Source organism: Silurus meridionalis, chromosome 9 (assembly GCF_014805685.1).
Source record: "Silurus meridionalis isolate SWU-2019-XX chromosome 9, ASM1480568v1, whole genome shotgun sequence".
In the NCBI taxonomy this organism is placed as follows: domain Eukaryota; kingdom Metazoa; phylum Chordata; class Actinopteri; order Siluriformes; family Siluridae; genus Silurus; species Silurus meridionalis.
The window spans coordinates 23,976,363-24,035,075 of record NC_060892.1 but is presented as its reverse complement, the minus strand read 5'-3'; the positions used below and the strand labels follow the sequence as shown (position 1 = coordinate 24,035,075).

Here is a 58,713-nt window from a genome sequence, read left to right as displayed (position 1 = left end):
TTCATCATGTTCACTTTGGTCTTTTTAGCTCCACTGTATGTCTCACTGTGTCTTTGCTCGGCCTATGCCTTCTTCCTTCCTTCTTGTACTTTAACTTCCTCTCAGTTTTTTTGGGAGAAATGCTGTGGATGTGCTGTTTTTTGAAGTCCTTCATGTATTTCTCTGTTTTCTTTCTTTCTCGCTCCTCCCATTGCTCACTTCCATCACTAGGTACTGCCTCTGCTTCGAACTTCGATGGGATAGGTCACATTTATGTCGCTTTGTCGTTCTCTTTCTTGTGATTAACTTTTTTTTTCTTTTCTCTCTGCTGGGGCTTGTTGTCCTCAAGATTGCTGACATCAACGTGGCGTCTTCTTGATACCCCTGTAAAGCGTCTTAGGAGAATTTTCTAGATTTACAATGTCTTCAGTTGAACTGTCTGGGTCAACTAACATGGGATAGATTTTATTCGTCCGCTCCGTATGTACCATTAATGATGAAGCTGTTCCCTGTTTTGCTAATCTTCTTCTATTTTTGTATTACATTCTTCTATTTCCTTCTCTTTCCCTGCACACAGATACTTGTTAACTTCCTCCTGCCTTTGCAAATCTACTTTTGTCCAACATTTCCTTGTATATATCTATTTTTTATTTGTTATATATATATATATATATATATATATATATATATATATATATATATATATATATATATAGGCGTACCAGTATAGATTTATTCATTGCTAGAGACTCAAAGCACTTTTTTACGTCGCTCTGGATAAGGCCGTCTGCTAAATGCCGTAAATGTAAATGTATATAAAGTGGTACCTTGACCTACCAGTTTAATTCGTTCCGTGGTCAAGCTCGTATCTCAATTTGCTCTGCACATCAAATCAATTTTCCTCATTGAAAATACTTAAAATGGCATTAATCCGTTCCAAACCTCAAAATGCCACCCCATTTTTATGTTTCATGGTATTAAATTAGGAAAATACATTTCTAAATAACAAATCTTTTATAAAAACATAATAGAACAGAATGTAAAGATATAATAAGGTTTAATTCAGTGTATTTACCTTGGAGATGAGAGGACTTGAGCTAACGAAAACTCCGGTAAGGGGGGGGGAGGGTTGGGTGGGGGGATTTGGGGGTGGTAGAGGCGATAAGCGGAGGGAAAACTCGTTTTTTACTATCACTCTTCAACACTACGTATCCCTAAACTTTTATTTTGTACTTTTTCTTCTTTGCTCATCCTAATTTTCGTCACAATCTTCGCTTTCTAGCAGCGGCGTCTCGAGCTCGTACCTCAATTTTTTGCTCGCGTAACAAAGCAAAAAATCGACAGAGTGACCGCTCGTACCTCGGAAAACTCGTACATTAATGCACTCGTAGGTCAAGGTACCACTGTATATATATCTTCTTCTGAAACTTTTATTTTTACATTACAGTGGCAAGAGCTGGCTCATGTTTTAACTCATGATGCATGCTTGCATTGCTCTGCTCACTCTTTCTCTGGGCACCAATTTTCTATTGTTCTCCGACCCCGTCCACTGGCCTTTTTTCCAGTGTTATACAATTTCTTATTATTATTATTATTTATGCCTATTCCTCCCAATGTGTTTATTTTATGCTCTAAAATGTAATACTCTGGGTCCTCTTACCCACTAAATCTCTCTAGGTTTGTCACAATTGCTGTCAGTCCTGAGCAATACTAATACTACATACTTACATATTATTGGTTCTTTATCTTTATCATATATGTTTTAATAAAGTCAAACAGATGACTAATAACTTATGGTAAGGTTAAGAGGCTTCTACTACGCTGCTCAGGTCGTCTCTGATCTCTAATTTTCTCAGACCAATTTTCACATGGGACTATGGCATGCAACATGTCCAATCTATTAAATATTAAATATTGGAATTTCTCACACTCTCTGCCACCAGAGTATTTATGTTTAGCGTGCAGATTTTTCTCTCTCTCTCTCTAACCTGCATACATATGTTTTTTTTTTCTCTTTTCCTCCTATGAAGAAATGGAGGTAGAACAAGAAACTACCACAAACGGCTCACAAATACTGAAGTCAGCGTGCAAAAAGTTACTGCAGACGCAGCTTAGAAGGGGGAAAAAAAAGCTAAGTAATGTACACGGCTGTAAGAAGTGCATACAGGCATATGCAGTGTGTTTTTCTTTTTATTTCCCCAGCGCTGGCTGTGTGTTCACTTACACACATCGTGCTTAAGCATGTACTTTTATGATAATGTAATAATATTGTGACAGAGGCTTATAAAATAAATACATTAGAACTAAAAACCATTCCTTGTATTCTTATTTATATTCTTATTTTTAGACAAGCAATGTATATAAATGCATTTTCTCTGGCTTTCAGCTGTTACACTCTCTGGGCATTCTTACAATCTTAATTATTTAAGTAAGTAACTCGCATTCCACATTTCCACTCCTCTTCTATCCTTATATATTCATTTGTATTATTATTATTTGATTTATCGTCCTCAAAATGTGTTTTTATGCCTTTAGTTTCTTTCTCTAAATCTGACATTCATATTCCTCACACTTTTATTCTTAAATTACTCTAAAAATATGTTTCTTACTGATATGCAATATATTCCAATATATATCTAATGTGCATATATTCCCAGATCAAACAGATTTATATTTATTGACATTTTAAAATCTTTTATGCATATACACATATAAAAGTATATTTATGAATGATGTGTGTATGTAAAAACTTCCCTAATTCACTCACTACACTATACACATTTGAATGAACCCCACTTCACTGTATTATCTTCTACTACTCCTCTCCTCCACTCCTGCTCCTCACACAACGACATACAACAATAAACATCAATAAAATAACCCCCTATTGGGGCCCCTCCATCTCTACCATGCAGACCTTTTTCGCTAATCAAAACGGCGGTATATAGAGACAAAAATCACTTCATCATCTCTTCATTTCATCATCATTTTCTGGATCTTTCCACTCGCCAGGTCGGATCTATTTAACTGTGCTGTAGTTGCATCCAATCATGCTCCTCGCACACCTAAATAACCCCGAGAATTCCTTTCACACTCACATACACACGTGCACTCTTCCCACTTTAATTTAATTACAGACCCTCTGAAGCACTTGGGAGAAGGCATTAGCAAGTTTCTAAAGGCCTCACTGAAACCCCTGCCTGTTACACTTCATTTTCCTGTGCTTCTTGTATTCGCGCTTGTGATTTCCAGGTCTGGATTTGTTTGAGGAGGCGAAATCAAGCAAAAACGGGCAATGCGGTGTCTAAAACATAAGCCTTTTAATATTGACTTCTTGTTTTTTAAATTGTTAAATAAAATCAATATCATATTTGTAATCATGCTGATCTTTGAGCACATTTCGTGTGACATGTACACATTTTCCACCCCCATATCTTGAATTTTGTGATCATTCTAAATGCACCTAAACAATTACGATATTTTCGTAGACAATATACATCGTACACCCCCATTGCCAACTCTCGATGATCGTGTCTCGTATCATTTCTAACGGTCCAAAAATCTTTTTTATCCTTTGCCCAGGTCTTTATATAAAGCGCTGGCCAAGCAGCTGTACACCATGCTGTTTCTTGGACCTGTCAGAAGACGTCCACCAGCATTGTACAGCAACCTTCTGCTCCTCCAATACAGGAGTCAGAACAACATATAAATACACGCGAGGAACCGGGCTCATCTTTACAAAACGCAGCCTGAAATTTTAATTGTTGTCAATCTGTTCATAGTGTATATGTTTATTTTTTCTTAGTTTAATTTACTATTAAAAAATTTGCTATTTTAATTTCTTTATAATCTGATTTTTTAAAAATTAATAAATGTTTATGAAATTATGAAACCATTTATTTCACTGTTTAATGAAAGCCAACAAGTGAACTGTAGAATTACAAAATATATATTTACCACCAAATAAATGTAATGTCTCTAGCTCCATTAGTACAGTATTATGCCAATCAGTGCAGTTTATGGGGTTATAAGGCCACAATATTACCTACATAATATTAAGGTGTTGCATAAAATTATTTTTGTTTACATTCAGGAATATGTCGACAAACATCACCCACTATCGATGATGCTAACATTTTATAGTTATAGTACAGATTATTGTTATTATTAACCCACCTGAAACCTTCTAGACCAGTGGTCCCCAACCTCCTGCGTCAATTGGTACCGGGCCGCAAGAAAGAATACATAAATTATAATAAAGTCTGTTACACTTACATTATTTCTGTTTTATTTATTATCTGATTCTGAACAATGTTTTATTTGAGATAATTACCGGATTTTCTCCACCACATCTGTCTATAACTCACTCTTGATGCATGTCATGATGGATGAAGGTCACATATCTTTCCTTCATCTACAAACGGATTCACGTCTATTATTATATTTAGAAAATACCGGTCGTATAATTTTATTTAATTGTATTTATCCACCACACCTTAAAGGCGGGTCCGTGAAAATATTGTGCGACATTAAATCGGTCCGTGAAAATATTGTCCGACATTAATCCGGTCCGTGGCATAAAAAAAGGTTAGGGACCACTGCTCTAGACCAGATAGATATACACTTTTACCCGTGAAACCCCACCTCAAAGTACTGTTTTTATTTTATTATTAATATTTTAACTCCACTTACCGATGTTAATTTAGTTTATTATTCACAAATTCTTTTTATGGCTAAAGGGTCAATGCACAAAAAAGGTTTTAAAAGTTCCTATAGAGGGCAGTGTAGTGCGGTGGCTGAGCTCTAAATTGGAACCTGTTTAGATGCGTCTCCAGGGGGAACAATATAAAGGTGCACCTCTGAGAGCACATGGAGGTGGAAATGTTTGGAGAAAGTTTCTCCATGAATAAAAAAGGATTTTGACACGTTCAGCTCAAATTTATTTTAGTTAAAAGTAAAATATCAACTTTGCACTTGTAAAGCTTTACTACTACAACTTCTGTACCGCCAGTACTACTACTTCTGTCCAGAATTAAAAGCAGTAAAATCTGAGGAGTTGTCCTCTTGTGTCCTTCAGACATCGAAAGCCATTTTTAAGTTTGGGCAGAGCTGAAAAATTGGGAAAACGTAACATTTTATAACTTTATTACACTGCTCTCTTTATACATTTAACAACTTAATATTTTAACTCCAAAAACCCATGTTAATTTAGTTTATTATTCAAAAAGAAGCTGCTGTTTACAAACTTTTTTTTTTGGCATAAAACAATCCTTTTTTTTTTGCTTTATTTTCTAAGTCAAAATATTTGAAAATATTTTAAGGATGTCTCTTAATTCATTTAAACTCATTCATTTATACTTATTTAATGCAATTTAATTATAAAAGCTGCAGCTACCACACTCTTCCATCTTTCTTTTTCAGACTAATTTCAATAACTTTTTAAACACCTTCACCTGCCTTTCCATTTACAATAAAGCTCAGGACATTGCTTGTATCTGTCAGCCAATGCTTATTTTCTTTTTGTTTTCCGCTCTGTTCCACCTTCATATTGAGTTGGTTTAGTTGCCAGGTACATTAAATACTCGCATATCAAAAAGTAATAACCCTGGCTGGTGGAGAGCCTGCGGTTCTAGCAACCCAGATCTACGTAGTCAAGAGGAGCTGCAAGCGATGACACAGCATGTCTCGACCTGTGTGTTTACTACACACTTTAGTACATGGTATAGTACAAAGTATAGTACCTGTTTAACTTTTATAATACCAGTTCTGACTTGCGACTACCGGTATATTGACGTGTATCTGTGATGAACCATGAAGGTATCAAACAAGTTGTAATTTTGGGGATACTTATTAAGTAGTATGTATTTTGTTAATATGGCTGCTCACTCTAAAGATGAAAGCGAGAGAAAATGTTTGGAGGTAAAGACTTTATGTTAATAAAACAAATCGTCTACAGAAGATACTTTCATTTTGTTAGAATCTCTTGTAAAAACTTGTTCCCTAGGACTCTTGCTGCAATGGTGTACCAGATATGAAGGAATGCACTGACAAAATGAAAGAAAGGATTCCCATTCAGTAGAGGCAGACATACAGTTTACCAAGCATAACAAGTTACCTATGACATTACAGAGCACCATCCTCCATCAAGAGTATAAAAGATGATTCAGCATCACGCACCCTACTGAACAGCAGCTAACAGAAGACTGCAAGAATCACCTCATATACGATCAATTCTATACCCAGGTAAAGTTGAGTGATCTCAATCCTGTACCGTGTTTTTACTGACACGCTGTGGCAAGTACAATCCCCTGATCAGCAAACACCAGATAGTGAAAATCCTTATATGGTCCTTCAAGCTAGATAGGAAAACTTCCTAACATTTGGTCCTTCGAGCCGGATAGGAAAACTTTCTAACAGCTGTATTAAATAAATGCATGTCCTTTATTAAGAAAGGTTATACACCTGCTTTTTCATGTAATAATCCAATCAGCCAATCATGTGACACAATGCATAAAATGCTAGTAGACTTTGAGCTCCACTTATTGTTATTAATGCTAAGGGAGAAATTTCTCCTAAGAAAATAAAGTCTGTATGTTTAAATATTTGTTTAAATCAAACTAAACATTCATTGTGTTTGTTGCATAGAAACAAAAGGAACATAAATGCGTCTCTCAAAAGCCCATAAATGCATGACTGGAGTTTTTTAATGACATTTTTTATTTGATCATTTGTAATATATTACTCACAATTATTTCATACAGGTCTCTTGCTTCGTCTTGACCGTTGTGGCAATAATCTGCATCGAGATGTCGTTGGTGTCCTGGTTTGTCCAGAGCAAGAGAATATTTGCCATATGCCTCTTCATAAGTCTGGTGTGGAACTGGATTTATCTCTACAAGGTACCTACATCTCTGTGCCACTCTGATCTGTCTCCTGCACAGTTCTTGTCTCCTCACTTTGTCGAATGTTTTCAAAAAGCTACGTTTTCGTTGAATCTCATTGTGGATGGAAGACCAAATCTGAGAGAAAATGATGCATTTTTAACAAAAATGTATTAGTGTGAACATGGCCTCAGTTTTTTTCTAATCTTATCAACTGCAGATTTGTCTTAGGCATGTCTGACCCATTTCTTTTTTTGCCTTTACAGGATATTTGCCTTGAATAAGACCATGATTATGTTGATTACTGACCCCCTGATGCACTTAGGAGAAGGCATAAACATCTATCTAAAGGTAATATCTCGCCATCCTGGTATGACATTTTGAATGGATTTAAATGGTTTCTTTAAGTGTTTGCAGCAAATTTCTGTAAATCTGATTAATTATAATTTGAATGGGGAAAATTAATTTGTGATTCTTCCTTTTAAAAGCATTTTCTCAATCTAATTGGCTGGGTACAGTAATCTCAACCAAGTCACCAATGGTATTTTTATTTCGACTAAGATCTGGACTCTCAATTATCAACAACCAGCTTTTTTTTGCCAACCTACTGTTATCATGTTTGAATGTTCTATTCAAAATAGAAATGTATTTTTATATTTAAATGTGCAGTTTGGTGTAAAATAAAAATCTAAATTTAAATACATACACTATATTGACAAAACTGTTGGGTCACCTGATCTTTCCTGCTGTATGTGGTTCTTTTCCAAACTGTTACCACAAAGCTGAAGGCACTCAAGTGTACAGAACATCTTGAGACTATAATAACATTTTGCATTCACTTGAACTTGAAAATCCAAACCTGTTTCAGCACGGCAATGTCCCTGTGCACAAAGTGAGCTCCTTGAAGATCTGGTTTACATGCTTTGGAGAGAAAGATCTTGAGTGGACTGCTATAGGGCTCTGATCTAGTGGAACAGCTTTCCTGAAGAGTGGAGGGAATCATAAGAGAAAACTGGGACTAAATGTGGAATGCAATGCTCAAAAATCACATACCATACTTATGACCAGGTGACCCACTACTTTGGCAATATAGTGTTTATTTGGCATTTTCAATAGTTTAAATATGCAAATTACATACTACAGTGGAACCTCGGGTTACGAATTTAATTGGTTCTGGTACTTTATTCGTAACCTAAAAAGTTTGTATCCCGATACGCGTGGATAGAGTGTGGGTGGCGATAAGAAAAGAACCGACTTGCCTGTGATTTTTTTGGTGCGCGACGTTCATATCCCGAAAGAGGTTCCACTGTAATTTTAATGCCAAATCGATTCGATATGTGGAACATTTTCGAGCAGAAACGGTTGCAAAATGATCGTTTCAATGTTATTTGTGCACATCAACTTAACGTGGTATTAAAAGAAAATGCATTTTCCAAATGACTTAAGTGTGTCAATTCTTTAGAAAGGACATCGAAATCACCATTTTTCCACGATTCCTTCGGCTCAGAATGCCATCCATGATGCTGCCTATACGGGTATTTTATGCGAAACATTCGGTTATGTGATTCATTGAGTTTTCTTAAAATATTACCACTTCAATCTTGTATTGCTATGAAATTATTCTCAAAATATTTCGACTTTATTCTCGTATCGCTCCGACTTAAATCTCGTAATTTTGGATCTTTTTATTTTTTAACATTACACTTTTTCAGTCCAAAATTGACCTGACTATCCAGAGCCAATCCCTGCATCACCAGGCGCAAGGGACACAAGTTCATCACAAGGCCACTCCGCCTACTGGGTTTATGATTGTTCAGCATTTTGTGCAATGGTTTAGAGACAGATGTTAAGTTATTGTGCTGTTTAATCAGCTGGAAGAGCATGGAGTATAAAACTGCATGAAGTGTCAAATTCTGATCCTACAAGGCAAGTCATTATGAGGTACTTTATTATTCGTGTAAATTATACAATACTGTATATGCAAATTTACTGTACAAAGGCTTGGATAAAGACTGTATACCTTACATACTAACATCGTAAATATTCTATAGACACTGAACAAACAAAGGAATGTGTGTGTGTGTGTGAATCAGTCTGAGAACCATCTTAACACTAACATATAGTTATAGTCAAGTCGGCTTTATCGTTATTTCAACCATATACAGTGCAGTACACAGTGATACGAAACAGCATTTCCCCAGGACCAAGGTGCTACATTATGGCTTTACATGCTTGCCTACAGTCAAGCATGCTGGTGGTGGTATCATGGTCTGGGGCTGCAATTTTATGACATTGAATTATGACAGCACACAACCCATCCATTAGGGGGGCACAAGCCAGTGCACTCTTAGTGCCGGTCCCAAGCCCGGGTAAATGGGGAGGGTTGCGTTAGGAAGGGCATCCAGCGTAAAACATGTGCCAAATAAAATATGCGGATCACAAATGAGAATTTCATAACGGATCGGTCGAGGCCCGGGTTAACAACGACCGCCACAGGTATCGTTAGCCGACAGGGTACCGGTGGAATTCGGGCTACTGTTGGCCAAAGGAGGAGAAGGAGAGGAGGAAGACGTCTACAGAGACGGCAGGAAAAGGAGCAGTGTAGGAGAGTAGAGGTTCGGGTTGGTACTTTAAATGTTGGTACTATGACGGGTAAAGGGAGAGAGGTAGCTGATATGATGGAGAGAAGAAAGGTAGATATGCTGTGTGTTCAGGAGACCAAGTGGAAAGGGAGTAAGGCCAGGAACATTGGAGGTGGGTTTAAACTGTTTTATCATGGTGTGGATGGGAAGAGAAATGGTGTAGGGGTGATTCTGGAGGAAGAGTACAGTAAGAGTGTAGTGGAGGTGAAGAGAGTTTCTGATAGGGTGATGATCGTGAAGGTGGAAGTTGAAGGGATGATGATAAATGGTCATCAGTGCCTATGCTCCACAAATTGGCTGTGAGATGAAGGAGAAGGAAAGATTGGTGATTGGGGCAGACTTTAATGGGCATGTAGGTGAAGTGAACAGAGGTGATGAGGAGGTGATGGGTAGGTATGGTTTTAAGGAGAGGAATGTGGAAGGGCAGATGGTGGTTGATTTTGCTAAAAGGATGGAAATGGCAGTGGTGAACACGTATTTTAAGAAGAAGGAGGATCATAGGGTGACGATAAGAGTGGAGGAAGGTGCACACAGGTGGACTATGTGCTATGCAGGAGATGCAACCTGCAGGAGATGCAACCTGAAGGAAATTGGAGACTGTAAGGTGTTGGCGGGGGACAGTGTAGCTAGACAGCAGCGGATGGTGGTCTGTAGGATGGTTTTGGAGGCGAAGAAGAGGAGGAAAGTAAGGATTGAAAGAAGAATAAGATGGTGGAAACTGAAGGAGGAAGAGTGTAGTGTGAGGTTCAGGGAAGAGGTCAGACAGGGGCTTGGTGGTGGTGAAGAGGTGCCGGATGATTGGGCAACTACTGCAAGAGTGATGAGGGAGGCAGCTAGAAAAGTACTTGGTGTGACATCTGGAAACAGAAAGCAAGACAGGGAGACGTGGTGGTGGAATGAGGAAGTGCAGGAGAGCATTAGGGAAAGAGGTTGGCAAAACAGAAGTGGGATCGACAGAGTGATGAGAAAAGTAGGCAGGAGTACAAGGAGATGCGGCAGCAGGTAAAAAGGGATGTGGCGAAACCCAAGGAAAAGGCATATGAGGAGCTGTATAAGAGGTTGGACACTAAGGAAGAAGAAAAGGATTTATACCGATTGGCCAAGCAGAGGGACTGAGCTGGGAAGGATGTACTGCAAGTTAGAGCAATAAAGGATGGAGAGGGAAATGTGTTGACTAGTGAGGAAAGTGTGTTGAGAAGGTGGAGGGAGTATTTTGAGCAGCTGATGAATGAGGAAAATCAGAGAGAGAGAAGGTTGGAGGATGTGGAGTGGGTGAAGCAGGATGTAGATAGGATTAGTAAGGAGGAAGTGAGAGCAGCGATTAAGAGGATGAAGAATGGAAAGTTGGTTGGACCAGATGACATACCGGGTGAAGCGTGGAGATGTTTAGGAGAGATGGCAGTGGAGTTTTTAACCAGATTCTTTATCAGGATTCTGGAAGGGGAAAGGATGCCTGAGGAATGGAGAAGGAGTGTGCTGGTACCGATCTTCAAGCATAAGGGAGATGTGCAGACCTGCAGTAACTACAGAGGAATTAAGTTGATCAGTCACACCATGAAGTTATGGGAAAGAGTAGTGGAAGCCAGGCTGAGAGAAGAGGTGACCATCTGTGAGCAACAGTATGGTTTCATGCCGAGGAAGAGCACCACAGATGCCTTATTTGCTTTGAGGATGTTGATGGAGAAGTATAGAGAAGGACAGAAGGAATTGCATTGTGTATTTGTGGATTTAGAGAAAGCGTACGACAGAGTGCCAAGAGAGGAGTTGTGGTATTGTGTGAGGAAGTCAGGTGTGTCAGAGAAGTATGTGAGGGTGGTGCAGGACATGTATGAGGACAGTGTGACGGCAGTGAAGTGTGCCGTAGGTACGACAGACTGGTTCAGAGTGAAGGTTGGGCTGCATTAAGGATCGGCCCTGAGCCCTTTCCTGTTTGCAGTGGTGATGGACAGGTTGACGGACGAGGTCAGACAGGAGTCTCCTGGACTATGATGTTTGCAGATGATATTGTGATTTGTGGTGAGAGTAGGGAGCAGGTTGAGAAGAGCCTGGAGAGGTGGAGAATTGAGAGTCAGTGAGAGTAAGACAGAGTACATGTGTGTGAATGAGAGGGAGGGCAGTGGAGTGATGCGGTTGCAGGGAGAAGAGCTGGAGAAGGTGGAGGAGTTCAGGTACCTGGGGTCAACAGTGCAAAGTAATGGAGAGTGTGTTAGAGAAATAAAGAAAACAGTGCAGGCAGGGTGGAGTGGGTGGAGAAGAGTGACAGGAGTGATTTGTGATAGTAGGGTATCTGCAAGAATGAAAGGGGAAAGTTTATAGGACTGTGGTGAGACCTGCGATGTTGTATGGATTAGAGACAGTGGCATTGAGTAAAAGACAGGAGGTGGAGCTGGAGGTAGCAGAGCTGAAGATGTTAAGGTTTTCGTTGGTAGTGACGAGGATGGACAAGATTAGAAATGAGTTTATTAGAGTGACAGCACATGTAGGATGTTTTGGTGACAAGGTGAGGGAGGCGAGATTGAGATGGTTTGGACATGTGCAGAGAAGGGACATGAATTATATTGGTAGAAGAATGCTGAAGATGGAGCCACCAGGTAGGAGGAAAAGAGGAAGGCCAAGGAGGAGGTTTATGGATGTGGTGAGGGAAGACATGCAGGTAGTTGGTGTACAAGAGGCAGATGTAGAGGACAGGGTGGTATGGAGACGGATGATCCGCTGTGGCGACCCCTAATGGGAGCAGCCGAAAGAAGAAGAGGAAGAAGAATTATGACAGCACACACACACAATTCATTTACATTTATGAAATTTTAGAAGACCCTCCAAAATCCAGAGCAACTTACAACTGAGCATGGAATGGTTAAGGGCCTTGCTCAAGGGCCCAGCAGTGGCAGCTGGTTGGTGGTGGGATTTGAACTTGTGACCTTCCAAACCAAAGTCCAAAACCTTAACCACTGTGCTACTATACCTTCTTTCTTTTCAAAATTATTAAAAATAACTTTTTGCCCATTTTGCCTAAATCCGCCAATCAACACAGGGTACGCGTTCGACTCTGATTGGTGGATTACTGCGTGTTCGACCCGTTAAATTTTTATGCATTCCTTCATATCTGGTACACCATTGCAGCAAGAGTCCTAGGGAACACGTTTTTCTAACAAGCTTTCTATCTTCTGTAGACGATTTGTTTAAGTAACATGAAGTCTTTACCTCCAAACATTTTCTCTCACTTTTATCATCTTCAGCGTGAGGATCCATATTAACAAAAAACATAATACTTAAGTATCCCCAAAAGTACAACTTGTTTGATACCTTCATGGTTCATCACAGATACACTTCAATATACCGGTAGTCACAAGTCAGAACTTGTATTGTAAAAGTTAAACAGGTACTAAACCATGTACTAAACTGTGTACTTTACTGTGTGCTAAACACAAAGGTCAAGACATGCTGTGTCATCGCTTGCACCTCTACTTGCCTACGTAAATCTGGGTTGCCAGATCTGCAAAGGTCTCTGCCAGCTAGGGTTATTACATTTTGATATGCGAGTATTAAATGTACCTGGCAACTAAACCAACTCAACATGAAGGTGGAACAGAGCGGGAAACAAAAAGAAAATAAGCATTGGCTGACAGATACAATCAATGTCCTGAGCTTTATTGTAAATCGAAAGGCAGGTCAATGGTGTTCAAAAAGTTATTAAAATTATTCTAAAAAAGAAAGATGGTATAGAGTGTGGTAGCTGCAACGTTCATTATTAAATGGCATTAAATAAGTATAAATGAATTAAGAGACATCCTTAAAATATAAAAAAAAAAAAAAAGTATAGTTTTATGCCAAAAAAAAATGTAAACAGCAGAGTTCCCTACAGAAGCTGCCATTGAAGCTGCCACAAAGAGCTCCACCTACAGGTTAACAAGGCAGCCTCCCCTGCAGAGATCCTTCCAAAAAGGGGCATGGTCTAACCAATAAGGCAAGTTTATCTCCCCCTGCACCAGCTTCCAGTGAGCTTGGAACCTATTCAGTGATTAGATAAATATATTTACCATGCCGTTTGTTTCATGTTTGATTTTTTGTTTGTCTTTTTTGGCAATTTGGTTTGCCGTTCCCCATGCCGTTATATGAATATGGGCATCTTTCAAATGCCACGTCAATGTAAAATTGTTTAGTATTATTTATTTGTGCATTGGCACAAAAGAAAACCCTTTAGCCACAAAAATAATTTATGAATAATAAACTAAATTAACATGGGTTTGTGGAGTTAAAATAAAAACAGTACTTTGAGGTGGGGTTTCATGGGGTAAAAGTATCTGGTCTAGAAGGTTTCTGGTGGGTTAATAATTACAATAATCTGTACTATAACTATAAAATGTTAGCATCATCGATAGTGGGTGATGTTTGTTGACATATTCCTGAATGTTAAAAATAATTTTACGCACCACCTTAATATTATGTAGGTAATATTGTGGCCTTATAACCCCATAAACTGCACTGATTGGCAAAATACTGTACTAATGGAGCTAGAGACATTACATTTATTTGGTGGTAAATATATATTTTGTAATTAACAGTTCACTTGTTGGCTTTCATTAAACAGTGAAATAAATGGTCAATTTCATAAACATTTATTTATTTTTGAAACAGATGAAATTTAAAATAGCACATTTTTGAAGAGTAAATTGAACTAAAAAAAATAAATATATACACTATGAACAGATTAACAACAATTAAAATTTCAGGATGCGTTTTGTAAAGATGAGCCCGGTTCCTCACGTGTATTTATATGTTGCTCTGACTCCTGTATTGAAGGAGCAGAAGGTCCAAAAACAGCATGGTGTACAGCTGCTTGCCCAGCGCTGTATATAAAGACATGGGCAAAGGATAAAAAAGATTTTTGGACCGTTTGAAATGATACGACACACAATCATTAAGAGTTGGCAATGGTGGTGTACGATGTATATTGTCAACAAAAATATCGTAATTGTTGTATTAACGATTTGACATTACAGTGTATAATGCAAAAACCAAACAAAACATCTACGGGGTGCACGTGTACGCTACGTGATTAAGTCTAGTAGAGTGCATTTAGAATGATCACAAAATGTAAGATATGGGGATGGAAAATGTGTACGTCACACGAAAAGTCCTCCAAAGATCAGCACGATTACAAAGGTGACGTTGATTTTATTTAACAATTTAAAAAACAAGAAGTTAATATTAAAAGACTTATGTTTTAGACACCGCATTGCCTGTTTTGCTTGATTTCGCCTCCTCAAACAAATCCAGACCTGGAATTCACAAATTAAATTCCATACTTTTCCAAAAAAAATCGAGATATGTTTGGTCAATATCGCACACCCCTAGTTGGGATTTGCTCAGTCCTGATCTCAGTGCAACTGAAAATAAAAGGTTTTACAGCCATTTTCCACCGAAAACCCGAAACCATTCAAAATGACATGCCACGATGGCAAGCGCGAATACAAGAAGCACAGGAAAATGAAGTGTAACAGGCAGGGGTTTCAGTGAGGCCTTTAGGAACTTGCTAATGCCTTCTCCCAAGTGCTTCAGAGGGTCCGTAATTAAGATGGACATGGTCATATAGACAACCTGTAAAGACACGAAACAAGTCAGCCAGGCTGAGGTACAATTTTTTTTATTAGTTGAAGAGCATAGCAGTGAACAAGAAAGAACCTTGGTTGGAGGCACGAGTAGGATCGGATTCACATACATGGTCTCATAGTATTGTTTACAGGGGTCGTCCTGAACAGTCCAAGTTGTCCAAATCCACTCTGAAACCACAGAAGTGAAATGTTTAGACACGGTGGCAAAAATCTTTATTTGTCTCTTGCTCCACCTACTAGGGGGTGTAAAGGTAAACAAAATTCTCGGTTCGGTACTTACCTTGGTGAAAGTCACGATTCATTTCAGTCCAATGGTACAGTTAGAGGGAATAAATGCAAACCATAAAATTGCTTGTAAGTTTTTGTTAGTCATTTTTTTAATATTAACCTTAATAAATCATTTAATTATTAACATTTGTGAACATTTTTTAAAACAATTCTGAAGTTCTCCCACTTAGAAATCATGAAGGGGTCTGAAATTGTCATCGTAGGTGCATGTCCACTGTGAGAGACAATCAAAAAAAAAAAATATCCAGAAATCACAATGTATGATTTTTAACTATTTGTATGATACAGCTGCAAATAAGTATTTGAACACCTGTCTATCAGCTGAATTCTGACCCTCAAAGACCTGTTAGTCTGCCTTTAAAATGTCCACCTCCACTACATTTATTATCCTAAATTAGATGCACCTGTTAGAGGTCATTAGCTGCATAAAGACACCTGTCCACCCCATACAATCAGTAAGAATCCAAATACTAACATGGCCAAGACCAAAAGCTGTCCAAAGACACTAGAGACAAAATTGTATACCTCCACAAGGCTGGAAAGGGCTACGGGAAAATTGCCAAGCAGCTTGGTGAAAAAAGGTCCACTGTTGGAGCAATCATTAGAAAATGAAAGAAGCTAAACATGACTGTCAATCTCCCTCGGACTGGGGCTCCATGCAAGATCTCACCTCGTGGTTTCTCAATGATCCTAAGGAAGGTGAGAAATCAGCCGAGAACTACACGGGAGGAGCTGGTCAATGACCTGAAAAGAGCTGGGACCACCGTTTCCAAGGTTACTGTTGGTAATACACACAAGACGTCATGGTTTGAAATCATGCATGGCAAGGAAGGTTCCCCTGCTTAAACCAGCACATGTCCAGGCACGTCTTAAGTTTGCCAATGACCATTTGGATGATTCAGAGGAGTCATGGGAGAAAGTCATGTGGTCAGATGAGACCAAAATAGAACTTTTGGGTCATAATTCCACTAAACGTGTTTGGAGGAAGAAGAATGATGAGTACCATCCCAAGAACACCATCTCTACTGTGAAGCATGGGGGTGGAAGCATCATGCTTTGGGGGTGTTTTTCTGCACATGGGACAGGGCGACTGCACTGTATTAAAGAGAGGATGACCGGGGCCATGTATTGCGAGATTTTGGGGAACAACCTCCTTCCGTCAGTTAGAGCATTGAAGATGCGTCGAGGCTGGGTCTTCCAACATGACAATGACCTGAAGCACACAGCCAGGATAACCAAGGAGTGGCTCTGTAAGAAGCATATCAAGGTTCTGGCATGGCCTAGCCAGTCTCCAGACCTAAACTCAATAGAGAATCTTTGTAGGGAGCTCAAACTCCGTGTTTCTCAGTGACAGGCCAGAAACCTGACTGATCAGAGAAGATCTGTGTGGAGGAGTGGGCCAAAATCCCTCCTGCAGTGTGTGCAAACCTGGTGTAAAAACTACAGGAAACGTTTGACCTCTGTAATTGCAAACAAAGGCTACTGTACCAAATATTAACATTGACTTTCTCAGGTGTTCAAATACTTATTTGCAGCTGTATCATACAAATCAATAGTTAAAAAATCATATATTGTGATTTCTGGAATTTTTTTTTTTTTAGATTATGTCCCTCACAGTGGACATGCACCTACGATGACAATTTCAGACCCCTCCATGATTTCTAAGTGGGACAACTTGCAAAATAGCAGGGTGTTCAAATACTTATTTTCCTCACTGTATATGAATGGAAATTTCCAGGACCTCACCTTTGATATTGTCCATCCAGTCAAGTTTCTTCACTCTGGTGCATTTATCTTTGAGGTTCTCCATCATTGCAAGTTTGGCCTGCTGTTCAGCATAGGCAATCTAAAGAAGGTTGAATGTTTCCATCACACTTTGGATTAAATATTCAACTATTACACCATAATTATGCTATTTAGCCACTATGGAAATATTCAGGATATGGTTTTATAAGAGCAATACCATACCAAACAATTACAATGCATATTATTTTGTGTAGTTTGCAATAAACTGTATTTCCTATCGACCTTTCAACCTTACCATGTAGAGATAATACCACTTCCACAACAGACTGATGAAGAAGTATATGACAAACAATCTCTTAAACTGGACAAACCAGGACACCACCGACCACATCTCAGTGCAAATTATTGCCACGATGATCAAGAAAATGCCCATGACCTGTATTAAAAATCAAAATTGTGAGAATTATATTTCAAATGTAAAAATGGACATTAAAATCCCATACATGCAGCAAACTCGAGGTCCAATCACAAGCCAAGATGTACGTGACCGTGATCTTCATTCAGAAAGACATTTTGCTAAACAAGAGTGGCTTTTTGGGTGATACTCAAATGTTCTCTTGAAAATGTACTCTTATTTATATATAATATACTCGGGGTTAGCTTAGTGGTTAAGGCTTTGTGTTACTGATTGAAGGTCGGGGGTTTAAGCCCTGGTATTGGCACGCTGACCCGCTTGGGGCCCTTGAGCAAAGCCCTTAACCCTCTCTGCTCAAAGGGTGCTGTTTCCTAGCTAAACCTGCACTCTGACATTATGTTCCTAACATTGCTGGGATATGCAAAGAAAGAATTTAATGTTATAAATACCATAAAAATCCGGTATCCTTTTTTTTATGGATACTGGATGAAAACAATACAAAAAAAACAGTAATGTATTTGAAAACGTTCTGAACTTTAAAAAAAAGTACTGAATCATAAAAATGTGTTAAATGAAATAAATATAAACATTAACTATATTAATAAATATTTAAGAAAATCAAAGGCATGCATTCTAATTGAAACAAAAAGTAACAATCCAAATTAATAAATAACAGAAAAAACCTAACAAAAAATAATATTGAACTAACAGCATGTGGCATCAGTGATTCGCCTCTAGAGGTCACTCTTGTAAATGTATAATGACACCTGCTTCAGCAACCCGGGAAAACTATCGTTATGGATTTTTGGCGATAGCACAAAGAACATAGTACATTTTTCTTACACTTTTAATAGGAAACCCAAACTTGTACCAACAAGACGATGCCCATGGGTACAAAGTCAGTACTAACACTCTTGTCTAGTAAATTTAGTAAAACATACAAATTTGTCCTCAAATTGTTTTAGTGTTTAGTAATTAATTAAAACGAGTCATTAGATACAGATATTTTCAATATTATGCAGCCCCTATTAAAAAAAAAAAAAAAAAAAAACAAAACGTTACATTTTTACCTTGATAACCATGTCGGGTTCGACCCCAAACGCGTCTTCGAAGCGCCACTTTCTGGAGGATTCGTAATCATGGTGTTTAAAGTTGATAAGAATTTTACTCCGCGCATCATCTAGAGAGTCGTTTCTCCAGCTGCTATCTTCATTCACAAGCTTCTGGATTTCCGCCAGCATTTGCTTGGAAAGGTTCACCTCGGCATCGCAGTGTATTTCAGCAGTCTGGGCGTTAGGCTGAAAGGTCACACAAATAGAAAATGAGCAGCAAAAAGCACACGTGGCTCATGATCATGTACCAAGGAAAGTTTAGAAATTCTATCTAATGGCTCCTACAGGCCGGCCTCTGAATGTGGGCATGAGATCAAATTATCATATGCGAGTCACAAGCATTTATGCTTACTACAATGGGGGTAACACCCAACTCAAATCTCCTTTCAATAGCAGGCGGAGATTCGTTACTGGCTTTTCAAATATACCGGTTTTGGTTTGGATTTGCGCAGTTCTTACCAACCATTTGGAATCTGGTAAGACATGTTCAATGATGTCTTACCAGAATTATTAACATTATTTCAATTATTCCTTTGTCCACTGTTTCCAAAAACACATCTGTTAGAGGCCATGTCCACACTAATACATTTTTGTTTAAAAATGCATCATTTTCTCTCAGATTTGGTCTTCCATCCACAATGAGATTCAACAAAAACGTAGCTTTTTGAAAACATTCACCAAAGTGGACAAAGTGAGGTGACAAGAACTGTGCAGGAGACAGATCAGAGTGGCACAGAGGTGTAGGTACCTTGAGAGAAATCCAATACCACACCAGACTTATGAAGAGGCATATGGCAAATATTCTCTTCAACTGGACAAACCAGGACACCAGCGACATCTCGATGCAGATTATTGCCACAACGGTCAAGAGGAAGCAAAAGATCCTGTTTTAAAAAATATTAAGTAATATATTACAAATGATCAAATGAAAAATAAGTCATTAAAAAACTCCAGTTATGCATTTATGGGCTTTTGAGAGATGCATTCACGTTCCTTTTGTTTCTATGCAACAAACACAATGAATGTTTAGTTTAATTTAAACAATTATTATTTGGTGGTAAATATATATTTTGTAATTGTACAGTTCACTTGTTGGCTTTCATTCAACAGTGAAATAAATAGTTTAAATTTTATACAAATATCGATGAATTAAAAAAAATCAGATCATGTAAATAAAATAATACAATTTAAAATAGCACATTTTTGAAGTATAGATTAAATTATTACTGCATAGCAAAATGTAATTTTTCAGCTCTGCCCAAAATTTTAAATGGCTTTCGAAGTCTGAAGGACACAAGAGGACAACTCATGAGATTTTACTGCTTTTAATTCTGGACAGAAGTAGTAGTAGTTGTAAATTTGTAGGAGTAGCAGTAATCAAAACGTTGATAACCTTTAAAAAATGACTATAAACAAACAAACAAAATATGCATTTATATAAATAAAGACATTCTTCAAATTACCATTTCATTTCTGAATCAAACATCTCAATTTTAACATCACACTTTACACTTAAACTCATAATTATATATTACTGAAGCTTTACAATTGCAAAGTTGATATTTTAAAATAAATTTGAGCTGAAATAAAAAATAAACACAGTACTTTGAGGTGGGGTTTCATAGGGTAAAAGTGTATATCTATCTGGTCTAGAAGGTTTCAGGTGGGTTAATAATTACAACAGTCTGTGCTATAACTATAAAATGTTAGCATTATCGATAGTGGGTGATGTTTGTCGACATACTACTACTCCACATCAGATTTCTGAACATAATTTATTGCAACAACAAAAAAAAACAAAAATAAAAAAAAATAAAAATGCAACAACCTTCAAACTATAAAATAAACTATAAAACATGTGCTTGCATCTAGTGTTGCCAGTAGTCCTTTCAGCAAATCACTTGGTGATTTTTGCATGTAAATTCACCACAGTTAATGCAAGTGCACACTATGTTTTTTGCAGTACTTACATGATCCCCTCTGAACTAAGCTGCTGGTGCCTGCTGGTGTCTGCTGGTGTCTGAGGGGCAGCTACAGAGGACTGTAGCTCCTGCACAAGTGCAGCAGCAATTAGTGCTGTCTCTTTAAAATTGCTGCTGAAATCATTAAGTTGCCCAACTCCTCAAAACAAAAAAGCCTCCTTCTGCAGAGCTTTTGTTGGTTCCAGGAGGGATCAACAGTTGTAAAAATGACAGGCATTATAAGCCGATATGTCCACCATATTAAAAAATAACATTTGTGGCCACCGATTAGAGATTCGTCTACAGCTGTAGGTGCCGACAACCTACAAAGATACAAGAAAACAATAAGTACACACTTCATCTATACTTTTTCTAAAACTAAAAGCTTCATTCTAAAGCTGCACATGACAATGAGAATAATCATGCAAACATACTGTACATGCAAACACAAACCATCTCCTAAATCTCTCTCTAACAAGCACATGAATTCAGTAAAAATGATCTGAAATAAGAGATGGCACATACCTTGTCTAGGTTGTCGAAACCTCCCTTACAGCGGTTGTTGTAAGTAATGATTTCGGTCCCTCTGTCACTGCTGCCTCACAGTGCCTTGTGCTCAAAAGGATCACATTCCTCCACCGTTTGGGAATGTGACTGACAGCTGTCGTGTTGCTGGTAAAATCGAAGACAGAGGAGGGGACAGGACTTCCTCTAACATGCAGCAGGTTGGGTGGCAGCTCAGGTTAATTACTTCTTACTGTTCCGACTAGGGCCTTTTTTTTTTTTAAGAAGACCCTGTGCAAGTTTACAACTGGTGAAGAAGTTGTCGCAACAGACAGTGACTCCCTGGAGTCCCTCCGTCATCTCCATCACAACTTGCATGCCCTGTCCCACCTCTGCAGCATCCCCGATCTTGCCCAGATACGGTGAACACCGCCAGGCATGCGATGTGGCGACATCAGCACTGACCCACAGTTTTAGTCCATATTTAGCAAATTTTTTGGGCATATATTGCCAAAACTGGCATCGTCCTTTGAAGGGCATGAGCTGTTCGTCTACAGTTACATCCCTGCCAGGATTAAAAAGAATCCCAAGCCGATGAGCCCACAGATCCCATAGGGCTCCGATTGGTGCAAGCTTGTCATCTCTTCGGCGAGCTGGTCTGGTGAGCTTGTCATCAAAACGCAGCGCTGTGCTTATCTGATGAAACCTTCTGAGGGACATAGTGGCCTTAAAAACTGCCCGGCCACTACGATCGTCCCACAGGCAGCATGTGGATTCATTTCTGGACCTGTAGACCCCAGCCAAAATATTCAGGCCCATGTAGGCCTTGACATCTGTTAAGTCAACCTCGGTCCAATCTTTATTGGTGCGCAGCCCATGGATTTTCATCATCCTGACAATTAAATCCAACATCTCTCCAGTAAAAAAAAGATTAAAAGGATTTTAAACCCCCTACCCTCGCTGTTGCATAGCGTGTCGGCCCACACCTGGCCATTTCTCACGATCCACCCTGATCCAGGATCTTTAGAATCCTCCTCACTCTCAGTCGACTTAGCTGAGGGTGTGGATGCTGCCTCAAAGTCTGGATATGACTCTCTTGAGTCAGTGCTGTCTGCAGATAAATCCTGCAGCTCGCTGGGGTCAGGCTGCATAACTTCATCCAGAAGTTCTTTAAGTGTAAAGGATCTCTTTCTCTTGCTTGCTGCTCGTTTCATTGTCAAATGACCAGCAGGAAGGAATGCAAGTGTTTAATTAGAGTGCCAATATTTTCAACACATTCTTCTTTCCTGCCTGTATTTTCTCCTTTGCTTCCTGAACCCTGTTCCTATAATAATAAAATAAACAAATTCCCTAGTTGGGATATACTCAGTCCTGATCTCAGTACAACTGAAAATAAAAGGTTTTCCAGCCATTTTCCATCGAAAACATTTAAAATGACATACCACGATGACGAGTGCGATTAGAAGCAGCACAGGTATCTGAAGTGTAACAGGCAGGTCTTTCAGTAAGGCCATGATAAACTCGTTAAAGCCTTGTCCCAGGTGATTGAAAGGGTCTGTAATTAAATGTGGTCATGGTCATAATGATGGCCTGTAAAGATACGAAACAAGTCAGGCAGGCTGAGGTAAAAAAATTAATAAGTTTAAGAGCAGAGCAGTGAACAAGTAGAAACCTTGTTTGGAGGCACGTGTGGGATCGGATTCACAATCAGGATCTCGTAGTATTGTTTACAAGGGTCACCCTGAAAAGTCCACGCTGGCTGAAATAACTAAGAAACCACAGAAGTTAAATATTTAGCCACAGTTGCAAAAATCTTTATTTGTCCATGTCCAAAGCTCACTGGGGCAACAGGCTGAGAAGGTCTCTTACTCCAGCCACTAGGGGGTGTAATGGTAAACAATTCTAGGTTCGGTACTTACCTCGGTAAAAGTCAAGGTTCAAATCGGTCCAATGGTACAGTTAGAGGGAAGCTGTAGTAGTTGTAATAATTTGTAGGAGTAGCAGTAATCAATAGGTTGATCATCTTTAAAAAAACGAATATAACCAAACAACAAAAAATATGCATTAATATAAATAAAGACATTCTTGAAATTACCATTTCATTTCTGAATCAAAATATCAAAATGTTACCACACTTTACACTCAAACTCACAATTAAATATTACTGAAGCTTAACAATTGCAAAGTTGATATTTTACTTTTACATAAAATAAATTTGAGCTGAACAGTTGAGAAACCGTATTTATTCACAGAGAAACTTTCTCCAAACATTTCCACCTCCATGTGCTCTCAGAGGTGCACCATTATATTGTTCCCCCTGGAAACACATAACAGGTTCCAATTTAGAGCTCCGCCACCGCACTACACTGCCCTCTATAGGAATTTTTTAAAATGACGCTACAGTGCATTGGCACAAAAGAAAACCCTTTAACCATAAAAAGAATTTGTGAATAATCTAAATTAACATGGGTTTGTGGAGTTAAAATATTCATAATAAAATAAAAACAGTACTTGGAGTAAATATGTATTAATTAAAAAAAAAAAACAGATCATAGTGAAATAATTTAATAAATAATTGAAGTATAGATTCAATTACTGCATATTTTCTTAACTGTAGTGACTATTTTTAACACATTCTTCTTTCCTGCCTGTATTTCATCCTTTGCTTCCTGAATCCTGTTCCTATAATAAACAAGGAATAAAAATTAGGACTCATTTGGCAAATTTCAGGTGCTTATCTTCGAGATGAGCCCGGTTCTTCATGTGTTTCACCTGGTTGCCCTCTTGTCTGGGTTGTGCGGCATTGGTGCCAGGCTTAAATTTGAGCTGAACGGGTGAGAATCCTTATTTAGTCATGGAGAAACTTTATCCAAACATTTCCACCTCCATGTGCTCTCAGAGGTGCACCATTATATCGTTCCGCCTGGAAACACATAACAGGTTCCAATTTAGAGCTCAGCCACCGCACTACACTGCCCTCTATAGGAACTTTTTTTAAATTACGCTACAGTGCATTGGCACAAAAGAAAACCCTTTAGGCATAAAAATAATGTGTGAATAATAAACTAAATTAACATGAGTTTGTGGAGTTAAAATATTAATAATAAAATAAAAACAGTACTTTAAAGTGGGGTTTCATGGGGTAAAAGTTTATATCTGGTCTAGAGGGTTTCTGGTGGGTTAATAATTACAATAGTCTCTGCTATAACTATAAAATGTTAGCATCATCGATAGTGGGTGATGTTTGTCGACATATTCCTGAATGTAAACAAAAATTATTTTATGCAACACCTTAATATTATGTAGGTAATATTGTGGCCTTATAACCCCATAAACTGCACTGATTTGGCGTGTTAACAGATATTACATTTATTTGGTGGTAAAAATATATTTTATAATTGTACAGTTCACTTGTTGGCTTTCATTAAACAGTTAAATAAATGGTCTCATAATTTCATACAAATATTTATTAATTTTAAAAATCAGATTATAATGAAATAATACAATGTAAAATATTTTTAAAATATAGATTAAATTATTACTGCATATTTCCTCAACAAATAAACAAATTAGGATTGAACAACAACAAAAAAAAAAACTATCAAAAAAAGAAAACTATGAACTTCACCGATATTTACCTCATTCCATTTAATATTTTCTGAGGTTTTATTATCTTTAGTGTTACAGGTTTCACTGAGCTCCTTAGATCCAGGTTGAGTGTTTTTTATTTCTGTGTTAGATGTGGATGACTCCATTACTGATTCGTTACCAAGATTTGGAGGTTCTTCCTCCACATTCTCAGCCTGGTCCTCGACTACTGCTTCCGGCAGAGTGTCCGTCTCATCCCCACTGTAAAGGTTTTCTGCGTTATGTAGGGTTTCCACCCGCACCCTCTGCTGCTCTTGTCTCCTGTAGGGTTTCCTCTGGCAAGTTTCAGACTGCATTTTGTCGATATTAGCCCGGTTCCTCACGTGTTTCACTTGGTTGCCCTCTTGTCTGGGTTGTGCGGCATTGTTGGTTGCCATTGCCTCCTGCTAACAGTTCCATTGCTTCTTCTCTGTGTTCCTTTGATTCCTGTATTGGAGGAGCAGCAGGCTGCTGTGTAATGCTGGGTGGAGGATCTCAATGACCTCCTCAGAGAGGTCCAAGAACAGCATGGTGTACAACTGCTTGGCCAGCGCTGTATATAAAGACCTGGGCAAAGGATCAAAAAGATTTTTGGACCGTTAGAAATTATACGAGACACGATCATCGAGAGTTGGCAATGGGGGTGTACGATGTGTATTGTCTACGATAATATCGCAATTGTTATTAACGATTTGACATTACAGTGTATATAACGCAAAACCCAAACACAACACATCTACAGAGTGCACGTGTATGATATGTGATTAAGTCGAGTAGAGTGCATTTAGAAACACAAAATTCAAGATATGAGGGTGGAAATTGTGTACATTAACATTTCATTTAGTTAATTTGTCACACGAAAAGTGCTCCAAAAATCAGCATGATTACAAAGGTAACGATTTTATTTAACAATTTAAAAAACAAGTTAATATTACAAGACTTATCAAACCTCCACAAACAAATACAGACCTGGAAATCACAAATCAAATTCCATACTTTTTCAAAATGCGTAGGAACCCTTTTTATCATTATTGATAAAATCCCCCCCAAAAAGATATCATTTTTGGTCAATATCGCACACCCCTAGTTGGGATTTGCTCAGTCCTGATCTCAGTACAACTGAAAATACAAGGTTATACAGCCATTTTCCACCGAAAAACCGAAACCATTCAAAATGACATACCACGATGATGAGTAAATGCTAAAAGCACAGGATTATGAAGCCTAACAGACAGGGGATCCAGTAAGCCCCTGAGAAATGCGTCAATGCCTTGTGACAAGTGCTCCAGATGGTCTGTAATTAAGGTGATCATGGTCAATTCGACAACCTGTAAAGACACGAAACAAGTCAGGCTGAGGTAAAAAAAAAAATTGAGTTGAAGAGCATAGCAGTGAAGAAGTAGGAACCTTGTTCAGAGGCATGCCTAGGATCCGATTCACAATCAGGGTCTCGTAGTATTGCTTACAAGGGTCCTCCTGAAGAGTCCAAGTTGTCCGAATCCACTATGAAACCATAGAAGTGAAATGTTTAGACACTGTTGCAAAAATCTTTATTTGTCCATGATCTATGGTAAAGCTCACTGTGCCAACAGGCTAAGAAGGTCTCCTACTCCAGCCACTAGGGGTTGTAATGGTAAACAAAATTCTCGGTTCGGTATTTACCTCGGTGAAAGTCACGGTTCATTTCGGTCCAATGGTACAGTTAGAGGGAATAAATGCAAACCATAAAATTGCTTGTCGGTTTTTGTGTAAAATCGTTTTTTTATTATTAACCTTAATCATCATTTAATTATTAACATTTGTGAAAAAATTTTAAAACTATTTTTATAAAGTGCCTGCTTAGTTTGTCATTTTTTTGTAGAATGAATCATTACACTTTTATTATATTGATTAAATTGATTAGATAAATGAAAAAACTAAATAGTTTACATTTGTTAGCCCCTATTTGGATAATACAGAAACGTGTACAAGTGTGTGTTTTATACATTTAATTTTTAATTTTCCTTACCCTTCTAAGAAAATAGAGTGCAACCCAGTGCAAACAGTGCAGACAAAAACAGTACAGACAGTGCAGACAGACAACACAAGACAAGAGATAGCGCCAACCAGTAAACCTACTGTATACTTTGATACTGTACTGTACGAGGAGAACTGTAAAAACTATAACTGGGATATAAACAGAGACAAATGCAGTGCAAAAAACAGCAGCAGTCAAAGGTGCAAACCAGGTAAACAGTGTAATGCAGTCAAGTATAAATAATAAATAAATGATGGTGGAATGATTGAGATGAGTAATGAGTGTGTGTTAAGTTCAGGTTGTGCAGTTTGGTAACACACATTTGAGTGAGTGTGTGTGTGTGTGTGTGTGAGAGTTCCATTTAAGTTCTGTGTATTGAGGAGCCTGATGGCTTGCGGAAAAAACCTGTTGCACAGTCTTGATGTTGTGGCCCGAATGCTTCGGAACCGTTTTCCTGATGTTAGGAGAGTGAAAAGTGTGTGTGACGGGTGTGTGGTCATCTACAAAAGGGAGAAAGACTCCAATGAGCTTCGAGACTGTACAGTTCCCAAATCAGGCAGTGATGCAGCTGCTCAAGATGCTCTCAATGGTCCCTCTGTAGAACATGGGCAGGATGGGGGAGGGAGATGGGCATTCCTCAGCCTCCTCAGGAAGTAGAGACGCTGCTGGGTTTTCTTGGTGATTGAGCTGGTGTTGAGTGACCAGATGAGGTTGTCCGCCAGATGAACACCAAGGAGTTTGGTGCTTTTGACAATCTCCACTGAGGATCCTGTGCTCTCCTGAAGTCCACAACCATCTCTTTGGTTTTGTCAACATTCAGAGACAGGTTGTTCACTCCACATCAGGCTGTTAACCGTTTCACCTCTTCTCTGTATGCTGACTCGTCGTCCTTGCTGATTAGACCCACCACGGTCGTGTCATTGGCAAACTTGATGATGTGGTTCGAGCTGCGCATTGCTACGCAGTCGTAAATCAGCAGAGTGAACAGCAGTGGGCTGAGCACGTTCTTGGTTCTTGGTGATCGAGCTGGTGTTGAGTGACAAGGTGAAGTTCTCGACCAGATGTTCACCAAGAAATTTGGTGCCCTTGACGATATCCACAGAGGATCCATCGATGATCAGTGGGGAATGGCCGCTTTGTGTTCTCCTGAAGTCAACAACGATCTCTTTGGTTTTGTCAACATTCAGAGATGGGTTGTTGGCTCCATGCTGTTCCAGATCCGAATGAATGAGGCCTCCCAGTCAGGAAGTCCAGGGTCCAGTTGCCGAGGGAAGTGTTCAGGCCCAGTAGGCTCAACTTCTCAATCAGTTGCTGATGGATGATTATGTTAAATGCTGAACTGAAGTCTATTACCGGCTTTCGTACGCAAGTGTCCAGGTGGATGAGGGCCAGATGGACGGTCTTGAAGATGGCATCGCCTATGGAACGGTTAACGTCTGTGGAACGTCATTTAAGAAATACACAAGATATTTATTCATTCAGGAATTTATTCCTTCCTTCCATCCTTCATTCATTCATTCTCTCCACAGAATTGTCAGGATTTTCTCCTTTTAGGAAAAATTGTTGAAGCTGTACATAAAAGGCAAAAGAATCCATATCGCTAGACTGTCGTTAAAAACAAGTTTTTGCAGTGTAGACACTTTAAATGTTAAAGAGCGAACTCCGTACGTAAAACAAGGGTTACACTCCTACCAGGCACTGACAGCTGTTCTTCTACAGGATCCTTTCATGTTTTCAATCAAACATGAGATAATAATTTCTCCCCCAGGTCCTGAGTTTGCCCCGTGGTGTCTCAATTTAAAGCCTGATGCAGCTAAATACAGAGTCTATCAAAAAGCCAGCGTCTCCACTCAAATCCTACATACATGTACAGTGAGGAAAATAAGTATTTGAACACCCTGCTATTTTGCAAGTTCTCCCACTTAGAAATCATGGAGGGGTCTGAAATTGTCATCGTAGGTGCATGTCCACTGTGAGAGACATAATCTAAAAAAATAAATCTAGAAATCACAATATATGATTTTTAAACTATTTATTTGTATGATACAGCTGCAAATAAGTATTTGAACACCTGTCTATCAGCTAGAATTCTGAGCCTCAAAGACCTGTTAGTCTGCCTTTAAAATGTCCACCTCCACTACATTTATTATCCTAAATTAGATGCACCTGTTAGAGGTTGTTAGCTGCATAAAGACACCTGTCCACCCCATACAATCAGTAAGAATACAACTACTAACATGGCCAAGACCAAAGAGCTGTCCAAAGACACTAGAGACAAAATTGTATACCTCCACAAGGCTGGAAAGGGCTACGGGAAAATTGCCAAGCAGCTTGGTGAAAAAAGGTCCACTGTTGGAGCAATCATTAGAAAATGGAAGAAGCTAAACATGACTGTCAATCTCCCTCGGACTGGGGCTCCATGCAAGATCTCACCTTGTGGGGTCTCAATGATCCTAAGGAAGGTGAGAAATCAGCCCAGAACTACATGGGAGGAGCTGGTCAATGAACTGAAAAAAGCGGGGACCACCGTTTCCAAGGTTACTGTTGGTAATACATACAAGACGTCATGGTTTGAAATCATGCATGGCAAGGAAGGTTCCCCTGCTTAAACCAGCACATGTCCAGGCACGTCTTAAGTTTGCCAATGACCATTTGGATGATCCAGAGGAGTCATGGAAGAAAGTCATGTGGTCAGATGAGACCAAAATGGAACTTTTGGGTCATAATTCCACTAAACGTGTTTGGAGGAAGAAGAATGATGAGTACCATCCCAAAAACACCATCCCTACTGTGAAGCATGGGGTGGAAGCATCATGCTTTGGGGGTGTTTTTCTGCACATGGGACAGGGCGACTGCACTGTATTAAGGAGAGGATGACCGGGGCCATGTATTGCGAGATTCTGGGGAACAAACCTGGTAAAAATAACTACAGGAAACGTTTGACCTCTGTAATTGCAAAAAAAAGGCTACTGTACCAAATATTAACATTGACTTTCTCAGGTGTTCAAATACTTATTTGCAGCTGTATCATACAAATCAATAGTTAAAAAATCATATATTGTGATTTCTGGATTTTTTCTTTTTTTTTTTTAGATTATGTCTCTCACAGTGGACATGCACCTACGATGACAATTTCAGACCCCTCCATGATTTCTAAGTGGGAGAACTTGCAAAATAGCAGGGTGTTTAAATACTTATTTTCCTCACTGTATATAAATGGAAATTTCCAGGACCTCACCTTTGATATTGTCCATCCAGTCAAGTTTCTTCACTCCAGTGCATTTATCTTTGAGGTTCTCCATCATTGCAAGTTTGGCCTGCTGTTCAGCATAGGCAATCTAAAGAAGGTTGAATGTTTCCATCACACTTTGGATTAAATATTCAACTATTACACCATAATTATGGTATTTAGTCACTATGGAAATATTGAGGATATGACTTTAATAGCAATACCATACCAAACAATTACAATGCATGTTATTTGATGTAGTTTGCAATAAACTGTATTCTCTATTGACCTTTCAACCTTACCATGTAGAGATAATACCACTTCCACAACAGACTGATGAAGAAGTATATGACAAACAATCTCTTAAACTGGACAAACCAGGACACCACCGACCACATCTCAGTGCAAATTATTGCCACGATGATCAAGAAAATGCCCATGACTTGTATTAAAAATCAAAATTGTGAGAATTATATTTCAAAGGTAAAAATGGACATTAAAATCCCATACATGCAGCAAACTCGAGGTCCAATCACGAGCCAAGATGTACGTGACCGTGATCTTCATTCAGAAAGACATTTTGCTAAACAAGAGTGGCCTTTTGGGTGATACTCAAATGTTCTCTTGAAAATGTACTCTTCTTATTTATATATAATATACTCGGAGTTAGCTTAGTGGTTAAGGCTTTGTGTTACTGATTGAAGGTCGGGGGTTTAAGCCCTGGTATTGGCACGCTGACCCGCTTGGGGACCTTGAGCAAGGCCCTTAACCCTCTCTGTTTTAAGGGTGCTGTTTCCTAGCTAAACCTGCACTCTGACATTATGTTCCTAACATTGCTGGGATATGCAAAGAAAGAATTTAATGTTATAAATACCAATTTCTAGGTTGGATCGTATTTGCAGATAACCCGATCAACCGATTTTATCCAGTATCCTTTTTTTTTTTATGGATACTGGATGAAAAACAATACAAAAAAAAAAACAATACTCTTTAAAAATGTTCTGAACTTAAAAAAAAAAAAAAAAAAAGTACTGAATCATGAAAATGTGTTAAATGAAATAAATATAAACATTAACTATATTAATAAATATTTAAGAAAATCAAAGGCATGCATTCTAACTGAAACAAAAAGTAATAATCCAAATTAATAAATAACAGAAAAAACCTAACAAAAAATAATATTGAACTAACAGCATGTGGCATCAGTGATTCGCCTCTAGAGGTCACTCTTGTAAATGTATAATGACGCCTGCTTCAGCAACCCGGAAAAACTATCGATATGGATTTTTGGCGATAGCACAAAGAACATAGTACATTTTTCTTTCACTTTTAATAGGAAACCCAAACTTGTACCAACAAGACGATGCCCATGGGTACAAAGTCAGTACTAACACCCTTGTCTAGTAAATTTAGTAAAGCATACAAATTTGTCCTCAAATTGTTTTAGTGTTTAGTAATTAATTAAAACGAGTCATTAGATACAGATATTTTCAATATTATGCAGCCCCTAATAAAAAATAAAAAAAACGTAAAATTTTTACCTTGATAACCATGTCGGGTTCGACCCCAAATGTGTCTTCGAAGCGCCAGTTCCTGGAGGATTCGTGGTCATGGTGTTTAAAGTCGATAAGAATTTTACTCAGCGCATCCTCTAGAGACGCGTTTCTCCAGCTGCTATCTTTATTCACAAGCTTCTGGATTTCTGCCAGCATTTGCTTGGAAAGGTTCACCTCGGCATCGCAGTGTATTTTAGTAGTCACGGCGTTGGGCTGAAAGGTCACACAAATAGAAAATGAGCAGCAAAAAAAGCACACGTGGCTCATGATCATGTACCAAGGAAAGTTTAGAAATTCTATCTAATGGCTCCTACACGCCGGCCCCTAATTGTGTGCATGAGATCAAATTATGATATGCGAGTCACAAGCATTTATGCTTACTACAATGGGGTAACACCCAACTCAATTCTTCTCCTTCCAATAGCAGGCAGAGATTCGTTACTGGCCTTTCAAATATACCGGTTTTGGTTCGGATTTGCGCAGTTCTTACCAACCAGACATGTTCAATGATGTCTTACCAGAATTATAAAAATTATTTCAATTATTCCTTTGTCCACTGTTTCCAAAAACACATCTGTTAGATATTGAACTCTCCAGCGACGTCTGTAGAGATCTGTTCATTTAAATAGTCCCGGAGGAAAAACAGGATGACATTTAAAAAGCAAAATATGTTTTGTTGTCAGTGCTTCTAGAACATGTTCATCATCAGACGCTGTGCTGACCGGACTGGCAGGCTGTTGAGAATAGCCTTCACTTCACAGAACAGTGTTTGTAAGCCTTCATCATCAAGGGTTTGTTCTTGTACAATGGAGTGGTGAACTTGCCTCACCATACGCATCAACCTTTCCTACACTCCACCGTGATGTAATGCTGCTGAGGGGGGATCAAAGGACGGCTGCCACAAGCTCCATGTGTGGAATTTTCACTTGCTTCAAAAGGTGCAACTCTGGTTTTGCCTGACAAACAGATTACATGCACAATATGTTGTTCTGCACACAGTCGAAGGTAACTTACGGTACCATAGGCATGGTCACTGGCATCTGAGAAGTGATGCAGTTCTGCCTGAATGTATGCACCAAACTCTGCAAAGATCCTGAAGAATTAACTTAGCAGAGTGTGTTAGAGGAGAGAAGAAACCCAGTGGATCGTAAATAGAATTTACTATTGACAGGATGTTTCTTCTGGTGTGGGGTCTTTCCTTGACAGAGATTTTTAGCTTGAAACAAGTCACTCTCTACACACCAAAGCAATCCTAGTGCTCTCTCTGAACAATCCATGCGATACTCAACATGAGGCTTACACACTTCACACTCATCCAGTCCTCCTCAAAACATTCTTCCAGTCCTTCACTGTTAAGTTCTTCTGTGTTTTTCTACCTTTTACATGTCAGTAAAAACACGGTACAGGATTCAGAACACTCAACTTTACTGGATATAGAATTGATCGTATATATGAGGTGATCTGATAGTTGATGTGGAAAAATAAATGGAATTAAAATATCTGATGTATCTGCTAAAATACCCAGCCAATTTAACCGAGAAAACGCTTTTGAAAGGTAGAACCACAAAATAAACTCATTTTCCCAATTAAAATTATAATACTCAGTCTACATGAGGTATATACTGTTTTGTTGTTATGCATATCAACTGCAAATTTGGTGTTCAAATTTGGTGTTCAACAAAGGCAATCTAGAAAATGTAAAATCCATATAAAGATTAAAAAAAAACTGAGGACATGTCCACACTAATAAATTTTTGTTTAAAAATGCATAATTTTCTCTCAGATTTGGTCTTCCATCCACAATGAGATTCAACAAAAACGTAGCTTTTTGAAAACATTCGCCAAAGTGGACAAAGTGAAGAGACAAGAACTGTGTAGGAGACAGATCAGAGTGGCACAGAGATGTAGGTACCTTGTAGAGATAAATCCAGTACCACATCAGACTTATGAAGAGGCATATGGCAAATATTCTCTTCAACTGGACAAACCAGGACACCAGCGACATCTCGATGCAGATTATTGCCAAAACGGTCAAGACGAAGCAAGAGACCTGTTTTAAAAATTGAGTAAAATATTACAAATGATAAAATGAAAAATAAGTCATTAAAAAACTTCAGACATGCATTTATGGGCTTTTGAGAGACGCATATAAACATGAATTTTAATAATGTAGTAATACAGTATTTAATTATGCGAGTTTATGAGTTGAACTGGTAAGAATCCTTATTTATTCATGGAGAAGCTTTCTCCAAACATCCACTGCAATACACTGCCCCCTATAAAAACTTTTAAAAATGACACAACAGTGCATTGGCGCAAAAGAAAACCTTTTAGACATTAATAATTTGTGAATAATAAACTAAATTAACATGGGTTTGTGGAGTTAAAATATTAATAATAAATAAAAACAGTACTTTGAGGTGGGGTTTCATAGGGTGAAAGTATATATATCTGGTCTAGAGGGTTTCTGGTGGGTTAATAATTACAATAGTCTGTAAAAATTTCTCCAAACATTTCCACCTCCATGTGCTCTCAGAGGTGCACCATTATATTGTACCCCCTGGAAACACATTTAACAGGTTCCAATTTAGAGGTCAGCCACCGCACTACACTGCCCTCTATAGGAACTTTCAAAATGACGCTACAGTGCATTGGCGCAAAAGAAAACCCTTTAGCCATAAAAAGAATTTGTGAATAATAAACTAAATCCACATGGGTTTGTGGAGTTTAAATATTCATAATAAAATAAAAACACTACGTTGAGTACATTTTAATTAATAAAAAATAAATCAGATCATTGTGAAATAACTTAAAATAGCAAATTTTTGAAGAATAGATTAAATTATTACTGCAGTTTTCGTAACTGGAATGCCAATATTTTCAACACCTTCTTTCCTGCCTGTATTTCATCCTTTGCTTCCCGAACCCTGTTCCTATAATAAACAAATAAGGAATAACAAATAAGGACTCCTCTGGTGAATTTCAGGCTGCTTATCGTAAAGATGAGCCCGGTTCCTCATGTGTTTTACCTGGTTGCCCTCTTGTCTGGGTTGTGCGGCATTGTTGCCAGGCTTAAACTTGAGCTGAACTGGTGAGAATCCTTATTTAGTCATGGAGAAACTTTATCCAAACATTTGCACCTCCATGCGCTCTCAGAGGTGCACCTTTATATTGTTCCCCCTGGAAACACATCTATCAGGTTCCAATTTAGAGCTCAGCCACCGCACTACACTGCCCTCTATAGGAACTTTTTTTAAATGACGCTACAGTGCATTGGCACAAAAGAAAACCCTTTAGCCATAAAAAGAAATTTTGTGAATAATAAACTAAATTAACATGTGTTTGTGGAGTTAAAATATTAATAATAAAATAAAAACAGTACTTTAAGTTGGGGTTTCATGGGGTAAAAGTGTATATCTGGTCTAGAGGGTTTCAGGTGGGTTAATAATTACAATAGTCTCTGCTATAACTATAAAATGTTAGCATCATCAATAGTGGGTGATGTTTGTCGACATATTCCTGAATGTATACAAAAATTATTTTATGCAACACCTTAATATTATGTAGGTAATATTGTGGCCTTATAACCCCATAAACTGCACTGATTGGCATAATACTGTACTAATGGAGCTAGAGACATTACATTTATTTGGTGTTAAATATATATTTTGTAATTGTACAGTTCACTTGTTAGCTTTCATTAAACAGTGAAATAAATGGTCTCATAATTTCATACAAATATTTATTCATTTTAAAACATCAGTTAAACAATACTATATAAAATAACACATTTTTGATGTATATATTAAATGATTACTGCATATTTTTCTTAAATGAAGTGCCAATATTTTCAACACATTCTCTTTTTTTTGCTGCATTTCCTCCTTTGCTTGCTGAACCCTGTTCCTATAATAAACAAATAAACAAATTAGAATTGAACTAAATATATATATATATATATATATATATATATATATATATATATATATATATATATATATATAAATAAATAAATAAAATTAAACTATCAAAAAAATAAAACTATGAACTTCACCGATATTTACCTCATTCCGTTTATTATTTTCTGAGGTTTTATTATCTTTAGTGTTACAGGTTTGACTGAGCTCCTTAGATCCAGGTTGAGTGTTTTTCATTTCTGTGTTGGGTGCAGATGCCTTCATTACTGTTTCTTTATCAAGATTTGGAGGTTCTTCCTCCACATTCTCAGCCTGGTCCTCGACTACTGCTTCCTGTAGAGTGTCCATCTCATCCCCACTGTAAAAGTTGTCTGCGTTACGTAGGGTTTCCACCCACGCCCTCTGCTGCTCTTGTCTCCTGTAGGGTCTCCTCTGGCGAATTTCAGGCTGCTTATCGTTGAGATGAGCCTGGTTCCTCACAGGTTTGACCTGGTTGCCCTCTTGTCTGGGTTGTGCGGCATTGTTGTCATTGCCTCCTGCTAACGGTTCCATTGCTTCTTCTTGGTGTTCTTGAACCTGTTTAAGAGGAGCAGAAGGCTGCTGTACAATGCCGGGTGGAGGATCTTGACGACCTCCTCGAACAGGTCCAAGAACAGCATGGTGTACAGCTGCTTGGCCAGTGCTGTACGTAAAGACCTGGGCAAAGGATCAAAAAGATATTTGGACCGTTAGAAATGATACGAGACATAATCACAGAGAGTTGGCAATGGGGGTGTACGATGTGTATTGTCTACGATAATATCGTAATTGTTGTTTAAACGATTTGACATTACATTGTATATAACGCAAAACCCAAACAAAACACACCTACAGAGTGCACGTGTACGCTACGTGATTAAGTCTGGTAGAGTGCATTTAGAAACACAAAATTCAAGACATGCATCAGCATGATTACAAAGGTGATATTGATTTTATGTAAGTTAATATGAAAAGACTTATGTTTTGGACACCACATTGCCCGTTTTTGCTTGATTTCGCCTCCTCAAACAAATCCAGACCTGCAAATCACAAATCAAATTCCATACTTTTTTCAAACTTTTCCAAAATGCGTAGGAACCCTTTTTTATCGTTATCGATAATATCCCCCCAAAATATCTAGATTTCATTTTTGGTCAATATCGCACACCCCTAGTTGGGATTTGCTCAGTCCTGATCTCAGTACAACTGAAAATAGAAGGTTTTACAGCCATTTTCCACTAAAACATTCCAAATGACATACCACGATGGCGAGCGCGATTAGAAGAAGAACAGGTATCTGAAGCGTAACAGGCAGGTCTTTCAGTAAGGCCCTGAGAAATTCACTAATGCCTTGTCCCAAGTGCTTCAAAGGGTCTGTAAAGAAGGTGGTCAGGGTCATAATGACGGCCTGTAAAGACAAGAAAGACAGAAACATGTCAGGCAGGCTGAGGAAAAATTTTTAGTGAGTTAAAGAGCATAGCAGTGAAGAATTAGGAACCTTGTTTGGCGACACGAGTAGGATCGGATTCACAATCAGGGTCTCATAGTATTGTTTACAAGGGTCGTCCTGAAGAGTCCAAGTTGTCCGAAACCACTCTGAAACCATAGAAGTTAAATGTTCAGACACGGTTGCAAAAATCTTCATTCGACCATGTTCCCTGGTAGAGATCACTGTGGCAACAGGCTGAGAAGGTCTCTACTTCCAGCCACTAGGGGTGTAATGGTAAACAAAATTCTTGGTTTGGTACTTACCTCGGTTTTTAAGTCACGGTTCAGTTCGGTCCAATGGTATAGTTAGGGGGAAGAAATGCAAACCATAAAATTGCTTGTCGGTTTTTGTTAAAGTCGTTTTTTTTTTTATTATTTACTTTTATAATTCCTTTTTTGTATTACCCAAATGGGGGCTAACAAACGTAAACTATTATTTTTTTCCATTTAATAGTTTACGTTTGTTAGCCCCCATTTGGGCAATACAGAAACGTGTACAATTTCGAGCTGTGTATTGCTACACATTCGTGAGTCAGCAGAGTAAACAGCAATGGGCTGAGCACACAGCCCTGAGGCGCCCTAGTGCTCAGTGTGCTCTTGTTTTTAAACCAAACGAATATAATCTCTCCCACAGGTCCTGGGTTTGCCCCGTGGTGTCTCAATCCAAAGCCTGATGCAGCTAAATACAGAGTCTTTCAAGAAGCCAGCGTCTCCACTCAAATCCCTACATACATGTATATGAATGGAAATTTCCAGAACCTCACCTTTGATATTGTCCTTCCAGTCAATTTTCTTCATTCCAGTGCATTTATCATTGACGTTCTCCATCTTTACAACGTTGGCCTGGTGTTCAGCAAAGGCAATCTAGAGAAGGTTGAATGTTTCCATCACACTTTGGATTCAATATTCAACTATTACACTATAATTATTGTATTTACCGTAATTTTCGCACCCAAATATAAGCCGCACCCACTGAATTTTACAAAGATTTTTATTTTGAACATAAATACGCCGCACCTTCTATAAGCCGTAGTTTCATGCCTACACTGAAACTAATCAACTTTACACAGGCTTTAACAAAAGACAGTGTCTGTTACACGGCTTGTATCTAAACAGTAGCCTACCAAGAAAGTCATTGTTCACTGTCTTCCTCCTTCTGTTAACAACAATTTCTCTCTGGAGTTTTTTTTTGGCATCGTCGTGCGTTTAAAAATCACCATCGGTAAAGCTTTTCTCCAGATGCTCAGAACACAGGTGAAGTGCGTTTTTCAGCGTGACGAACGATTCGCATTTCCTGTTGACAGTCCGAGTGAGCAGCAGGTCAAACATGAGAGGAACCTCATCCATATTTATGATGTGGTGCGGCCCCATTCAGTGGGAGCGCATCCGATTTAATATAAAGAGTTTCATTGGTTCACCTGAACCCGTTCTGCAATTTCATTGGTCTAATGTTACGGGGCTCAGTTTTTTGGCGGCTTTTTGTTTTTGAAGTTTGTGAAACCGGGAAAAACCCAGGAAAAATCCATAAATTAGCCGCTTCATTGTTTAAGCAGCGAAGTTCAAAACGTGAAAAAAAAGTAGCGGCTTATAGTCCAGAAAATACGGCAGCCACTATGAAAATATTAAGAATATGACTTTATAACAGCAATACCATACCAAACAATTATAATGCATGTTATTTGGTGTAGCTTGCTATACACTGTATTCCCTATCGACCTTTCAACCTTACCTTGTAGAGATAGAACCAGTTCCACAACAGACTGACGAAGAAGCATATGGCAAACATTCTCTTAAACTGGACAAACCAGGACACCACCGACCACATCTCAGTGCAAATTATTGCCACGATGATCAAGACAACGCCAGAGACCTGTATTAAAAATTGAAATTGTGAGAATTATATTTCAAAGGTAAAAATAGACATTAAAATCCCATACATGCAGCAAACTCGAGGTCCAATCACGAGCCAAGATGTATGTGACCGTGATCTCCATTCAAAAAGACATTTTAAAGACATTTTTTTTTCATGTTATAATAAATACCAATAGCTAGGTTGGATCGTATTTCCCGATAACCGATCAACCGATTTTATCCAGTATGCTTTTTTTTCATGGATACTGAAAAAAACAAACAAAAAAAAAAACAATACTCTATGTAAAAATGTTTTTGGCAATAGCCGAAAGTTGCAGTAATCAACTATTAATCAACCGATTAATCGACAAAAACGACGAATCGGTCGACCTCTGCACAGTGATATAAATGTGTGAAAATGTTTTTATTTTATATATATATATATATATATATATATATATATATATATATATATATATATATATATATATATATATATATATAAATTCAAATATAAAATGGGGGGTTGCCAGATAATCAAGGAAATTAGCACCCAGTGCCAGATTAACACCAATAACTGGGAGGTATCTGAAAGTATTCTCTAATTTTGATCAGTGTGTTTTCTGCATAATAATGTTTTGTTTTTTTTTTTTTTTTTAATGCCTTAGTTATTTTGTGGAAAAGGTGTTCTGGTAGCATGGTATTGACAGGACAAAAACTCCTTCAACTGCTGAGCAATGAAAATGACATTATTTCAGAATTGTTCAATTGTTCATAAATTGTTCTCTAATTTTGATCGCCAGTGTGTATATTTTATATATATATAAAATTTTTATATGATGCAAAAACATCAATCAAAAATCATTAACTAATAATCAATAAATCAATAAATAAATGACACACATGAACAATGTCCTTTGATAAAATACAGATATCTTAAAGGTTAGTCACAGTGGCAGGCAGCCAATCAGAGCCTATTTCCAGGACAACTGAGTAAACCAATGATACACTCTATTAACAAAACTATTGGAACACTTGACTTTTACTGCCTTCTGTGGTTCTGTTACCACAAAGTTGAAGGCACACAATTGTGTAAGACATCTTTGGATGCGGTAGCATGAAATTTTCTTTCACCTCAAATAGGAATCCCAAATCTGTTTCAACAAGACGATGCCCATGGGTACAAAGTCCATAGTAACACCCTTGTAGCTAAATGACCACAAATCTCCATTAAATGTAGTAAAACACAAATTTGCCTTTAAAATTGTTTTAGTGTTTAGATATTTTCATTGTGCAGCCCCTAATTAGAATTTTTTTATTTTTTTACCTTGATAACTGTGTCGGGTTCGACCCCAAACGTGTCTTCGAAGCGCCACCTCCAGGCCTCGTGGTCGTGGTGTTTAAAGTTGATAAGAATGTTACTTAGCGCATCATCTAGAGCGCCGGTTCTCCAGCTGCTATCTTCATTCACAAGCTTCTGGATTTCCGCCAGCATTTGCTTGGAAAATTTTACCTCAGCATCGTAGTGCATCTCAGCAGTCACGGCATTGGGCTGCAAGGTCACACAAAGAAAATGAGAAGCACGGGAATGTAAGCAGGAAGGCACACGTGGCTCGACTCGTGATCACGTACCAAGGAAAGTTTAGAAATTTCTTTCAGAAGCTTTGCTAAGAAGCGCTTGAACACAGGGTTGCACGACGGCTGTTGCGAGGAAAACGTCACCCTCTGCCGGTGCTCGTTGAGCTGAAATAGGTTTGAGAACAGAAACGATGAGTAACGACACAATGAGGTATATGCAGTTATTTACAACAAATAGCAATCAAATTAACTGATGGAACAAAAGCCTGAAAAATTTTAATTGTCAACTGGCCATGGATAATGCTAACAATTTTTATCTATTTCTGCTTCCATTGTTTCCGGACACACATTTATCCAATCTGGTGAGGACATCAAAGAGAGCGTTTGTCAGATCTGTGCCTTTTATCAGCATTTAGAGACGTTCCTTTGAATGTTGCTCCACAATCAAAAACCTACCCTGATGGCATTTTTTTATATACCATACCTTACCATCTGATCTTTTTAGTTCATCTCGTGGCACTTCTTCTGCGTGGCCTTGATTAATCATCTCTTTCAGGAATTCTGTATACTCCCTTTATTAACTTCTAATCAATTTCCTTCGAGTCCAATTAGACGCTGCTCTGCCATTTGATAGTCATTAGGTATGTTAACTTTCTGAATGGCAACTCTAAGCTAAGCAGTCTTCAACAGATTCATTAAAGTCATGATTGTACTGTTGCACAAGCAACTCTTCCACCTTTGAATTTAATATACTGTTTACTGTGACATTATGACAGTCCAACATATTTGCAATGCCGGTGCTCTCTAAAGGACCATTGATAGACATTGGACTCCACCTTACAGCTGTGCTGTGGGATTTCTATCTCACTCAGAAAAATCCAGCTTGACAAAAGTCGTCCTTTTTTGGAATGCTCCTAGTGTATACAGGCATACTTTTTTTCAGAAATGTTTCATTTTTGTTTAATGTACTAACTTCCAGTCCTTTGACCATGTAATAGGCTTTTCTTGATTCATGTTTGTCCGTTTTCCGTAATCTTCAGCTTGTTCATGAGCTTTCCTGTACAAAAAATTGCGGCGCTTCCAGGGTCTGGAAAGGCGTATGTGCGTAGGATCTTATCACTATTCGGTGCATCACCGGCCCCAGAATCTCCACTAGCATCGGCTGATGCCTGCAAACTGCTCAAAGGTGTTTGTTATCCGCTTCATTTAATCTTTTGCTTTGTTGTGTAAGACAAAAAGAGCATGCATTATATTCCAAACTTAAGACAAATGATGTCAAGTCTGCTGGCTCCTACAGGAGCAATGAACTCTTCTTATCTTCTCACCCACCGCCAGAAAACCTCTCGAAGCAGTTCTCTGACCAAACAAGGTGCTGCAATAACATGGCAACAATGCCAAACATGGACCAAACTCATGTTGAAGCCGTGATCTGGAAAAGAAACATGTCGTTTTGTGTTCATACTGGTCCTATCATTCTCACCTGCCGTTGCAGCATGTTCACTCGGTCAGTGCATTCCTTCACATCTGGACACTGAGTCACCCGACATGCATCCTGACTGTATTCCCTTCTTTTAGTGGGTACATTACTGTAGATAGAGCCCTAGAGAAAAGCAGAGTTTTAATACTAGTTGAAATTCGTGAAAGGTGTGTTTGATTGGCTGATTCACATTGAGCCACTCAAGTTTCTTTACTTCTATTGGTTTTCTCATGCTTTTGGAAGTCGAGTCGTAGTTGAGCATGTCGTATGGATCGATCCATTCATCATCAACCTGATCATTCCCGCAAACAAGCGAACTACTTATAATCAAAAAAGCTGCAAAGCTCCAGAATATCTTTGTTTTCAAGGACATCCCGCCTGACATCTTTCCTGATCATACATTCACATTACATAGATTATACACACTGTTGTTTACAGAACCACGAAGCTGCTGCACAACAACCTCATGCAAACCGAAACTAAAATAAACACCCAGCTAGCACGCCTAGCATACAAAACAACTCAAACATGCTAGCTAATGGGGTCTTTAAAAATAAAAAAATAAAAAGACGACGAAACAGAACTATTTCCAATTAAATAGACGTTATATCGAGTCAAATCTATTATCCGTCTTTTCTTCCTCCTCTTTCTTCTCCTTCCTTCTTTTGGTTTTTAACGTTGGCGAGATTAATAGGTGCACTACCGCCACCTACTGTTTCGGGGTGCGGAACAGAGTTTTATGTCATGTTTATCAGACCTCACTCGTTAATAAAGTCAAAGACGGCTTTACTATTTATTTCACTTTCCCATTTTATGAATTCCATAAAATGTACTCCTTGATTTCCATTTTTTTATTTCTTCTATCATTTTTCTACTTTCTTGTTCGTACTTCCTTCTTCTCTTCTTCTTCTTCTTCTTCTTCTTTTTTCTTTCGGCTGCTCCCAATCAGGGTCGCCACAGCGGATCATCCTACTTGTGGAGCATAAGCACTGATGACATTTATCATCACCCTTTCAACTTCCAGCTTTATTTTCATCACTCAATCAGAAACTCTCTTTACCTCCACTACACTCTTACTGTCCTCTTCCCACCAAGAATCACACCATTTCTCCTTCCATCCAAACCATAATAAAAGTTTAAGGCTCCACCTCAGATGTTCCTGACTTTACTCTCTTTCCACTTGGTCTCCTGAACACACAACATATCTACCTTTCTCTTCTCTGTCATATCAGCTACCTCTCTTCCTTTACCAGTCATGGTATCAACATTCAAAGTACCAACCCTAACACTCTTCTCCACTTCTCCCTTCACTGCCTTCTCTGTAGACGTCTTCCTCTTCTCCCTTCTCCCCCTTTGGCCAACAGTAGCCCAATTTCCAGTGGTACCCTGTTGGCTAACGATACCTGTGGTGGTCGTTGGTAAACTGGGTCTTAACCGATCCGGTATAAATTTCTCTTTCGTGAGATATTTGATTTGGCACGTTTTACGCTGGATGCCCTTCCTAACGCAGTCCTTCCCATATATCCAGGCTTGGGACCGGCTAGTTTTTTATTTCCTTGATTTACCTATACACTGTTTATTTTGATTATTTGATTGGCAGGAGGTGCATTTCTAATGAAAGGAAGATTTTAGTGACTTGGTTCTTTGAATCTACTTTATCAAAGTAAACAAACAATGTTTTGTCATTTAGTTTATTTCGTTCCTTTGATCAGAAATGAATACAAATGAATAATTTTTTTGTTCCTTTAATGAATATTTTCATGTTTTAGGGTGGAGTTTATTTGCTTATATCTAAGTAAAATAAGTAGGAAGTTTTAATGTAATTTTTTTTTTATTTTGTATTCCATTTTATATTTATTTCAAAATTTTTTATACAAATGGTCAAACAGAATATATATATATATATATATATATATATATATATATATATATATATATATATATATATATATATATATATAATATAAATATTTATATAAATATATAAATAGAGGCGATAAGCGGAGGAGGGAAAATTCGTTTTTTACTATCACTACTGTACACTACATATCCCTAAACTTTAAATTTTTTACTTTTTCTTCCTTGCTTATCTTAATTTTCCTCACATAACAAAACAATAAATCGACCGAGTGACTACTTGTACCTCGCAAAACTCGTACATTAATGCACTCATAAATACACAACAGCATAAGATTTTGACCCCCTGCCTAATATTGTGTTGGGCCCGCTTTTGCTGCCAAAACAGTTCAGACCCGCCAAGCGTTACCAGCTTTAACTTCTTCAGCAATTTAAGTTACAGCCTTCACTCCCCACATGCATCATTAATCCTCGGCCGCCCATGACCCTCGTCAATGACTCGCTCAAAACTTACGCTTGCCCATTTTTCCTGCTTCTAACACATCAACTTTGAGGACAAAATGTTTACTTGCTGTCAAATATATCCCACGCACGAACAGGTGCCATGATAAAGAGATAATCAGCGCTATTTACCATATCAGTCATAATGGTAAGCCTGGTCGGTGAATATATAACTGTATAGCGTCAATAATAGTCACGTGACAATAGAACGAATGACTCTGACCAGAGGACTCATGAGATGAACTACTTAAATTTGTTTCCTGTGTAATGCACTGCATAAAGTATATTGGAGTCACTTGACAAAAAAATGACTAGCCGCTGGGCAACTAACCAGAAGGTCAGGGGTTCAAGCCCTGGTATTGCCAAGCTGCCACTCTTAGGCCCTCTGTGCTCCAGGGGCACTGCATCATGGCTGACTCTGCACTCTGACCCCAGGCTCTGAACAAGCTGGGATATACTCAAAGTACTGTACTAATAAAACAAGGAATCGTGTCACGATACCTTTTAAGTACTAGTATATCGTGCAAGACCAGTACAAAGTGCTTCCTAGGGGTTAAGTGGTTCAAACAGAGTGAACAAATACTGGACAAAACCAAGATTTTATGTTTATTTTTTTTTCATCTTTTTCATTTTCTTTTATATTTAGTTCGAACACACATGCCCAAATTTTGCATTAAAGATTCTCTACAGGGATCCCATCTTACATCAAATAATTCTCTAGAGTTTAGACAGAATGGTGTGAAAAACAAAAAACATCACACCACCCATCAAACTGAGTTTCCACTCCACTCCTGTCACCCACAAAAGAGATCATCCACTGCTCACTCAGAGATTTTTGTTTTTCACACCATTCTGTAATGACTGTTGTATATGAACATCCCAGAAGATCTGCAGGTCCTTAGGGTATCAAACCAGACCATCAGGTATCAACATCCATGCCTTTTATTTTGCTAAGTGAGATGAACATTACCTAAAGATCTTGACCTCTATCTGTATTATTTCATGCATTGCATTACTGCAACATGATTGGCTGACTGGATAATCGAATGAATATAGGCGTTCCCAATAAAGTGGACAATGAATGTATGGAAAAAGTTAGTCAAACTGTCATACGAGGAAATATTACGACATTGGCAAGCCTAAGATTAAGAAACTCAAGGCACAAAATAATTCAAACATTCTGATTTAAACTTTTTGTCTTTTTGCATAATAGATAAACCTGCACAAATGACAGCAGTTCTGAATAAACCTTGGTCGACATGCTAATATCAGCTAACATGCAAAACATTTATTTTACAGTATATGAAAAGTAATTCGCTTTTAATAATAAAAAGTCCTTTCCGATCCAAGTTTATAAAGGGCTCCATCGAATTGAATGAGATTTGTGCTTTTTTCTGTTGCTCGTTTCAGGGATGGGTTATGGGTGGTGTGCCCAGAGCGTGATGGTCCTGTCTGCAGAAGACGACAGGAAGGAAATGTCTCTCGTGTGCCACCGACATTGGATCACTTTGTCCTTGTGTTCACCGGCCACCATTACTGGCAGAGGCTTGGTTAAGTCTCCTGGGAACAAAAAACACATTTTTAGTGCTGCTTTCCACATTTTGAAGGCTTGAAATGCAGATCCAGAACAAATCCTGTGGAGAAATATATCTTAATAATGATAATCTGCAATTTATTAGGACTTTTATTTATTTATTTAATTTATGCAAGGGCCTTACTTGCCGTTTCCACAGAAATTTTGTTACGGGGTCTGGTTGCTAGCCCAACGCCCACCCTCCTCTGCTTGAGACCGTCCATGGTGGAGTACTTGATCCCCATTCCCTCAAGTTCCCAACATAACCCGCAACCCCCAGATCGAAAGTCCAATGCCTTAACCACTAACCTCCCCTTAGTAAGACATACGGGGTGGCATTAAAAAGTTTCGAGACTGGCTCTGTTTACAAGAAAGTACTTTATTTATCCACGTTTACACACTATCACCAGCAACAAAGTCCCCTTGCACAGCAATACAACGCTCTCAAAAGTCTTCTTTTCGAAGCGTGTCAAGTATCTTCTGCGATTCGCGCTGGATCTCCGCAACAATGTCAAAATGGCGACCTTTGAGCCGGATCTTCATTTTTGTAAAAAAAGCAAAGTCTCCAGGAAAAATCTGCCTAGTAGGGTTGGTGTGGAAGTGAGATCATGTTGTTTCCAGTGAGAAACTCACGTGTAAGGTGACAGGATAGCACCAGTTGCACAGCTCCTGATGTACACCAAACGATGTCTTTTGGCAAAATGATTTAGGATTTAGGAAGACTGGTGCTCCCTGTGATTGTGTGTGCAGCCTTGTGCTGCCATCTGTTGGCATGTTCCAAGCTTGTTGATACAAACAACAAGCTTGTAACATGCTAACTTTTTGTTTTGTTTGGGTCATTTTAGACTTTCCTCACACCGTATTGAAGCTGGTCTATCTCAGAACATTCTAGTAGATTCAATCAGCCAATCATCTAGCCTTTATTTCAACATCCAAATAAGTGTAAATGAGCAGGCATTCCTATGAAATTGAAGTAAGCGTATATGACCCCGACTGACTTCAAGATTTACTTGACCCGATTTGAAATTGTGCACCATGTAGAAAGATGTGCCGCATTCATTTTGGGGCGCCAAAAGTATTTGGACAAACTAACATAATCCACTTTAACTGCAATGCATTCAAAAAAAAAAAAACAACCAAGTGTGAATGCCAGGTTGTCTTGCCTACCTTGTAGATCGGTAATCATGACTTTGCTGTCGTAAGAGCCGGTGAGCAGGTAGTGAGCTCCGGGAGAGAACCGGACCGAGCGAATGTCGCCGGCGTGGGGGGTGTACGCCTGAACCATTCGTCCCCCTCTGATGTCGTACAGCAGGCATCGGTTGTCCTCCAAACCTGCAGCCAGGAGCCGCCCGGTCGGGTCCACAGCCACCGAAGCCACTGCACTTCCTTATTTAAAAAACAGAACCCTCATCACTTACCACCTCTGATACATTTTATACTTTTGAACATGAATGCATTCAGGGTTTGGTATTAAACTAAAAACAGGGATATTAAATTCAACCTACCAGGTCCATTCAAAGCGCTTCTGACCACTTTCACACAACTGGGCACGCGCAAGTCCCAGAAACGCACCGTCTGATCCTGAGAGCCAGACGCTACCATCCAACCACACCATGTATAAAGGGAGAGGATGTGCCCTAATCATACACACATCATTTCAATTCATCAATGAGAACATAATGAAATTATTGCTCATTAAATATATAGATACTGTACTGTACATGCGTGTGTACCTGTATGTCCACTGAGTGCATGTAGACCTAATCCTCTTAGGCAGTCGGTGGTATAGATGTTGCAGTCTCCTGCTCCAGCACTAATAAGGACAGTTCCACCACTGTCTGGACCCTCCATGAATGCCACATCACGTATGGTCCCATCGTGCATGCTGAGCTCCAGGTCTGGCCCTGTGGGCATCCAAGCACACACAGCATTGAACAAGATCTGCAAGTACACACGTACATATATATGTACACAGACACTAATATTGTAGGTCTCATTCTGCACTGGAAATAATGCAGAAATGTGGGTTTTCTGAGGTATACTTTTTTGTCAAATGAAAAGCAGTACTAGTCTCCCCATAATACAGGGTGTCCCAGATATAGGACACCGTGTATGGCAGAAGGACGCTGGATGTGTCTTCGTCAGTGAATGTTTGTGGAGATCCACTTCTTAGTTGGTCTGCAAATACTTTTTGAATATGTTATAGTTATAAGTTTCGTAACCTTCACGATTCAGACAGTGAAATAATGTTATGTTCATTTCATTCCTGATTCTCTACTGCTGCATGAAAGTCTCATCAACTGGAAACCAGTCAGTAGCTTAAAGCATTGGACTTTGGATCGGAAGGTTATGAGGTCAAATCCCAGCAACACTATTCTGCCATTGTTTTAATTATCCATCAACTGATCAATTCTCTCTGGATAAAGACGTCTGCCAAATGCCATAAATGTAAATATAAATGTAAAGATACAGGACATGACTTTCCACTCAAAAACAATCAGGGGTTTGGATTGACTATGAAAATTTCTGCTTAAGGTTGCAAAATTCAAGGAATTTTCTCAAGACTGGAAACTTTCCATGCACTACAATCCTTCATAACACAACAGAGATCTTTTTTTTTTAATCTTGCACATGAAATAATGTCAAGAATGTCTTAGTGAGTATTCAGGTAAAATACAAATATTACATACATTTGTGTTTAAAACTTAGACACTCAATAATATAATAAAGTAATAATATAATATAATATGAATGTCATTTTTTTTTAAATCTGTATTAGTTTGCATGCATGTCAGCTTATGCCCAAATAAAATGTTTATATTTATGTTTGTATATGAAACAGTTTTTTTTTAATTTCCCCACATTTTTTATTAATACATTTTTTTAAATAATTTCAAAAGTTTCCAATTTGGATTAAAAATTCCTCACATGAAGATCTCATGGCAAGTTTCCGGAAATTCACTGAAAACATACCGGAAATTCTCTGGCCCTTTTGCAACCCTATTTCTGCTACAATGGCTTGTGCCTACAATTGAACAGTTTTGCACTCTAGTGTCCATCAGTGAACAGTTCATATCCTCGCCGATGATAAAACTATATAATTAATGCATATCTAGACGTCATTAAGATGAGGACAAGGCCTTTTTTTTTTTTTAAGAATCTGGCTCTTCTCAAGGTTTCTTTATATTCCTCATATTACCTCATTAAGTTTTTCCCCTTTAAAGCTGCTTTGGGACCATGTTCGGATCAAAAGTGCTTTACAAATACAATTCAAGTAAACTGAATTAATGAGCTAATAAATTGACCCCCACACCCCATGTATGGACACCATTGATACATCCTGTATAAGTAAAAAAAAACCACCACCACCACCACTTTTGAATTTGTGCCATTTTTATCACCTGTAGCATTGCAGGTTTCGGCGTTGAAAGGCAGGACTTTGACATATTTGTCATTGGAGCCGGTAGCAAGAAGCTGGCCACATGGACTCCAAGCAACACAGTAGATGGAGCCTTTGTGGTGTTTGTTGCGCTTGAAGCAGACTTCAGGCTGCTGCGGCGGGTTTTCCGCACTGTGGGACAATAAACCTTTTTAATATTAGTATATTGTATTAATATAAAACCCGTTTCCCGTTCCCGCATGCACATAACTGTATATAAGATCTGTATGTTCTGCATCTTTCAGTTGTTCCTCCTACTGTACTACTTTGCTGAACGATAGCTTTGGTACGTTCCAGTATTTTTGGTCAACATTTTCAACCCAAATGCCACAAATTGACATACTCTGTGCCTGAAATGCAAATCTTATTCGATACCTGGCTCTGAGGTCCTGCGGGTACATGCACACGCGCAAGGTTTTGGAATTAGAGCCGATGGCGTAGAGAGATCCGGAAGGGTGAAATGCGACGGCCCGCACGGCTTGTGTGTCTTCAAGTATGTGCACTGCTACGAATGGGGACTTGGGTTTATCATCCTGAAACACACTTTATTGTCACACCGTTTAGACAATTAGGAGTTTGAATGATCTGTTGCTATAAACATCATTATTATAATACAATATTATGGTCCTTCCTGATTAAATGCCCCCTCACCTCCGGCTGACCAGCACCGGGGACTCGTCTAGTGAAGGCATGCCCCGGATACCTCCTCTCTGAGGAGTGCTGCTCGTCACATCGGTTTTGTTTTTGCCTCTACTGTCGTTTTCGGGAGTTCGCGTATGCTGCGCTTCAAGCTGTGAACTGTTACACTGTTGAACCAAGGCTTGCACGTTCTCTCCCAGGTCTTCCATCCCTACATTGAGCTCCTCCAGCTTTTGAATGGACCTGTAGAAATGCAAATAGATGAATAGATATATAGCACTATAGAAATAAACTTGTAATAATACATTTTACTATATACTGAGGACCAACAATGAACAACTTTCATAAAGGATTTGAATTATACAGAATTATTAATGAATTATTATTTTTTTATAATTTTTTTTGTTTGTATTATGTACATATTTTTTCTTTTTAAAAAAGGGGAAGCAAAAATGTTATTGTATTGCTGTCTGTTACTGCACTAAAAATAAAAGAATTGAGAAAAAAAGATGGAAAAAGAAGGATTCCAATTGGTCCAATCCGAGCCAGATCTAGTGGTCAACCCCGTTTCAACCCAGTCTACCCAGGGATTCGAACCAGTTTCTCCAGCATGAAGTACCACTTCAGGGACGTCTAATCTTGCACTAGCTACTTGATAAAATTGGAGCACATGTTCACCTTATAAAAAGGTGTCCAGATTTCGGAATTCGGAGGAATTCGAGAAATACAAACCGTGTTCTTCATTGAACTTGTGCCTGTAGAAAGAACTAGAAACCACCACATCTTTTCATCCACAGAGACCAAATTCGCTCGATTCCATTTAGACCTATTTTACATTCAATGTTTAACCAACTAATGGGATACCCTACGAACACAACATCTGCTAGATCACTTAGACAGCATATGGTAGCTCTTTGTTCACCGCTCAGCATCCGTTTTACTGATACGAGCGTGTTAACACTGTGTGTGTGTGTGTGTGTGCGCGTGCTAGTGTTTGGCTCCAACCTGCTGAGGAAGGTCTGTGTGAGGTTGTGCTGGTTGGAACTCGAGGCCTGACCGTCTTGCTGGACTCCCCCCTCCAGCAACATCTGCTGGTAGAACTGTATATTTTGCTGCTTCAGCTCCAAGTGATGCTGCACGCGCAGCCGCTGACGCTGGAACTCCTGCAGCTGCTCCTATAAGTGCAAGGACACATACGTAAAGTTTGGACGAGTCGATGATCATTGTAAAACAGAATAAAGCACAGAAGCATGCCTATACACTGTACGGACCAAAGTCTGGGGAGTATTTCAACATCCCATTCCACATTTAATCCCCATTTGCTGTTATAATAGCGATGCAGACTTATTTAGCCAGTTAGTAAAGTCATGTACTAATGTAGGTGGATGTGAGGAAGCCTGGGTGTTCAAAGGTGTTCAATAGGGTTGAGCTCAGTGCTCTGTAGCCATTCACTTAAGATCATCCTCATTTTCCAACCCATATGAACCATACCTTATGCACAGGGGCACTTAAATGGGTCTCCTGATTAATAAGAAAGAAAAAATTTTACACTACCACATCCGAAGACATTTTATACAACTGTAGGCCTACAATTTTGTAGTAAAAGCAGGGTTCCTACACATTTTTTTTTCAAAATTCAAGCCTTTTTTCAAACTCAACTCTGCAGACGTCCCTAAAAGCATCAGAATTAGTTTAAGTGGAAAATCAAAGAGGATTTCGAAAACGATGACGCATTTTTTTAGTCGTTGCCACAACGTTTCAAGGAGCCGTAAAGTAAATAAACCCCAGGTGGAAATTATGTGGTTCGAATCGTGTTACGTTACCGCTCATGCGCAGTACAGGGACGTGAGCGTTTTCGGACGTTTCGGGCTGGATGACCACTGGGACTTTTGGGAAGCGATCCATCATGGAAGTGTGGACGCGGAGCGTTTTGTAGACGCCTTTTTTCAAATGTATCCAGATTGGCGTAGATGTAGCCTTTGTTTTATACAAATTCCAAATCTTAATTTTCTGTTGTAGAAAAACTAATATGGCAATAGAACACCCCCCACCCCCCGAACCATACTAATCAGGAACTGAAAATAACTCAAGTCAAATTCCCTACTTTTTCCTACTTTTCTAAAATGCTTAGGAACCCTGTAAAAGTTTGTAAAAGAATCACATATGACTGGAAAAGTTACATGTCCCAAGTCCATAACGTGCATGTTTGATCTTAATCAGGAATACAGTTCTATATAAATTAAATTAAATGCCAAATTTCCTATTGAAAAACCTCTATAGCTATGTTCAGCTATTTGACCTGATTAAAATAGTTTGGAAATAGCACCTCAGGAGGTTGAGCAGGACAGGGTGTCTCTGTGGAAGTGCTCGTTTTCTGTTCTTGCGTGCGAGACCGAGAGCTGGTGAAGTAAAAACACAAAATCATTCATCGTTTTTTTTCAGTAATGAAAGACGCGAAGACGTAGAGGAAACGCAAACTGACAACGTAGCTGACTTTAAGGAGAATAAGACTAGGAATGAGTAAAGTGCTTACGCTACTAGACCAAGGCTGTACTTCTCATGACTATTGCTTAGCCAAATCTTCAGTATCATTTAAACACACTATATGTACAAAAGTTGGTTCTTTCTCATCCCACTTTTAGTCCCCATTTCCCATTATAATAGCCCCCATTCTTCTGGGAATACGTTCCAAAAGATTTTGGTTTCGAATAGTCAGGTGGTACTTTATAATAATGGTAATAGTGCATTATAGTGGTTATATACACCGCCCCCAATTACCCTGATTGAGGGCCCCAAAAGTGGCAGTCTGGCGATACCAGGGTTTGAAACCCCAACCTTCCAATCAGTAACTCAGAGCTTTAACCACTGAGGGTTAAAGTCAGGTACTGATGTAGGTGAGGAGGCCTGGGGTGCACTGGGCATTCCAATTTATCCCAAAGGGGTTTAATAGAGTTGAGGTCCACATCTTCCAACTCATGGAAACCATATCTTCATGGATATCTTCATATCTCCAAGGTCATGCTGGAACTGTGAGGATCTGTCAAAGGGAAATTTCATACTACCGCATCCAAAGACGTCCTATACAATTAAGGGCCTCCAATTTTGTGGTAAAAGTTTGGAAAAGAACCATACATGGCGGGGAAATTCTGTACTTTTGTCCATTTAGCGTATGTCCCTATTAGTGGAGAGTACAAAAATATATAATAATATTTAATAATAAAACAATAAATTGTTTTTAATTAATAAGACTTCATACCTGTCTGGTGTCTCCATAAAGATGGTTTTGTCCACTTTGTTGTGGCTGCCGTTGGAGCCGAAATGAGCAAAAGAGTGAGACATCTGTGCGCCATCTTTTCCATCACCCTCTGTGATTTTTCTCTCCCTCCCTGCTAGGCCATATGACAAACCGTCTAGCGCCGGGTTGAGGGAACGCGACACATACGATTCGGCTGACTGAGGGCGTCTTAATGGTGAAGCCGGGGAAGGCGAAAACTTAGCAAGAAGTGGTGCAAGAAGATCAGAGTCGACTGCACGGGTTGGCTTTACCAGCTGATCGACGTGAACATTGAGCGTCTTCTGCTCAAAGGCGCATGTGAAAATGGCCGGCGCAAGGTTGCGCAGCCAAGAGATCAGGCTCAGGTCAGGTTCGTCACAGCCATTGCCGCAGAGCATGTCGACGCCTAGAAGAACCTCTGCCTCACCGATGTTCTCTCCAGTCGCCTTGCTCTGGCAGAACTCAATGCAACATTCATACAGCACACCTTTAACCAGCAGCTGGAAGAGCCTGTCTGAGCCGGCCCGGAAACCGGCTTCGCTGAGTTTGCGGTCTGCCGGAATGAACTCGCCGACCAAAGAGCACGTCTCCTCAAAGCAGCGCACGCGCGCCGTGCTCGGGTTCCAGTCCTTGAACTCGGCATGGTGCGTAAGCTGAGGCAGAGTTAAAAGCAGGCACAGTTTGCTGTAGGCCTCTTTGGATGGGCTTAACTCCTCCAGAGCGTTCAGACACTTCACTGCCTCTTGCATGGTCAGCTGAAGCTAAGGACAAGAAAGAAAAGTCTACTTATTTATGGACGGATTAATCAGAAACCCTGACAGTGAACCACTTTGATGTTTGTAGTTAAATAACTTTTTTTTTTTTTTTAGGTCAAAAACGATAGATAGATAGATAGATAGATAGATAGATAGATAGATAGATAGATAGATAGATAGATAGATAGATAGATAGATAGATAGATAGATAGGTAGGTAGGTAGGTAGGTAGGTAGGTAGGTAGGTAGTGGTTGGTTGAGGTGTTTCGAGCAGCACGCTCACTTCGAGAACGGAGGAACCTCACTGGAAGAGGACGAGCAACCAGGAAGACCTTCAACGAGTTAAAAAATGTCTAAACCATCACAACTAATGCACGATGAGTGTCAGAGAACAATCCACACATTCGCACTTCCTCACCCACCCTACTCGCCAGATTTAGCTCCTGTCGACTTCGCCCTCTTCCCGAAGCTGAAAAAACGTTTTGACACCGTTGCGGAGATCCAGCGCGAATCGTAGAAGGGGCTTTGGAAAGAATACTTCCAGGACACGTTGTCAGGGACGCTGGGAGCAACATATTGCTGTGTAACGGGACTATTTTAAATGTGATGGCGTGTAGATAAATATCGTACTTTCTTTTAAACAGAGCTAGCCTTGAAACGTAATGATACCACCTCGTACACTCTGACACACACATTTTGTGGATCTTCAGATGCAGTCATGGCATTGTTCACACAAAGTGCTTCCAGGAACTTCTGTTGCAGAATGATGAACCAAAGCCTTTGCACACACAAAAAAAAAAAAACAATATCAAAGACAATAGACAAGCCACTATCTGTCCATGCTAATTTTTTTCCACTGAATTTACCTCTTTTTGTCGAATTTCTCTATACTCTCCAGTGGCTGAATGAACTGAAGAACCTCCTCCCATTGTCCGTCTAATATCAGTTGCCTATTAAACAAACAAATGTGTTATAAAGGTTACAAGGAAGAAATAAAGGAATAAACAGGGGGAGGATCTGCTTCTGAGCCCCGTTCCGATTAATCAAATCACCTGCATGCTGAAACCCACCTGAGAAACAGCATATCGTCCGAGTAGAGCCCGTTAATCACGCCGCTCTCCTTCTCCAGCGCCAGCATGCTGATGTGAAGCTTGCGGCAGTTCAGGAAATCCAGGACGAGCTTGATGATCTCCGCTTCTTTGATGTTAATTGTCTCCTCTGCCGTCATGGTGTCCCGTCGAAAGGAGGCGTGGGAAAGCGTCTGAAAGCGAGCAAACAGTAAATAAAGTCGCATAAGGTTCTTTTTTCAGAGAATTATATTTTTTTTGCGTCAAGCTGCGTGCCACATCATCATGCAGTTCTGCTCCAGATCCTATATCATTCTGGACAATCATCAATATTATGTAGCACTGCCTCAATCCTCCTGGGCATGGAATTCAACAGAGCTGCACAGGTTGTTGCTGGGATCCTCTTCTACTCCTCCATTATGACATCATTGAGCTGCTGGATGTTAGACACGTTGCGCTTCTCCATCTTCCGCTTGAGGACATACTTGGCCACTCCATTATCTTCACCTTCAGTTTTCTCAGCAAGGCAGCTGTCATCTTGGTGGTGTGTTTGGGGTCATTAAAACGTAAAAAAAACTGCCACTCGGCCCAGTTTCTGAAGAAAGGAATCATGTTTTGCATCAGAATGTCTCACTACATGTTGGAATCCATGAACCAGCTTCAGAAAAGAGGCTCCTTCTGTTGGCTACGGTCTAAGCACTGACATGCAGACCTTCCACTTCTGCAACCTTTAAAGCAATGCTGCAGCACTCAAGCGTCTGTTTTTCTGGAGCAGCTTCTGCACCGGACACACAGCACGAAGACTCTCCTACTTTGAGGGACCTTCGTGAGGCCTGTCCAGAGTGAAACCTGTCTTGAAAAATCTCTGTATGACCCATCAGCCCATAAGAGCTGCAGATTTCGAGATGCTCTACCCAGTCGTCTAGTCGTCACAATTTGGCTCTTGTCAACTCGCTCAAATCTTACACTTGCCCATTTTTCCTGCTTTTAACACATTAACTAAGAGGACAAAATATTCACTTGCTACCTAATAAATCCCTCCCACTAACAGGTACCATGATAAAGAGATTATCAGTGTTATTCATTTCACCAGTCATAATGTTATGCCTGGTCAGTGTATAGTGAATAGGGATAAAACTGTTTAACGCCAAAAGTATATGGACACTCCAAGACTTGGAATTGTATATAACGTCCCTCTATACTGACTATCATTATAGTGTACGGTTACTGGAACTACTAGGCCCAGACATGCTCCTTTGGGATAACCAGGAACATGGACCAAACCACAAACCTCCTCACCTGCTTAACATCAGTACCTGACCTCACTGAGAACACAAATCTCCCACAAACACGCTCCAAAATCTTGTAGAAAGCCTTTAACTTGTCTAGAACTTGTCTAATCTTAGTAATGTTAGCAAGAATAAGTCCTAGAGGTCCATTCCAGGATCTACTAGAAAGACTTCACAGAAGACTAGGAGGTTATTATAACAGCAACAGATGACAGAGAATCTGGATTATGATCTTCAGCAAGGTCATCATGATGACGAAGAGGTGTCCACAAACATAATTTGAACATGAAGGGGCATGGGGACATAATGGGGTGGGTGTCCACAAACCTTTGGTCAGACAGGCATTTAAAATATGCATAACCAATGCTTTCTAGAGAATACTCAGGCTTAGCTAAAGCAACTTCATGGCCACTGCAGAACCATTTCAAGAAACAGAATGATGGCACCTGCATCCAAAAACGCTTCAGCATCAGATCAGCCTCGCGCACACACACACACACACACACACACACACACACACACACACGAGGCAGGTGGGGTGATTAGGCGTCGGCTTTAATGCATGGGCCGGTACAGATCCGTGCCCTTGCTAGCGATCATCAGTCACTGCAGTGAGATCAGATCCTTACCGCAAAAGGTCTAAGAGATGCCCGGGGGGGGTGCACACGAGCACCGGATCTGCTCGCTTGGTGTTCTCGGGTTACACGCGTGTTTTGTTTTGCCTCCCTCTAGAAGCTCAGCTGTCGTTGTATGGAAAGCCAACTGTATCAAAACGTCTGGGGAAAACGCAGGTCGGGTTCACGCTGATCTCCCCGCCCACCCGGCGTCTCCACAAGGGGAGAGGCCACCATCCACCAATCACATGGTCTTTAGTCAAAAAGCATACTGAAAACAATAGAAGCCCGTTTCTTTTATTTTGTTGAATTTCAGACTTTTTTTCTCGCAATTCACACTGTATTTTTCTCAAACCTGACTTTATTTCTCCAAATTTCAACATTATTTCTCACAATTCCTATTTTATTTTCCTGCAATTCTGCCTGAATGAGCACTATTTTAGAGGTGATTTCACAAATTGAGATATTCTTGTTACTGGAAGAATCACTGATCCTCCGATCCCTGGAGAGAACTCACAAGTAAAAAAAAAAAATTGCCACAAAAAGTCAGAATTGTGAGATATGAAGTCAGAATTGCAAGAAATGAAGTTGGAATCGTGAGAAAAAAATCTGAATAGTAAAAAAACAAAAGTCAGAATCGCAGGAAATAAAATCCGAATCATGATAAATAAATTGGGACTCAGGAAAAATAAAAAATAAAGTCAGAACTGTGAGAAACAAAATAACTTGAAATCATGATGAAGTGAGGATTGTGAAAAAAATTTAACCGGAGTTGTGAGAAAAAAGTTTGAATTGCGAGGAAAAAAGTTGGAATCATGAGAAATAAAGTAAGAAATGCGAGAAATTGAGCAAACATTTTTTCTTCAATGTAGCAAAAAAAGGCTTCCAAAAAAAAACTAGCATGTGCTTGTGGTGCACCTTCATAATACCACAATAGGTGCTGTACAAACAAAAATACCCAGAATGCCTTGCTTGGTTGAGTTTGACTGGACAGAGGAAATTCTGAAGTTTTCCATTAGACTATCACCTAACCTCAAAACCATTACCAAATGCTTTCCATTACATAATGCTGTTCAGTGAAATGATTCCATTTAAGCTGAAGAAACCTGTATTGAAATCTGTAGGTACTGGGACATAATGGTGTCCAAATGGTCCCTACTAATGTCCAGTAGATACCATCATATAATCTACAAAGCACCAAAAGCCAATAGAGACCCACCATTATCTTTCACCAAATCTTTCATATAAGCATTCAGAAAATTGTGTAATTTCATAAGGGAGGAAAAGTGATTGTTAGGAAGTTTTTCCTATCCGGCTCAAAAGACCAGATGTTAGGAAGTTTTCCTCTCTAGCTCGAAGGACCATATAAGGATTTTCACTATCTGGTGTGCGCTGATCAGGGATTGTACTCGCCCCAGCGCATCTGTAAAACATGGTACAGGATTCAGAACAATCAACTTTACTTGGTATAGGATAGATCGTACATGAGGTGATTCTTGCTATCTTCTGTTAGTTGTTGTTCAGTAGGTTGCGTGATGCAGAATGTATGCTGAAAGGCCACTGCTGAATGGTCAGTGGTGAAGCGTGGAAATACAACTGAGTAGGGATCCTTTCTTACAGTGATCACACCTTGAATGCATGTCTACATTTAGAGACTAATATAGGGCATTCAGGTTCTTTCACAAAAAACAACAAACATTCATACACCCATACATCATTTGAGGTCATGCACAACTTTATTTAATGCGTTATGACTCGAAATGTGTGCGCCTACTTCACTGACAGCAGTGTCTTAAAAAAAAAAAAAA

General features: G+C 39.1%; 4 protein-coding genes and 1 long non-coding RNA gene across 14 annotated transcripts; all 5 read right to left on the bottom strand.

The window, feature by feature from the left end:
* Nucleotides 1-6,403: 6,403 nt before the first annotated feature.
* LOC124390884 lies at nt 6,404-6,924 on the bottom strand. Its single transcript, XR_006926875.1, has 2 exons — nt 6,887-6,924; nt 6,404-6,799 (listed from the first exon to the last, which is right to left on the bottom strand). It is a non-coding gene; the product is annotated as an uncharacterized LOC124390884 (long non-coding RNA).
* Nucleotides 6,925-14,102: 7,178 nt separating this feature from the next.
* LOC124390880 (chloride channel CLIC-like protein 1) lies at nt 14,103-20,664 on the bottom strand. The gene is made up of 7 exons (XM_046856975.1): nt 20,645-20,664; nt 19,424-19,558; nt 18,634-18,861; nt 17,444-17,584; nt 17,149-17,248; nt 15,185-15,282; nt 14,103-15,100 (listed from the first exon to the last, which is right to left on the bottom strand). Exons 1-7 carry the CDS (start codon nt 20,645-20,647, stop codon nt 14,906-14,908), a joined length of 900 nt encoding a protein of 299 aa, XP_046712931.1. The 5' UTR covers nt 20,648-20,664; the 3' UTR covers nt 14,103-14,905.
* An 11-nt stretch (nt 20,665-20,675) lies between these two features.
* LOC124390879 (chloride channel CLIC-like protein 1) lies at nt 20,676-34,759 on the bottom strand. 10 transcript variants are annotated; one of them, XM_046856968.1, is made up of 15 exons: nt 34,599-34,754; nt 34,457-34,502; nt 33,482-33,619; nt 31,555-31,782; nt 30,316-30,456; nt 30,023-30,122; nt 26,175-26,272; nt 25,951-26,095; nt 24,779-25,334; nt 23,293-24,063; nt 23,060-23,163; nt 22,813-22,908; nt 22,583-22,730; nt 21,162-22,464; nt 20,676-20,959 (listed from the first exon to the last, which is right to left on the bottom strand). In XM_046856968.1, exons 1-9 carry the CDS (start codon nt 34,628-34,630, stop codon nt 25,117-25,119), a joined length of 1,146 nt encoding a protein of 381 aa, XP_046712924.1. In that variant the 5' UTR covers nt 34,631-34,754; the 3' UTR covers nt 20,676-20,959; nt 21,162-22,464; nt 22,583-22,730; nt 22,813-22,908; nt 23,060-23,163; nt 23,293-24,063; nt 24,779-25,116. The 10 variants fall into 10 exon arrangements, with proteins under 10 accessions (XP_046712924.1, XP_046712925.1, XP_046712923.1 ...); XM_046856969.1 differs by having other exon boundaries at nt 23,391-24,063; XM_046856967.1 differs by having other exon boundaries at nt 23,060-23,822; nt 23,913-24,063.
* Nucleotides 34,760-35,297: 538 nt separating this feature from the next.
* LOC124390878 (chloride channel CLIC-like protein 1) lies at nt 35,298-42,622 on the bottom strand. The gene is made up of 10 exons (XM_046856962.1): nt 42,113-42,622; nt 41,902-42,021; nt 40,476-40,586; nt 40,171-40,395; nt 38,722-38,862; nt 37,757-37,856; nt 37,003-37,100; nt 36,766-36,912; nt 35,634-36,182; nt 35,298-35,475 (listed from the first exon to the last, which is right to left on the bottom strand). The coding sequence occupies exons 1-10, from the start codon at nt 42,281-42,283 to the stop codon at nt 35,383-35,385; spliced, it is 1,755 nt and encodes a 584-aa protein (XP_046712918.1). The 5' UTR covers nt 42,284-42,622; the 3' UTR covers nt 35,298-35,382.
* A 2,221-nt stretch (nt 42,623-44,843) lies between these two features.
* wdr47b (WD repeat domain 47b) lies at nt 44,844-57,137 on the bottom strand. The gene is made up of 14 exons (XM_046856778.1): nt 56,921-57,137; nt 55,006-55,196; nt 54,802-54,885; nt 54,629-54,713; nt 53,164-53,942; nt 52,234-52,306; nt 50,913-51,082; nt 49,920-50,150; nt 49,644-49,811; nt 49,231-49,400; nt 47,563-47,733; nt 47,335-47,466; nt 46,997-47,215; nt 44,844-45,816 (listed from the first exon to the last, which is right to left on the bottom strand). The coding sequence occupies exons 2-14, from the start codon at nt 55,161-55,163 to the stop codon at nt 45,674-45,676; spliced, it is 2,583 nt and encodes an 860-aa protein (XP_046712734.1). The 5' UTR covers nt 55,164-55,196; nt 56,921-57,137; the 3' UTR covers nt 44,844-45,673.
* Between the last annotated feature and the right edge of the window lie 1,576 nt (nt 57,138-58,713).

Bases quoted from the DNA above. Each gene is read 5' to 3' on its own strand.
- LOC124390880 (XM_046856975.1), bottom strand. The intron at 17,249-17,443 runs GTAAGGTTGAAA...AACCTTCTTTAG, and splicing joins AGTGGTATTATCTCTACATG to ATTGCCTATGCTGAACAGCA. The intron at 15,283-17,148 runs GTGAGGTCCTGG...CTGTGGTTTCAG, and splicing joins CTGGATGGACAATATCAAAG to AGTGGATTTGGACAACTTGG.
- LOC124390878 (XM_046856962.1), bottom strand. From the start codon at position 42,283: ATGTCAGGCGGGATGTCCTTGAAAACAAAGATATTCTGGAGCTTTGCA. The intron at 42,022-42,112 runs GTAAAGAAACTT...GCTTTTCTCTAG, and splicing joins GCATGAGAAAACCAATAGAA to GGCTCTATCTACAGTAATGT. The intron at 40,396-40,475 runs GTACGTGATCAC...GTGACCTTGCAG, and splicing joins AAATTTCTAAACTTTCCTTG to CCCAATGCCGTGACTGCTGA.
- wdr47b (XM_046856778.1), bottom strand. From the start codon at position 55,163: ATGACGGCAGAGGAGACAATTAACATCAAAGAAGCGGAGATCATCAAG. The intron at 54,714-54,801 runs GTAAATTCAGTG...GTGTGTGCAAAG, and splicing joins GAGAAATTCGACAAAAAGAG to GCTTTGGTTCATCATTCTGC. The intron at 50,151-50,912 runs GTTGGAGCCAAA...GCATTTCTACAG, and splicing joins ACACAGACCTTCCTCAGCAG to GTCCATTCAAAAGCTGGAGG.
- LOC124390879 (XM_046856963.1), bottom strand. From the start codon at position 34,630: ATGCCGCACAACCCAGACAAGAGGGCAACCAG. The intron at 34,503-34,598 runs GTAAAACACATG...TGTTTATTATAG, and splicing joins CCAGACAAGAGGGCAACCAG to GAACAGGGTTCGGGAAGCAA. The intron at 26,273-30,022 runs GTGAGGTCCTGG...CTATGGTTTCAT, and splicing joins CTGGATGGACAATATCAAAG to AGTGGATTCGGACAACTTGG.